We start from the raw sequence: 69,351 nt of genomic DNA on the forward strand, positions 1-69,351 counted from the left end.
TCCCTGGAGCCAACAGGCTCCATAATTCCCCTCCTGGGGGCTGCAATAAGCATGAGGCAGGCAGGAGCCTGCCACTACCTTCTCAGTGATGGAGAGATGTAAAACCTGCTCCATGAAACCATTCTTCCCTGGGAGATCAGTTCCTTTTTTATTATGTTTCATGCCCTGACTTCAGCTTTTACTAAAATTAATTACGGGATTAAAGGACTTGCCCGGGAGCCTTTGGCTGCAGCATCTCCTGAGCCTGTCTGGGATGCGGTACCTGGGGACTTGGGGTTGTCTCCACACGCTGCCACAAAACCCTGGCCAGGGGAAAAAAGTTTTCCTGCACATCATCCAGGAGCTGCCACTGGCCACACAAGCCATTGGAGTGCTTTTCAGGGTAATGCCTGGCCCAGCTGTGTGGGAAGGGTGGACGGTGGGGCAGCCCCTGATACGCCAGAATCTCAGCAGAGCATTCCCCTCCTACATCCAAGGAGAATTTGGGGTAGCCAAGAAGGATGCGGAGTCCCAAACCAGGAGAGAGCAGGGCAGCTGGGGACACAAGCCTGAATGAAGGCAGAGCCAGTGCCTCACCTTTCTGTCTGCTCTGAGCTCCACTCCAGCTGTGCCCCAGGACCCCCCCAAAAAACCCCAGGGACACACACACTGTCCTCCGGCACTGACCAAGGATCTCGTGCTGCAGTGGCCACAGCCATATCCTTGCACAGCCCAGCTGCTCACGAGCAGGGGGACATGTCCTGCTAACTGGTGGCACGAGGGACCCCAAAGCTCCGCACAGGCAGCTGTCGCTGCATAATAAAACGCTATCAAACTGCCTATTAAAATGCCATTCCCTGGAGATTTGTGGCTGGGTAAGCAGCTGGGTGAAGTGAGATGGGGCAATAACAGCCATTGAGGAGGCATCAGTCACATGCACCTCTGCAGCAGTGACAAGGGGCCCCACATGGCTGCCAGGGTGCTGTGCCCTGCCAGGACCATCAGCGATGGGAGAGGAAGAGGGAAGGAAACAGACGGATCTTGATGCCCTTGGCCATGCTGACATCCTCTGGAGAGAGGCTGTGAGCAGCCAGCAGGACCCTGAAGTGCAAAGTTACTGCATCCCCACAGCCAGCAGGACCCCACAAGGGTCAAGGAAGGGCTTTGACCACAGCAGACCCTGCTGTGGGGATGGGGAGTCAGGGAGGAACTGGCCACACTGCCCCCACGTCAGGGACCGGATCAATGAGGGCAGAAGGGAGTTTGCAAACCCCAAATCCTGCCCATTCTTGGTTGCTGGCCTGGCCGCAGCCCTGTGTGATGTGCTTAGGAGGGGCTGGAAGCAGAGCAGCAGCAGGCAGCAATGTCCCTGTCAGTGCTCTGCCTGGGGCTTGCTCCCCCAGTATTTCTGCTCAGGTCCCCGAGTAAGCCCCTCTGGCACATCCACACTGCCCAGAGGCACGGCTGAGCTGAGGGAGCCTCCCCGGCTGGCCAGGGGGGAACTGGGGCAGGGGAAGCTCTGTGAGGCAAGAGCTCAAGCTGCTCAGAGAGCCCCTCAGGTGGCATTTCAGAGCCTCGATATTTCATGCTGTGGAAGGACCTGGCGTATGCTGGGAAGTCAGTGGCATTGATCTCGGACAGTAAATCAATGGGTCCTTCCAGCCTGGGGGAGCATGACCTGCCAGCCCACGCTCCCTGGCATTTTCATGACATTTCCTGAGCCGTCTCTGGGGACAGCTTGATCATCACCGCTCTGGAGGCAGCTTCCGCTCCGCAATGGCTCCAGCCCCATCTCGGCCTGAGCATCCCAGAGACCAGGGAGGTACACACATCCTGCTCATGCCTTCCCTGCCAAGCTGTGCCCTGAGCCCACCAGGTCCTGCAGGCAGAGCTGGCGGGACACCCCGGTGCCCATCACCCTGGCAGATGGCCTGCCCATCACCACCCAGGAGGATGACCCAGGCTCAGTCCCATGCTGGGAGCAGAGCTGGGTCCTGGGGAACACAACAAGGGCACAAATCAGGCCAATGGCTCTCTTTAATTCTCAGTGAGGCTTGGCCCATGCAGGGCAGGGATGGAGGAGGGCTCCCTGTATTCCCCAGGGTACAGGGGGCTGCCGTGGGCTGAGGAGGAGGAGGGTAGCACCTGCCAGATACATGTTGGAGTGGGGAGAGCAGGGCATGTTTGTGGGGCAGGGGGAAGGCGCAGAGCTGCAGGCAACCTGGGGCTCCCACTGTCCTGTCCCTGCAGGCTCCAGCTCTAGAGTGAGCAGCAGTGCTCCTTCCCTTGCCCTCGGGGGGCTGGGGCAGGAGGAAGGCTGGGAGCAAGGAGCCAGACCTGGCCCCCTGCAGCTGGACACAGGCTGGCACCACAGAAGAGATGTGCAAGAAAATCAGGGGCATGTCAGTACCAGAGAACCCTGGGGAGGTCTTGAGGGAGAAGACACCCACAGACCTTTTTCTCCCCACTCCATCCCATGCAAACCCCTCCTCCCCTTTGAGTCTCAAGCTGGGTGCAAGCACCTCTTGGGGCACCCATCCCACATGGTGTCTCAAAAGAGCCCAGGGTGCCTGACATCCACGGGCTCACATAGCTGAGCCAGGAGGGATGGGATGTTTTTGGGGATTGCTGGCATATTGCTGACATAGAAGTCAGCCATCTCCACACCACAAGGGTTGCCCTGGCCTTGGCCAGCCGCGGTGCTGAGCACAGCAGGTGCAATGCATCCCCGGGGCACAGCGTGGCCACCACCTCCATGTTACCATAACAGCACTGCTGAGAAAACCAGCCTCTGCATCGCAGCGGGATGGCACAGAGAGGTGGGGACACCTCCATCGCTCCTGTCCTGCTCCCCACCACGGGATAGGTGCACTCGGATGCTGGTGGTGGGGAAAGCTGGTCCCATCCCACCGTGTCCTCCCACTCTTCAGCAGAGGGACATTGCAGGGGTGGTGGCCTGGCCTCCCTCCACCTCCTCCAGCTTATACTCCTTGGCATCGGAGAGGGGCAGCCCATTGGTGCTGGGCACGGGCTCACACTCAGTGCTGCGGGTGGTGGTGTGGGTGACGCTGGGCGAGTATTTCTGTGACTGCGGCAGGTGGTGGCCGGGGTGGCACATCACCTCCTTGAACATCTCCCGGAAGCGGGTGGACATCAGGTTGTAGAGGATGGGGTTAGCCGCCGAGCTCAGGTAGAAGAAGACACCCGAGATGATGTGGACGTACTGGAACATGTGGAGCATGTGGCTGGTCCAGGTGGAGACGAAGCTCCAAACAAGGCGGTCGGTGTGGAAGGGGGCCCAGCAGATCCCAAACACCACCACCAGCACAACTGTGGGAAGCCGAGGAGCAAGTGTTACTGGGGGGACAGCGCTCACCCACCCAGGGACCTCCAGTCCCTGACCAAGCACTGCCCTGTTTCAACTTCAGACATAGCAAAGAACACCCATAAAAGCACAGGAGAGAGGAAGGGGAAGAGGGGAAGGGCCCTCCCAGTGCCTTTTTGACTTGCCATGGCAGGGCATCCAGCCTCTGGGCACCTGGGCACCTCCACTGGCAAAATCCAAGGAGCAAGAGCTATTTGTGCCCTCTTCTTGTTTTGGGGTTTTTTATAACCCAGCTCTGGTGATGGAAAGGGGGTGATGTATAGGTGGTCCTGGAGTCCCCTGCCCTGCCATACCTGCACCACACTGCACCTGTGGCACATGGGGACAGGTCCCCCTTTGTCCTTCCCCCAGCCCTGGTTCTGAGGAAAGCGGAGTTTTCACTTGGCTGGGACATAGCAGAGAAGCAGTCCTGGCCCCACAGATGGACTGGGCTGGGCAACCCGCCATCGCTGTCACGGGGCTGGGAGCATGCGGAGGTCAGCGTGCCGGGGAGAGACAGCTACCCAAGGGCGGCCAGCTCACGCTGCTGGGAAGGGGGCCAGAGGCTGTGGGGCTGGGGAGGGCAACAAGGGTGCAGAGCAGTGGGACAGAGGAACCCTCCAGTCCAGCCTTGGGTCAGCACATCACTGCCCAGGACAGTCGCAGCAGCTGCAGGGCTGGGTAGGAACTGGTTCCTCTTTGGGAAATCCCACTGCCACCACCAGCATGTGAGGTCTGGGCTGGGGGACGGGGAGCAGGTTCCCCCATCCCCACCCACCCCCTTTCCCTTTCTCACCCAGCACTTTCCTGGAGGAGGAGAGGTCTTGTGACTGGGAGGGAGCTGGCACAAGCAATCCTCACCACTGGACCAGAGCCACTAGATCTGCCTTTGCCCTGACATGTGGTGATCCAGCCTCAGTGCACTGGACTGGCTGTGCCTCAGTTTCCCCCCATCACTCTCCCAACACAGCCTTGGGAGATACCCCTGGCTCTGCCCATCCCCAGCACTGGGCTCCCCAGTTTCAGACTCACACAGCATCTTTGTGACCTGCCTCCTCTTGACTTCCTTCTGTCTGCGGGTGTTGCAGCAGTCGTGGCCACTGCCGGACTTGGCTCCCAAGGCCTCCAACATCTTTTCTTTCTTGAGCTGCAGGCCAATGAGCAGGTAGAGGACACTGATGGTCCCCATGGGCAGGAAGAAGAAGATGATGGTGGTGATCTGGATGATGAGGTTGTAGGTCAAGCGTGGCTTCACCAGGGTGCAGATCTCCGAATCGGGGATCTGACCCCGGCCGGGCACGTAGAGAGGCTGCAGCCCATGGAGGCTGGTGTTGGGGATGGAGCAGATGACTGACAAGACCCAGATGGTGACAATGACCCTCTTGGCATGGTTCCTGGTCACCACATACTTGGCCTTGAGCGGGTGCACCACAGCAATGTAGCGCTCCACACTCAGGGCCGTGACATTGAGGATGGAGGCAAAGCAGACGGCCTCGAAGAGTAATGTCTTGAAATAGCAGCCGCTGGCACCCAGCAGGAAGGGGTAGTTGCTCCACATGTCGTACAGCTCCAGCGGCATCCCCAGCAGCAGCACCAGCAGGTCAGAGACAGCCAGGCTGAACAGGTAGTAGTTGGTGGGTGTCCTCATGAACCGGTGCCGGAGGATGACGATGCAGGTGAGCGTGTTGCCTACTGCTCCCACCACGAAGATCAGCAGGTAGATGACACAGATGGGGACAAAGAAGCTGGACCGTCGAGGTCCCAGGTACTTATTCCGCAGCTGCTCCTCTGTCAGGTTGGCGTCCTTGGGGTCAAACAACGTCTCTGAGTGAGTCCTGTTGCAGAAATCAGGGCTAATGGGCTCCACTGGAAAGTCTTGCTGGAGCAGGGGGAACCTGGAGCCAGAGCAGTTGATGTAGAAATTCATGGCTGCGGAGAAATGGGGAGGTTTGCAGGATGCTTTCCGAACCCCTCTGCTGCCGCTACTCCCTCTGCCCCTCTCCGCATTGTTGGTATCACAGTGCCAGGATACTGCTGATCAGCTGCGCACCCTGGCACCCATCCTGCCCCAGCCACAGCCTTTCCTTTGAGAAACCACCTCCCAAACTCCCTCCAGGGTTTCCAAGTGCTCCTCGCCCCATTTTCCATCCACAGACAACCCTGGCAGTAACCCATCCCACCTTGGCCCCTTTGCCCTGTCATCGGGGGGATGTCAGCAGGGCTGTTCCCTCTCCCTGCTCCTGAAGCAGAGCAGGATACAGCCCCAAAGCCAAGCCCCAAAATCGATCACAGCTCCAACTCTACCAGCTGTGCAGAGAGGCTGATGGGGCAACCATAAAACAGACAGAGGGAAAATTGATTTTCCAACCCAAGAAAGACTTACAGCTTGTTGGAAAGCTCCAGATGAAGGCTGAGGTAGGGCTGAGGAAGGAGTGTGGGAGGGGATGGAGACTTCACTGCCTTAAGAGGCAGGCTAATGAAATCCTGCCGCTGCTCTCCTCTTGGAGCTCGGAGAAGCTGCCTGCCCTTATCCACCTTCTCCCTCTTGTCCTCCGTCAGCAGAGACGCTGGTGGGCGAGCCGGGGGGGTGCTGGGGGGCTCCTCTCCCACCAGTGGGCAAGCAAAGCCGGGTGCTGAGACCCCACCTCTGCCGGGGGCTGGCTCCTTGCCTTCAAAGCAGCACTGCCGACAAGATGCTCTTTGGAAAGAGAGAGGAAATAACGTTAAAGTAATAAACTCCATTGACTCGAAGAGAGTCCCAGGGGAGGGCGGTGCGGCCGTCTCCATCCCCACCAGCAGCAGGGATTTTCCATTTGCGTGGCCTCCGTGGCCAGGCATCGGCCAGCCCCGCTGCTGTCCGGACCCTGCCCGGCGTGGGAGCCCGGGCACTGCCCGCTTGTCTGGGCTCATCCTGGGGAGATGCAGACGGACCCAGCGTCTTCCTGGGGTCTCTCCGCTTCCAGATGTGCAGCCCCTCGGTGACCCGAATCACTCCCCCATGGAGCAGGTGGCTCCAGCCGGCTCCCGTCAGGCTTTGATGGGAGGAAGTTGCTGTCGCAGCGTCACCCATCGCCCCGCGCCGGGGTCTGCTCCCTCCCTGCGCCCAGTGTCTGTCTGTCTGTCTGTGCCTGTCTGTCTGCATTCCTGCCTGCCCTCTGCGCTGGCACCCCGTCCTTCCGATAACCCCCCGCTCGCAGGGCAACACTCCTGCTCGGTAGCTGCGCGCAGACCCACGCACACCCGCGTGCACACAAATACATGCCTACACACACGTGCACATATATGCACGCACATACACCTGCGTGCACACACAGACGCTCCCACACTCACTCACGCATTCCTGCGCTCCACGGACCCGCGGCGGAGCTGCGTGTCCCCGCTCCACCCGCGGCTCCTCTCTCCTCCCACACGTGCTTTACCGGTCTGAGCCCAGTCCGGAGCCGGCGGAGCCCACGGGCGCCCACTCCCGCCGCCGAGCCCGCATCCCGAGTTGGGGGGGGCCTCCTCACCTCCTCGGCCTCCCCGGAGGTGGGGAGGAGGCGGCCGAGGGGGCGGTAAGGGGCGGGGGGTGACACCGGGCAGGGGGGGGGTCGGAGTAAGGAGGGAGGCGGCAGCACCATCGCTCCGCCGCGCCGTGCGACGGCAGAGGGCACTGCCAGCCCGCGGGACGGGCAGGCACCCGTGGGCACAGGTACACGCATCGCTCCCTTCATCCTCTCCGAGGGCGGCAGGGCCCAGGGGGACCCGGTGTGTCCCGTCCCGTCCCCCCCCCCGGAATGACACCTTGAAAGGCTGTGGCATCCTGGGGACCCTCCTCCGTTCAGCCAGTGCCAGCACCATCCTCATCCTGCACAGAGGGGTTTGGCCGGGATGGAGCTGGAAAAGATTCCAGCATGGCTGGATTTTCGAGCAGAAGGGACAGGGATCTTGAAGAAGGAGCCTGGAGAGACCTGCCGGGAGAGACCTGCCGGGAGAGACCTGCCTCCAGCCCTTCACCCCCGGCTCCCACCCGGGCTGAGCCCCAGCACAGCTCATGGTACTGCTGAGCCTGGCACCTGTGGCCAGGCTGCAAAGAGCTGCCTGGATCCAGTGGCCTCCAGCACCAGGACACTGCCCCTGGGATCCTGCACTCCCAAACCCCGCTCCTGATGCCAGAGCACAAAGCAGATGGGAGCAGCACCACTCACCCCTCTTCCCTTCACAGCCCAAGAGGGGAACTGAGGCACCAAGCTGCAGTGGTGCCCCCCTTCCAGGGAGACTCAGGGACCATGGGAGTGCTCTGCCTCACCGCTGCTGCGAAGGGAAGCAAACGGAGCCTGGATGCACCCAGAGATTGTTGGCAGCATGCAGGTGAGCAAAAATGTCCCCAAGGACACCAGTCACAGCCTGGCACTGGGGCAGAGCGCCCCATGAGGACTGCACACCCTGGCACACTGCTCCAGAGCACCCATGGGCTGTGGGGTGCTGGCTGCACGCTGGGGGAACATGACCCCCCCATTGCCCTGCCAGCTAGTGAAATAAATCCAAAGGAGAGCAGCAGGGGACAGTGCTCAGGGGGAGGCAGGCAGGGACACTGTGCTCAGACCAGCCCAAGGGATGCCCCAAAGCCCTAGAGACATTTTTCCTCCACAGTTTAATAAGATGCAAATACCCTAAAAACCTTGAGAGTGTCTGGCCTGGTCTCTGCACACCCTGCCCTTCCACATGGGCTGGCAGCAAAGGCAAAGCCAGCCCACAGCCTCCCTGGTCCATGGCCCACTGTGCTGGAGCAGCAGATCTGTGCTCAGCTCTGTCCCTGCTGGGTGACAGTGATGGGGGGAAGAAAGACCATGGGGATGCCAACAGAGCCATTGTTGTGGCACTGCACACCAGTGCCAGCCCCAAAGGGCCACTGTGAGTCTGTAGCAGAGCTCAACACTTTTGCTCAAAGAAATTTCAGAGCAGGCAAGGGATGATATGACAAGACCAGCAAAGCTCTGGACCAGTTTAGTAGCCCTAAGCTGGCCCTGCCTCTGCTCCCAGCAGCAAACAGGCTGCAAATAGAAAGTGGCAGAGCGAATGCACAGAGGGCAGGAAGGGTCCAGGGCTGCCCCGAGACATAACTTTCCTCTGGAAATCATGTCCTGAAGCAGGAGAGGAACTACTGAAGCCAAAGAGCTGGAGGGTAAATGGGCATAAATAAGACATTATACAAGGGGAAAAAACCCAACAAGTTGGAAATGTTTGAAACTGGGAGGGAGAAGAGGTGCTGCCCACTCCTATGGGAGTGATGAAGGCAAAGAAACTTCATCCCCTCTGGGGATGGAGACATGCTAAAAACCCAGGGGTTTATGTCACAGGGCTGGTGACAGCAGGGACAGCAGCTGTGTGATGCTGGCAGAGGCTCATCAGGGCTGGATCAGCAGATGCCAGGGTGGGTGAGAGTACCAGGGAGCTGGCATGTTGCAGGCCACAGCTCCTGGGTGGCAGAGCCAGAAATGGTAGCTGATGGGCAGAGATTTCTATCCCTGCCTCCAGATTGTGCACAGGCTGTGTTTTCCCCAGGGGATCCTTGAGGCAGGGAATAGATCCCTCCCAGTGCAGAGTCAGGTTGTGCTGTACCACTGAGGCACCAGGAGCCTGAGCAAAAGTCCACTTGAGGGATTGCATCAGGGGTGAAGCATTCCTGGAAGTAGCTCATTCTCCATCCTTTCTTTCCCTTCCATCCCTCATCAGCCTCCCCCATTTTCTGGCTGCACACACACAGAGCCAGCTCCCAGCACAGACCCTGTGCACTATGGCACAGCCATCTCCCCAGTGCTTGGGACAGAGGCTGTTCCCTGCATGCAGCCACAATACCTTCCATTCCCGTCCCATTCCTCGCCCCTGCCCGAGCTTTGCTGCAGGGCAGTCCCTGGGGAGCCCCTGGAGCTCTGCATCTGCATCCTTGTCCCATGGGGATGATGGGACGTCTGTGGGGACTGGGGCATTTGGAGGCTGCTTGGGTTGGAGCAGAACAATGGAGATGCTGCTGCGCTCTTATCAGACTTCAACATCTGTTTCCCTGCAGTCTCCTTCCCTAACTGAAGACGACAGGCATGTGGGTAAGGGTGGTCCATGAGGAGCAAGGACCAGGCAGAGCTGGGTTCACTCAGAGCTGAACCATGGGTCCATCCATCCCCCCCAGGTTGCCACATTCTGTTTTCCAGGTGGCAATAGATCCCTGTTGTGCTCACCTGCAGTCCAGTTCTCCCAGCCCTGGTTTTGCTGGGACACCAGAACCACTGGACCAAGGGTCCTTCTCTCTTTGCTTCCCCCTTTCCTCCACCATTCCCATTAGCCTGCTGGAGCATCTCTCATAACTGGTTCCTCAACATCTGCTCCCACCCCACCTGCTGTTTTATCTCTTTGGGAAGAGTTGCTGGCTCTCAAGGACACCACTTCTTTCCTTTGGCATCTCTTTTTCTTGCTACCCCACCACCCTCCCCACCCCGAGGCTCCACAGGCCTGACAGTGCTTCAGACTGATCCATTCCGGTTTCCAATTTTCTAATAAACGAAATAACCAGATGGTAGCAACTCCTTTCTACTACTGCTCCCCCATTGCTTAAAGAAGGCAAACTGCACAAACTGCACATGGGAGCAGGACCCTCCAGCCTATTCCCCTTATCAGGCACTTTATCATATTAAGCCTGCCTGGGGGGGGTGGCTGGCAGCACACCAAAACCTGCTCCTCACCACGAGTTTCCATGGCCAGAGCATCTCTGGGCTGGGCTGGAAATTTCAGCAGCAAGTTGGCAAGCCAGGGGCACCCATGAGGCTCTTTAGCTAACCCCAGCTCAAGGGATCTCCTCGATCTTCCTGCCCTCCAGTCTTCCTCCTGCTCCCTGCTGCACATCCATCCCTTCCCATGAGCCAGCCACTGCAGAATCTGTCCCTGCCCATGGCCAGGTCCTTCCACATGCAGATTAAGGCTGGCACACAGAGGTTGGGCAAGGCTGGCTCTGCAGCATCGCCAGGAAAATTAAGGGACCAAAAGAGAGGACAAACAGTGGCTTTGAAGCTTGAGAGCTGCAGCCCTAATAACCAACTGCATCCATGCCCGGCTCTTTCAAGGGCGCATCACTCACAATAATTGCAGGGCAGACCAGCACAGCCTTTTACAGAGCTGTCTGTGCTCCATCCCCCCACTTCTTCCCCTGCTTTGCAGTTTTAATTAACACCCTATGGTCCTGAGCACAAAAAACCCACCAAGCCACAGAGCAACACTGCATCTGAGAGGGAAACTGAGGCACAGACAGTCGCTTGTCCTCTTCATGCCATCCTAGAGCAGGTGAGAGCCCCCGGGGTGCATCCCTCGCTGCCACAGAAGCAAGAGGACAAGCAGCCCCTTCACAGGGTATCTGCAGCAAATCTGCCCAGGCAAGGATAGCTGGCACAGACAGAATGGGGTTATGAAGCTTTGGGACAGGAATAAACCCTCTCCCCTTGGAGAACAAACCAACCTGTCGGCTGCAGGGATGAAGAGGGGTTTCTCTCCCCAGTGGGAGCTGCCTACTCAAAGGTGACCCTCTTTGGTCACCTGGAGGTGATGTGTCCAGAGGGTGCATCTCACAGAGCAGGAGGATGCTCATTTTGGTCCCCAAGGCCAGGAATGGCCACTCGGACCTGCAGGACACTAAATAGAGACCTGGATATGGGCAATTTTTCAGTAAGACAGCTGGGGGTGAATGCAGGTCAGGGGGTGGCCTTCCCAAAGCAGAGCTGCTGTCCTTACCCAGCAGAGCCCATTCACACATCCTTGTCTGGTGTGGGACACCCTCCTCTAGTAATTCTAGCATCACCACTCCGCATTTCCAGCCACTAACTTTCTAGAGGCTTTCTACTGCTATACAAAAACTGTTCCTGATCCCAAAATCTCATGTCAGCATCACTACCTCCCTCTCCCCTCTTGTGCAGTTGAAACAGGCAACTTAACCTCTCCCAGTAGCAGCAGCTCTTTCTAGATTTCCAAGTCCCATTTTCTGAACCAGTCAGAACTTGACAGCACCCTTTCCAGGGTGCAGGCACTGGGCAAAGGAGCCAGCAAGGAGCTCTGGCTCCCCCAGGACAGCTAACCACATCCCCGTGGGATGCAGGGCTCGTACCCCAGGATATTCTGTCTCCAGGTGTGGGAACAGGGGCCGGGGTGCTGCTCACAGAAGTCACCCCACAAGCCCCCTCCCAGCCCAGGGTTTCTCCCTGCAGCAACCACTGCATCTAAAGCCCCACAGCTTTTCTCCACCACCCCAAACTGGGCTGAAAAGAAAAAAGAAGAAAAAAAAAAAAGACCATTTGAATGTTCACTGGGATAAAAGCAATCAGCTTTCTGAGGAGCAGCAAAATTGGCCTCTGCTCCACGGCATGTGTCCCCCACATCTACTGGGGGGGACCAGGAGGGCAGACACTCTCTGAGCAGGTATTTGGGTTCCATGGCAACCACAGTTTTGCTAATCAGGACCTGCACTGAGAAAAAGCACATTTTCACCTGGCAGGAAGATTGGACTTTTGCAGGTCCCCATCAGGCTGAGTTGCCCAGGGGTGCTGTCTCAGCTGTGCCTCCACAGCAATGGAACAGGATGAGGGCTGGCTGCAGCCAGGGCATCCCAACAAGAAGCCACACAGCCCCAGTGCTGTGTCCCCCATCTAGCATGAGGCTGGAGACTGTGTTTTTCTACCAAGGCCAGGATGAATCACCCAAGACCAAAAAAGCATCAGGTTATTTCTCCCCAAGCTGCACATGTGTCTGTTGGCCAGGGCTTTGCCAATAACACGCCATTTTCCTGCCTCCCCCTCACCAGCTCCTTCAGCTCCTGTATGACACTGCCCCATGTCTCCACATAGGGTCAGCAGAGGTGGCAGAGCAGACGCTAGTATCACAACCAGCAATGGAGATGGCATTTTGTATCTGAAAAGGAGGGATGCTGCTGCAAGAAGTGGGGCCTTGCAGCCCCAGGCCCACACTCAAGGCACAGCTACCACCATGTTTTCCTTAACCCGGAAAATCCCATCTTGTGGAGGATGAAAGGCAGCTCAATGCAGGTCCCAGGGCTGTGGCAGAGTGCTTTGCAGGCTCAGGGTGCAACAAACAAGCTGTGATGGAAACCCCTCATTCTGGCTGAAATCTGCTCTACAGCAGAAGGACTTGCTGCCTGGCCAAACCAGCTCTGCCTTCGCTCAGCAACACTGCAAGCCAGAGGACACCCAAAGGAGCATTTCACCAGCTGAAAATATGATATTCCAGGCAACCCACAATGAGCTTGGGATCCCCTCAGCTACAACAAGACCTTCTCCAAAGGCAAAGCACATTTAAATTGATCGTGGATCCAGAGCATCTTCCCAAGCAGCAAGAAGTCACTTTTTGGGATCTATTTATTAATTTCCAAACCTCCTCCTTTGTGAGTTGTCAGAAGTAGAGAATTACATGTCACTGTGCAAGGATGGCCTCTCTCCCCTACCCTTGGTTCAGAGCCACTTTGCATTCACAGGTTGATTTAAGGTGCCCCCTCAGTCTCCCAGGGTCGATTGTCAGACTTCTGTTACCTCTCCCACCCACCCCATGGTAGATGTTTGCTCCCTGCCTATGCATGGCTCTCAGCATCCAATTCATAAACCTTTAAAAGGGACTAGGAAGAGGCTGTCAGTTGGAAGGAGAAACAGCTGCTCAGTTTCTGCAAAACCTTGTTTGCAAAGAACACTGGGTGAGGAAATAATGTCTCTGCAACGGGATCCCATTTGCCAAGTAGTGACTTGCCCTCCAAGTCAAGATCAAACTCTCCAGCCATAAAAAAACCCAACCAGCTACAACATCCCAATGAAACTCAAATATGGCAGCAAATAGTGATGTAGGCTAGAAAGAGGGGAACTCATCCCAGGATCTGCAGGCCTTGCCCTGAAGTCATTTGCAAACAAACATCTGCCAGGTCCTGCACAGGACAGGGCGTTGGGGGATGCAGGGATGGGGTCTGCTGTGAGTGTCTTGTTCTTCATGATGTCACCCCCAGACACCAATTTAATCATCACATTAATGGCACCACAATTTTCTTTATTGCTTCATGCCTTTGCAGTATGACAGCTGGTGACTGGGGAGGGTTGGAGTATCTTACACTGGTTGCTGGCACCTTTACTGGTTCACTGGGATGAAAAAGACCTGGGGGTAAGAGGGTGGCTGTTTTGGGGAGAAGAGCAGGGAGCCCTCCCCACATCTGCAGCATTCTCTCCCCTGGCACAGGAAAAGTTGAATGGGGCAGGTAGAAGTGAGAAGGCTTTGGAGAGGGTCACACAGACCTGATGGCCACCCTGTCACCTGAAATGTCACAGAAGCCCCAGACACAGCATTTCAACCATGTATGGACCCTGGTGCTGATGGTAAGAGGGCAGCTCCCAGCAGAGGTGGGCATGTGGTACCTGGCTGGCAGCCAAGGGTGCTGCCAGTCCTCCATAAAGACCCACCCGTCCCACATGCCACATTGAAAGCCCTTTTCACATGGCCACACAGTCCAACTGCCAGGCATGAGACAGGATGCCTTCCCCACTTCTTCACTGTGCAAGTACCACCATACGCTGCTCCAGGTCCTGGGACAGGTTTTTACTCTAAGCCTCACTTTCCAGGCAGTGATATACTTCAGGGCTGGACTTTTCCAGGCTCATTCTGCATCCAAAATGAATTCAACTCAAAAAAGTGGGACACATGCACACACTTTCATTTTTTCCAGCAGCAAGTTTGTGCTTCGGCTAGAGAGAATCAGAACTCAAGGCACACCATGAGCTCTCAGGGATGCCAATGCGGCAACTTTAACATGAATGAAAGTGGTCTGAGCCCCAGGAGGCAAAAACCCACAAATGTGAGCAAACAGCGTGAAATACTCCTGCCCGCTGAGAAGAAGAAATCTAGCAAATTGAGGGAGCTGGCAGGGTTCATCTCTGAGAACAGGCAGCAAACGGCACCTCAATTTACAAGACAGCTGCCAGCGTGCCACCTGCTAGATGCTTGGGCTCCACTGAGGAGGATGAGGACAGCAGATCCAGCCCCTTCAGAAACTTGTAGTGTTTTTCTGCCAGCAGATTGGAGTTAGATACAAGGAGAGCTTCAGGGCAAGATCCCAGCTCTTTGTATAACCTGCCTGATGATTCCTCTTGGGGCATGATGTTTGGTTCAGGGATAAGGAACCATCAGGGAGGTCAGGGAGACTGAAGCATCCAGGATACCTGATTTCTGCTCCGGGATGGATCTGCTATATCATTACAGGATGGGCAAGACACACAAATAGGAGAAACACCACAGCCTGGGCCTTGAGAGGGGTCACCTGTGCTTCTCGGGGCTGTTGGCATCACCTCATCACCTCCAGCAGCAAGCAGAGATCACCAAAGAGGGCAGTTGCTTCTGTCAGTGGCCTCCAAAGGTGACAGATCACCGTGTCTCAGGCCAGCTAAGATGAAATTGCCTTTGGCCAGTGCTGCTTTCCAAGGCTTGCCCACCCCACCAAGCCCATTGGTGCTGCACCATACCTCCTTCAGCCCAGTGCCACAACCCCACCACCCACCCCCTCCTCTCTGCCTCTTCTACCCTCACCAGCCCCTCTTTGGCCACATTCATACAGGATGGGGCACAGGGAGAAGATCCAACCTCTGTCTACCATCAGCAACTGTACCTGGTGACGCAGGCAAACCCACCCACTCGGTGTGGCATAGGAGACACTAAACAAGAAACCATAGAGCAAAGTCACATCAGCTTAATTATGTTGTGACATGTATAGTGACAGAGAGAAGCTGGAGGTGGGGACATGGGCACTAGCAGGTTAAGTATACACTTGCAGGGTGGCAGGTCTGTTTGATACCCTGGGAGGCCACAGCAAGACACCAAAGTCACCCTGCCATTAACTGAGGCCTTTTGTACACCCAGGGGATGGAAGAAGATTAGAGATGATAATTCTCTTTAAGTGGATGAACAGAGATAAGAGACTCTCAACCTGATTTCCACACTCAGAAAGAAACAAGAATTAATAATTAGATATCCCACCTGCAAGCACTAACAATAACTCCAAATCCACATCTCACAAGCACAGCAGATCCAGCCCATCCAGTTCTCCTCTCCAGCAGGATGGCAGTCAGTCAGTGGGTGAAAGCTGTCAGGCTGGCACAGCCTCACCACAGGAAAACTCCCAGTGCTGTCCAGTACAACATGTTCCCAAACTAGGGAACAGGCTCTGAGGTGACTGCACACCCCCCACCTTCTGCCTGGACCTGCTGCTACCCCCATTCCAAGCCCAGGAGCAACAGCCCCTACTACCCTATTAGCCCTTTCTACAGCATCTCCCCAGCCCACCCTCAGCCCCTTTATAGCCCTCAGAAGCACCCACAGCTGGCCCAGGCTGGGCACCTGGGTGAAGGGATGGGCTGGGTTAACCCTCTACTCACCAACTCCCAGCTTTATACTGCTCTCGCCAGCAGCTCTAGAGGAGTGTTGGGGACAGTTGTGCGTCCCACCCCATCCCACCAGTCTACTCTTTTGTGTCTCAGTTTCCCTCTGCATCCCCACCTGCCACTGCAGTTATAAGGAAATTCTTGTTTTCTCCTCTTTTCCCTCCTTGAGGTGTTTTCCAGACAGGTGGGTATCTTTCCCCACCCCAGCTGGCCCACCACAAGACTTGGGGCATGCACACCCTGCTCCCAGCATCTCTGGAGCTGATGAGAAGGGTCTGGGGTACAAACTCAGCCTATAGAAGGGTTTCCTTCCTGCTGGCCCTGCAGCCTGGCCAGGCTTGGTGACCTCCCAGAAGTGTCTTGGCCTCTGGTTGCTTCCCATGCCTCAAAGTCCCCAAGAGCTGGACATTTCCATCTGCTCTACCAGGAAGACAGGATTAAATGCCAGAGCTGGCTGGGATTTCCTCTCCCCAGTCATGCCAGGCTGCTCTGGCAGAAGTACTGAGTGGAAGCCTGGTGCTGCCTGCCTGGATTTGGCCCAGATCCCATTTATCCCATCTTTTCCCTGGCCCACGTCCTCTCTCCTTTTTGCTGACACCATGGCAGCCCCCTGCTCTCAACCCCCGCCTCTGATGTGCCCAAAATCTCCCTCATGCAGGTGTGGGGCTGGGAGCCCCAGACCTCCTGGTCACTGCAGAAAGCAGCAGTTTTCAGTGGAAAGAAGGATTTTGGAGAGGACTTTGGTGGATTAGACACATGGCCAAAAGGTGGCACCTGATTGACTCAGGACTGGTGTGAATCCCATCCCACATGGCTGCTACACATCATGGTCTTTAAATAAATGAGTTTGCCGGGCAAATGGGAGAGATTTTCCTCTGGCACTGTGCAGCCTGTGATATTTCTTCTCCAATTCTCCCTTCACCCACCTCCCATCCCCATCTGGCAGGTTATTTCCATCCTGCTCCCTTTTGCCACCAATGCTGTGTCCAACGCTACGCAAACCTGGGGCGTGGTGAGGTGTGAACGGGAAAGAGCTTCTGGTGCGATGCCACGAGTTGCCATTCCAAGAGCACCAGGCGCATCATCTCAAACCCTCCCTTTCTGGTGCTTTACATCTGCATTCATTTAATGGACATTAATATAGTGGACTAACTACATCCACTATGAAGTAATCAGAGCAGAGTTTCTTCATCCCTTCTTTGGGTTTGGAGATGGTACTGGGTGATGATTTGAACTGGGGGAAACCCACTTGTCAGAGAGACGGTTTGGGGCCACCCCAAGGTGCAGGGAACACTTTCTTTGCTGCTGCAGTCACTACTTCCAGACACGACCGACCTCAAATTCTCTGCTCAGGCAGCTGGGCTGGAGGAGAGCACTGGCAGTGGGGTACGGCCCCCTGGGACAGGAGCTGCAAGCTCCTCCGGCCGGCCCATGGAGGGACAGACACGCGGGTTTTTCTCCCCGGGGTGTGTGACGGCTGGAAGGGGGTTTCCTAGCAGGTTGGCTTTGCAAGTCAGATGGAGAGGTAACAGTCCCCGTTTGGTCTCCCCGAGCTGCGGCGTGGCCCGGCGCCCCGACGCCGCGGTGATGGGCGGCCGTACCCGTGCCGTGACCACGATTCGTGGCATTTTGGCTCCCTCTGGTGGAAACACGTGGGCGCTCCGGCGTGTCCCACAGCCACGGGCCACCACTGGCCACCAGCTGGCCCCGCTGGTGCCAGGCTCCCGGGCAGGGCAGGCCTTTGCCGGCATCCCCGCCGGGGTGGGCTGGGGAGGGGGGGTCGCGCTGCGGCCGCCCACTGCAGCCCCCAGGGAGCGGGGCAGCAATGCCCGCAGGGCTGGGCACGGCGCAGCCGGTGGTGTGGGAACCCTGGGGACATGCTGGCAAATGGGGAAAGGGGGGGCTTGGTGCGGGTCTGGGCTTATCCATGGAGAGGTGTGTGGGGTTTGCTGGGAAATGGGGAAGAAAAAACATGAAATGAGGGGAGAAGGGGGTGTAAAATGGGGAGAGACAACTTGCATGTGGGGGGAGAGCCTCTCTCGGCGGTGGGGGGCGCAGAGCAGATTCACCCAGTCCCATCACATACTTCATGTCTGGCCACTTGTGGTAATTTATTGACCCCTTTCCCTTGCCCAGGGGACTGGGGGGGCAGGGGCTGGGGTGGGTGCGTGGGTGTCCTCAGCGGGAGCTTGACTCCTTAATGCAGTCACAGTTTCGGGGTGACCAAAACAGGTGGGGTACAGCAGTGGGGGTGATGGGGTGGGGAGAGAGGGAGCAGCACTGATGGCTGAGGGGGGAAGGCAGGCAGTGGGCAAGGTTTTGGAGGACATGGGGTGGTGGCAGGGGGACATAAACTGCCTTGGCGTTCAGGACAGCCTGGGAAAGCAGTGCTGCCAAGCCGGGTCCCTCCGGCCAGGGAGGGCTGTGGAGTGCAGGGACAGGGACCAGGGGTTTGTGGAAGTGTCGTGTGTCCACACGATGGCACCAGACCCGGAGCGGTGTCCCCAGACGGGTGGCATGGCATGACCCTGTCCCCGGGCCGCAGGGCTGTGTGACCTCACATCTGGGAGAGATGATGGCTTTTTTGGCAGTGCTCCACTCGTGGAGGGGGTTTAGGGTAACGGCTGTGCAACGGCTCCCTGCCAGCAGCTCCTCTCAGCACCCCTCCAGCTTTGGATGCTCCTGCTTTTGCTCCAGGTGTGAAACAAGAGGGAGGTGTCTAAAACAGGTCCTCGTTTCCCTGCTCCATCCCTTGGTCTCATCTTCTGTCACCTCTCTCTACAACAGGTGTGCCAGAGCCCCCCCCCCCCCCCCGACCCTCCAGCAGTGGCAGAGCCTCCCACTTCCCCACCCCACCAGATAAACCAGAGCCCCCTACCCTGGAAAGGAGGGAGGCAGAGGGTGGGGGAGACAGATGTAAGGGAGCAGGGACCAGAGGGACGTGCCCTGTGCTCCAGCAGCTGGCAGGGCACCAGGGGGCTGCTCAGTGGCCACCAGGATTCGTTGCTCTGGGTTTGGCAGATGATGACTTTGACCACCCTGCCCTGTCCCACAGTGGCCTGGCCAAGGCGAAGGAGCCAAGCTGGAAGCCAGTGCAGAGGGCCATGTTGACAGCATCCCTACAAATCACCTGGGCTAAACCACAGGCTCAGTGACAGCAGGATTAGACCTCAAACCTCTCAGCAGGCAGCCAGGCTCTTCTGCATCCCCAGCACAGCCCTGTGCCTGGGGCTGGTGGCTGTGGGCCAGGATTCTCCCGGCTCCTCCACCTGTTGAACTCTTCCCAAGGAATATGGGGGTCTTCCTCTCCCTGCACTGCAGCCACATTTTCCCCTGAGCCTCTCCCTGTAAGGCAGTGTGCATTAGTAGAGGATGAGGCCTCCAGAGAGGACTTTGGGGAGCCCAGAGCAGGCTTGGGGTTCCTTCAGTGGAGCTCCCCCTTTGCCCATGTGTTTCGGCAGGGTAGGTACTTTCTGCTGCTCACAGCTTTGCTTGCTACAGTTTGCTTAGACTTGGTAGGGAGTTTTCCTTGTTGGTCTCTGCAGCAGTCCAGGGCGTCCAACACAGCAGCAATGCACACAGCGCTCCCTGTGCCATCAGCAGGACAGGCATGTGTCCTGGATGGAGCTGTGAGCCCCCTCCACCCCCTGCTCCATCCCCCAGCCACAGCTCCAGCCAGACCCCTCATCTCTGCGATTTTAGCAGACAAGCCTTTCCCTGCTCTCTTCCCAGCTGCCCCCCACACTGGGGAGTCACCCAAGCTCCCCATCCCAGTCACTGTCCTCATCCCCGTTCCCATCCCCTTCCTCCCCCAGGAGTCCCGCAGCCCCAATAAGCTCAGCAGCTGTTTAACCAGCAGCGAGCCAAGAGCCCATCGAAGAAAACAGCCTCTCGGCCCATCCTCATGCTTCTCCGTCTGCCTGCCTCCATCTGCCAGCTCTTGTTCTACATCCCAACTGGCAGTGCCCTGCAAGCGGAGCCTGCCCTTTCCCCATGCCTCTGTCTTGCCTGCACTGGACCAAGATTTGGCTCAAAGGTCTCTATAAGACTTTGGAAATAACACGGAGGCTGGGGGCTCGCTGGAATGAAGGAAGACTGCAGGACACCCAGTTTGGCTGAACCCACGGTTTCACCCAGAGACCCCAGGCTACCCCTTTCCACTCAGCATCCTTAGGAGGGCTCAGGCCGCACATCCCGGCTTTCCCCATCTCCCTCCATACAAGCAAGCTGGTTCCTGCCCACCTTGCACGGCCCTCGCTAAGTAGCTTTGGCTAAATCCCCAGTCAGAGGAAGCCACTAATCCCCGTGGCTTCGTGGCCAGCGGGATGGCCAGCAGCGCCAGAGCGGTGGCTTCAGGGGTGGCACAGCGGAGGGGCAGGGCAGGGCCCCAGGGAAGAGGGGCAGCGAGTGGCCATGCCCGTGGGTCCACCGCTGCCAGCCTGGCAGAGCAGAGCCTGGCCCAGCCGGGGTCCCAGAGCCGGTGGCAGGAGGGGAGCAGGGATTTGTGCCTCTGAAGAAGCAGCTCCATCGCTATCCGCAAAGCAGATGTCTGGGTTTAGGAATAAATCGCCTCTGGCAGGAATGCAAGCTGGGGGAAATGTAAAACCCACGGCCTCCCAGCAGCCACAGGGACTGAGACTAGAGTGAAAACTGGGCGGCAGCTTTAGCATCAGTACATGGCCGATGCCACCCCAGCAGGCCCCATCGCCCCCAAAGTGGCCCAGCCCACCCACTGCCTGTTCCACAAGGAAGTACGTTTCCCGTGGAATGAGAAGACGTTCCCAACGCAGGCAGCTTTTCCACCAGGATTTCTAAAAATAGTAACTCAGGCCGAGAAAAAAACAAAACAAAATAAAACAAAAAAGCAGCTTTATTTTCCTTTTTTCACTGTTTTAATGCGAAACTTTTGCTGTCCCCCCGTTCCGTGCCGGGGGGGGCAGCGCTGGCTCCGGCCCCGGGGACCGCCCTCCCCGCAGACCGCCCCCCCCCGGCCCCACGGGAGGCCCCGCATCCCCCCCCCGCCTTTCCCGGCGCACCGGCCCGTCGCCATGGCTACAGTGACCTCACGCGGGGACGGGCGAGCGGCCCGGTCGCGTAGCAACCGTCCCGGTGACATCAGAAGCCCGGTCCGGTTCCCACGGCAACCCGCGGGGCAGGGAAGGAGGCGGGGGCCGTTCGCGGGGGGACCCCCGGGCCGGGGGAGGGGTCCGGGACAGCGGTGGGGTCCCCCCGCCCCGCAGCCGCCGCCTCCCCAGGAGCCCCCGAGTCCCGCGGGAAAAGGGTTAACGCGCATAAATCAGCATATTTTAGTGACGTCAGCCGCGGGGCCCCGCTACAGCCAACCGCAGAAGGGTGGGATAAGGAAATGAGCCCCGGCCGGCCCTCACGGGGCTTTGGGGCGGTAAAAAGGGGTAGTGCATCCCCCCAAAACTCCCAACATCGCTCAGCCACAGCCCGACCCTGCCCGGGCTGGGGGGCACTAACCCCAGCACCGCTCCCCCCGCCCTGCTGGGGAGGGGGACGGGGGCTGATGCACCGTGGGGGACACGGTGGCTCTTGAAAGAGAAGCATGAAAAGCTTCAGGCTGGGTGGTCCTCGGGGTGCAGCCGAGTGAGGGCGTGTCCTGATGAAGCGTCTGGTGTGAAGATGCTTCCCGGCCCCCTTCATCCCTTCATTCCCCGTAAAGTGCATCCCCCCGCCCTAATCTGGGCACCCCTCCTCCTGGCCAACACGCCCCCAGGCCCTGCACGCCCTCTCTCGTGGCTCCGAGCCCTGGATGTCCCCTCAGACTCAAGTGAGGCCAGGGAAATGAGCAGCTTTTTTGAACCCTGGGTAAACATCTCAACACCTTAAGCTACCAGTTCACAAACTGGGATGGTGAAGCCACGCTCATAGAGGTGACCCGGTGTCACTGGAGGCCTTTGCAGAAATTAATCCCCAGCATCACTGGTGTCCCCAGTGGGATTAGCCACTAGATAGCACTCTTGCTTTACACACGGGCGGGCGATGGAGCTGGCAGGTATTTGGCAGCAGCGAGAGGGGATGCTGAAGGCAGCCTGTTCACCCAAGCGCTACCCACCACGCAAAATGTAATCCCAAACCGGGTGCGCTGCAGTGGCTGGGAGAGAGCCAGCTCCTCCGGCCCCGCCGCCAGCCAAAAATAACCACGGCGGGGTGACTTTCAGCAGGAAAGCGATCTGCACGGCTGTAGGGGCAGGGTGCTGTGCGCTGAAACACAGCCACCTCTGGCGCGGTGACTGCTCATCCTTTGGGATGAAAGCGTCAAGGCTCAGGGGATACTTTTGGTGGAGAGAGGGCTAGATGTCCGTTTTATAGCTTGCCTGGACACAGTCCTGTCAGTGGAATAACCACCCCTTCCTGGGATAGCTGGCTCCACAGGACAGCACCGATCTTCCAGCTGCTCACCATCGCTGGGAGAGGCTGGATTCATCCCCATGACCCAACGCATGCTGCAAATTCTCCTCGTGCATTTATTTCCCTCTCGGTCGCTGTGACTCACACTCTCCGACTGCCTGTTTACAGGCTCTTTTCCCAAGGTCCCTGCGGAGGCAATGACCGGTTGGGAGGAACTGGGCTGCTGGCTCAAGTCCTCGAGGGAAAGCCCCTGGAGGTCTGGGAGCAGGAGGGAAGGGGCATGAGTTGGATGCCTGTATGCTGGGACCTCTCTGAAGGGACAGAGACCACTGCATACCCTACACACCAGCTACGCTCAGACTGGCTACACCCAGGAGCCCGGGGCGATGCCAGGGCCAGCACTGCCAGCCTGCCTGGCATTGCTCTGGTATTGCTCTGGCAGCCGGGTGCCTGCGGGGCAGAGGTGGGTACCACCCACACAGCTCCAACTCCCAAAGGTCAAGCGTCACCAGCCTGGAAATTGTGTCCACGCTGCCTCCCTTCATCTCCCACCAGTGGGTGTCTGGCGTGCCTTGGGCCAGGGATGGGGGAGAAGGACCTCAACAGGCTCGCAAAGGAATGGAGGGGGCTGATGGCTGAGGATGGAGGAAGCCCCAGTGGCTGGCAGGTTGCCCTTGAAATAGCCCCCAGAGGGAGGTTCCCAATTCATGCATCCCGGCTGTGCATCCTGGCCCTGCCTCCCTGGGGATGCTGAGGCACTGGGGAGGGGGAGCAGCAGTGGGGGGAGGCTGCGCTTTGTGGTTTCACGGTGCATCTGTGCCCTTTGAATCCCCATGTGAATGTGGAGGTGGTAAAATGTCACCAGCTGGGCTGCGGGGAAGGGGGCCGTGCGCGTAAAACCCCAACAAAGGGCGGCCATTGTCTGGGGAGAGGCGTCAGGGGGCCAGCGGGGGAGCCCTCTGCATGCCCCTCGGCCCCCCCAGCCCCTGCCACACCACGGCTCAGGTGCCTGATGAAAAGGCAGCTTTATCCCCTCCCTGAGCCCACTGTGGGAGAAGATGCAGATCCCTGGTGTCTTGGGGCATTGCCCAAACATGCCCCCCAGGGAAGCAGGGGGAGGCAGAGGGGAGCACTGTGTGCCCCAGCATTCTGACCCTGCTCCGGCCTGCCGGGGCTGCTCTCTCTCATCCAGCCCCCCATTCCCACATCGGGGCAAGACTGGCCCGCGTGGGCAGATGGGACAATCCTGCTTCGGCCTGAGGAGCAGCCCAGCCCCCCGCCCCGCTCCTCCATTTCAGGGCCTTTTATGGCCATTGGCTCTGGCAGGGCGGCAGCGCCGGGTGGTTTCCCAGCCCGCCGGGTCCCTGCCAGGCAGGGGGAAGGGACACTGGCGGGGTCACCCAGGGATGCCCTGAAGGCAGCTCACCCTCCACAATCCTGGGCATCGGGTCCTGTCGTGGAACAGCAGCATTTTGGGGGCACTGTGTCTGGTACACTGCCAAGTTTACTTTATGCCTCCTGCTGTGCACTGAGATGGACTGAGGGATACTCCCAAATATTCGGCAAGGGTGTTGTGAACTCCAGTGTCTCATCTGGAGGAATTGTGGCGCCAAAATCTCCCACCTGACACCATGAAGCCAGGCTGAACACCCCAGACTGGCTTTGGGGCAAGGTGCTGGGGTGCTGGTGGGTGGAGAAGGGTGAGAACCATCCCAAACCCTCACCTCCATCTCCAGGCTGAGGAGCTCCCGTGCTCCACCCTGGAGCCGGCTGCGGGCAGGCAGAGGCGAAACAGTCCCCCAGCCCTGGGATGAAAGGTGTGGCCACAAACACCACCCATCATTTCCTCCTCTGTGGCGGGAGCTATGGAACAGGTTCTTCAGCAACCCCCTGGCACAGTGACAGGACGGGGAGAGGCTGGGAAAGTTGCCAGCTGAGACTTGGCACTGCCACCCAGAGCCACCCCGCGTGCTGCCGGGAGGGGCATCCCAGACCCCGGCCGTGCCAGCGGGAAGCCAAGCTGGATGGGTGCTGGAGGGTGCTGTGTGGGCCACTAACCTCAGCCAAAAACCCCTGGGAGGCAGCTGTAGGGGAGAATGTGGATTTAGTGCATTGACAGGTTTGGCACCCAAATTTACCCACCGGCGCCAGCCAGGGTACAGCAAGGTGGCAAAGGCTGCATCCTGCCCTGCTGGGGTCCGCAGTGAGATCTCCCCTCCCAGCTGCAAACCAGGATCTCAACAGAGCAGGAGTTGCCAGGGGCGGGGGGCAGATGTGCCAGCAGCTCCACAGCACATGTATCCCAGTGTGAGCCCAAGTGTGGGAGTTTACGGGGCTTTGACGCAGGAGACGTGTGATGGGAGAATTGTTGCCAGGCTCGGGGAGGGATCCAATCGCACTGGGGTGCTCGGCAGATTAAGGATTGGAAAGCTCTGGTAATTACTTTGCAGTATAAAAATAGGCCCAGCTTTATCCCTCGCCCTGATCTCCTGCTCCTGCCTCACCCTGCCCCACTCCTCCCCCCACCCAAGGGTGAGCAGATGCCACCCACCAGGCAAGTGCGGCAGGAGGGTGGAAAACAGTTGCCGGCCTAGCGCCAGTGTTTCTAGGGTGGAGGGGGTGAAAAAAGAGGGAGAGGGGATCCAGGATGGGGTGGCGATGGCAGCACAGTGATGGCATCTGGCTGGAACGTGCAAACCGTGCAGATCAGAGGGCTGGGAGAGGAGCTGGGGCACGCACAGGGGCGACCCCGCATACTCCAGGGCATCGTGCCAGGGGAGGGAAGAGCTTGGAGACATCAGCGGAGCAGATGCCTGGTCAGGAGAGGACCACATCTGTAGGACCATCTGACACAAAGAGTAAGCATGGCTCTGGCTCTGGCTGTCCCCATGTGCTGGTGGCTCTGGGAGGACCCAAAAGAAGGCTGCTCCAGACACAAAACATGGAGCAGCATGGATCAACTCAGGGCAGTTCCCAAACCTCCCATTTCCCTTTGCTGAGGCCTGAGGACACGTGGTGGTGGGAGCCACAGGGACAAAGCATGTGGCAAACACTCCGGGACATGTAGTCCAGCCTGTCTTCTCACCTTCTCCCACAGGCTGCAACAGCTCTGGCCAATCTGTGTCTGAGCGCAAAGCCAAAACATGGCCTCTCCCCCTTGTCCCCATCCTTGCACAATCTTCCTTTGCCAGAGCCTGCCTGACCCAGGCCAAAGGAAAAAAACCTGCTCCCTGCACCCTCGCTGCGAGGCCTCTGCAGCACCCAGCACGCAGGCAGCGGAGCAGGCAGCAGAGCAGGCAGCGGAGCAGGCAGCGGAGCACGCCGGGACGTGTAGTCTGGCAGCGAGCCCCAGCCCGTTACACACTGCAGGCTCCCACGCAGCTCAGCCCCGCCGGGGAAACGGCTCAGCTGCATCCAGAGGCTTCTGGGTGCGGGGCGGGGGGCAGCTGCCAGCCCCATCCCAGGCCCTGCAAACCTCAGGCCAGCGGAGCAGCACTATAAATATCTCCTTTTGCGAGACTCGGTCACGCAGCCGAGATCACGTAAGGGGAAGCGCTGCCCTTGAGCAGGTCCTCTGCCGCCTCGGTGCCTGCGCAGCACAGCCTGCTCGCCCGGGGACCCCCATCTCCGGGTTCACGGCGAGGGCACTGGGGTGCAGAGCGGAGAGGTGGCCGGCAGAGCACTGGGCGGATCGTGCGGGCAAGCGCAGGCGGCATTTCTGCTGCCAGTACAGAGAGGGGCAATGCCGGCCCCACGAATCCCCCCTCTGCCCCCCAGCCACCCCTTTTCCCCATTGCCACCCCCACCTTCTTTTACAAGCACAACACCCCTAAACCCACCTCGTACAGAGCCACAAAGCCCCCGCATGGCCCCCCCATGCCAACACACATATTCACCCCTCCTGCCGCACTCGGGGCACTCGGCATCCCCCAAGCCTTCTGCAAATCCTGCAGCCCCTCTGTACCCCGACACCTGCAGCAGGATGGCCGGGAGGGGGGGCAGATTCCACTCACCTCCACCCACCGGGATGGCTGCAACCCCTGTGCTCTGCAGAGCACCCAGGTCCGAGCAGCCCCCCCCAGCCCTGGGGGATCCTGCGGGCAGGGATCCCTGTCCCGCCCCCCCTCAGCCCCCACACGACATACCGTCGCCCCCAGCCCGGTTTGCAGCCGAACAACCCACCCCTCCCGCCGGTATTTTTCCACACCACCCTCCCCCCCACCTCCTCCCCGGTCCTTTGTTCTTTGCGAATCCCGGATCCGGCCCCCTCCCGGCAAGGGGGCTACATGCACCCCCCTGGCCCCCCGGGGATTCACCCCTCCGGGGATTCACCCCCCCCCGGTGTGCCCCGTTGCCCTCGGCGAGGGCGCGAGTGGGGGGTGCCGGGGGGGCGCTGAGCCCCGGCCCGGCCGCCCCCTCCCGCTTGCCTGGCTGCGGCCGCTGCCTCCTTCGCCTCTGTCCTGCGCCGGGGCACCGGAGCCGCCCAGGGGCACCGGAGCCGCCCAGGGGTACCGGAGGTGCCGAGCTGCCCGGGTGCGGAGCCGCCAAAGAGGTACCGGTGCCGGAGCTGCCGGAGCCCACCGGGTACCGACCCACGGCGGTGCCAGTGCCGGGGCCGCCGGGGCCGGTCTCGGCGCCGCCGCTCTCCGCTCCTCCCCGCCCTGCGCCGCTGCCTCCCGCTCCCCGGGGCCGCCACCGCGGGGCCCGGCCCGGGGGGCTGCGTGCTCCCCGCCCCGCTGCCGGGAGGACGGGGACCGGGACTGCAGCTGGGGAAGTACCCCGATTCCGCCCCCCCCCGTCCCCCCGTCCCCAATCCCTGCTGCAGTGGGGGATGCGTTCTCATGCCCCCCCTCGCTGCAATCCTCCCCCACCCACTCCTGCAAGGTCTGCGCCCCCCAATCCCCCCCCCCCCCCCGCCGTTTTCTGCCCTGGGTGCCGCTGTCTTCTGTCTGCCCGGTCTCCGCTCCCCAGCACCCCCCTGCACCTACGTGCACAGCTCTGCTCTTACCAGACCCATTTCTTCCACCCGCCCTTCCATCTCTGCTTCCAGGGGTGCTGCTGGCAAGATGGCCCCCCCCAGCTCTCCCCTCGCCGGGGTGTAGATGACACCCCACACCACCTCCATAGATGCCCCATCAGCAGCATTCGGTCCCACTGCAGACACAACCCCATGTGTCCCCGTCCCCGTCCCCCCCCCCCCGGGGAAGGGGGACTCCCTGACCTTCCGAAGGAGGTTTCACCTCCCTTTCCCTTGCAATAGGGACCCCCCCGACCATCTGTGCTGTGGGGGGAGGTTGCTCTGCCCGGGGCTCTGCAGCTGGATTAAGCTGGACCCCAAGCTGAGCATGGGGCAGGATGCCAAGGGAGCACGGGAGAGGGGCACAGAGCTGCCCCCCACCCTGTGCAAACCAACAGGGTCTCCTGGTGTGCAGTGAGGGACACGCTGGGACTGTCCCAGGGACAGAGGGACACTTGAGGAGCAGAGGGAAGGGGTGACCAGTCCCTCCTGCTTGGCCTTGGGTGAGTTATTGATTGCCCTGTGCTGTCGTCAGAGCGGTCTCCTGGCCCCAAGCTTCCTCCACGGGCGCTGGGGGGGTGCAGCCGGCTGGCTGGGGAGGGATCACAGCGGGGCCGCAGCAGCCCCAGCTCAGGGCTGCGCTGTGAAACCCAAGGGCGACCAGACGGGCTCATTGCTTGCCTTGGCGGTGTCCTCTGCCCGGCAAAGCGCCTGCGGGCAGCCGTGCTGGCAGCTGCAGCCCACCCGCGGATCCAACCTGTCTCCGACCACCCACCTCCCGAGCCCAGCTCAGGGTCATCGCCGCCATCCCGTCCCTGCCTCAGAGCTGCTGAGGACGAGCCACTCCGATCTGCTCCCCATGGCGGAGAAGGACTCGCCGGAAGGACGGATCGCCGAGCTGCTCTGGCAGGGAAAAGGCAAGTTAAACCTCCCTCCCTGCCTGTTTTGATGGGGAAATCTGCACAAATCCGGTGTTATCCTGGTGCTTTGGGACTGGGGCTGTGCCCAGCTGCTGGCAGAGCCTGCACAGCCTGGCACAGCCCGTCCTGCTGCCTCCCTGGCTGCCTGGCCACTGCGCTGAGACTGCACCAACTCGTTTCACCCAGGACGAGCAATGACAGCTCCCTGCTGAGCAGGACTGGATGGGGCAGCTTCAGCTTCGCAGGCTCACTTGGCTTTGCCTGCGGGAATGAGCAGAGGAGGAGAAGGAGGAGGGCTGGTGCCCCAGCAGGGAGGAGGGATTGTCACCCTGATCTCCTGGTGACGCTTGGTCAACTCATTGCATCCGGTCTCTGCACACCCCTTCCAGCTGCCTGGGCTGGACTGGAGCTGCCCGGATGGAGACGGCTGTCCTGTGAGCCACACGTCCCCAGGCACTCATTAGGGGCAGGGCACACCATGGATGTGCAGGGGACAAGTGTGGCAGCTCAGGGCCATTTGTGGGGTGGAGGGAGTTGGATGACAGCGGTGGGATGGTGGATGGCACCGTAGCACAGTGCACAGGAGGGAAACTGAGGCACGGTGGCTGCAGGGGCTGCGCCAGGGGGTGGGTGGGAGGCTCTGCCCGGCTCTCCAGAGGGCAGTGCCCGGGTGGAGCGGGTACAGTGCTTCCCGGGAGGGCCGCAGAGCCGATGGCAGTGAAGATAATGCTAAAAATACACCAGCTGCTTTGTTGCTGGTGACAATAGCCTGCAGTATTTTTAGCTGTTGTGGCGTTAGCGGCAGAGCAGCTTCTCTGGTCCGCTGCTGCCCCATCCCACCCTCGGTGCCGCCGGGCTCCCGCGGTCCCCCGGGGCTGCTTCCCGGTGCTGTGGAAACTGTAACGTTAGAAACTAAACAAAAACACCTCACCCGCTGCCACCCCCGGCTGAGTCACGGCACTGCCTGCTCCCCTCGCCCCTGCCTCCCCCTCCCTCCCTTCCCACCTCCGTCCCCAAAAGCAGTAGCTGATGTCCCCTGAGCCAGTCCTGCTCCCACTTACAGGGGGATTGCCTCTTCCAGGGCCAGGCTCGGGGTTGGCTTCACTTTCCCCCATCCCGGGGCTCCAGTAGCTGGGGATTTATGGAGCAAACTCTGCAGGGTGGCATCACTGTCCCTAACCCCATGACACTGGGATGTCCTCTTGCTTCCCCACAGCATAAAGGTTGACTCCGAGCTGTGTCCAGCTTGTCAGCACGGCCCCAGCCCTCGCCCCCAGACCTGCCAGCGGCTGCAGCTCCGGCACAGCCCCTGCCCACTGCCAGGGATTAAAATAGCTGGGCAGGAGCAGGCAGAGGCAGAAATAGTCACTTTGCACCCCATGGCGAGGGCCAGGCTGGAGTGCTGTGCCCAGCCCCCTCATCCCATCGGAGGGGAATGGGGTGTATAAGCAGGGGAAAGGGGTTTTGGGGTAACAGCAGTGGTGGGGTATGGGAAAACAAGGCAGCTCTGCTCTGCCCTCGAGAGAAGTGTCAGCACCGAGCGCCTGCCAGAGCCAGCACATCACTGCCCTCATCCCACCTCGTGGGGGAACAAGGGATGAGTGAGACCCCATCCCACCTCCCAGGGGTGATGAGGTGTCCCACCACAGCACCACCGCTGTGCTGCCCCAGCCCCTACAGGGTTTTTGGGATGGATTTTGGGGAGCTGGCAGGCTACCATAGGGCAAGCAGGGGCTGTAGCCCCATAACCAGGGGACATGCACACCAGGATGGCTGCCCACCCTCCACCACCCACATCTTAAAGCCCCTGGCACCCACTGGAATCCTGCCCGGTGGGAAGCAGCAATTTGTGTTCAAGGGCCAGGAGAGTGGCTGCACTGTCTCCTCCTTAAAATAAGGCAGTGGCCAGCAGCCGGGCTGGGGCGGGCGGCCGCGGCCGTGACTATGTTAGGATGTTCTGGGGCTGAGGGTAGATCACGTCGCGGGTACGAATTAATTAACGCTAAGCAGTTTTGGATGGCATCCCAGGCTTTTTTTCTATTTTCATTTTAGCCAACTCCAAGTCCACTGGCGTCTGCCAGGTCCTGGGTCTGGCGGGGAGGGGGGGGCAGGAGGACCCACGTAGCTGCCCCAGTGCCTGTGGGTGCTGGGGTGTCATCGCGGGGACTCTGCTGGCTCAATGCCTCCCTGCTCCCCAAACGTGAGTGCTCCTGCTGACCCCAGGGTTCTCTGGCTTTGGGGGCCAGTGCAGATGAAGATAGCTTTGGGGGCTCAATGTAGCCCCAACTTTTCAGCTATGGGTTTTTTTTAACTCCCCACCCTGCCTGCAAGAGGCTCACACACATATTTCATGCCTGGCTTGCAGCCCTGAAAATTATCTTGGAAAGGAAATTTTAAATAAAAGTTGTAAGCACCCTCAAATGGTACTTTTGTTACCCCAAAACACTGTGGGGGATGAAGGACCAGGACTGGGGGGGGGGGGGGGAGTTGTGCACCCAGTGCCTGCAATGGGAGGGGGCTGGCCCCAGGTGAGGGGATCTGAGGGGTGTATGTGTCCAGCTGTGAGCATGTGCCCAGCTGTGAGCGTGCACATGTGTCTGGCTGTGTGTGAGCAGGGCTGGGTGTGCGCAGTAGGGCTGTGAGACAGTGAGGGTGTCTGTGGGTGATTGTTGTCCACAGGTTGGGGGGAAATGACATCCCCGCTGGGACCACTTGCTCCCCATGGCTTCCCTCCTCCCCATACTGCGATGCCCCATGCCTATGACCACCCCAGTCCCAGTACCTGTCCTGGGCAAGCAGGAAAGGATGGGAAGGGTTAAGCCCAAGGTCCCCCCAGGGAAGCTGTGGCAGAGCTGAAAATGACCCCGTACTCAAGGAAGAGAAATCTCTGACAAGTGCAAGAAATAAAAACTTGGTCCAGCTCTGTTCCCCCCCAAGGAGTGGGGAATTCAGCAGCATGCCACGCACGTGTGCTCACCCCATCGCCCTGCGTGTTTATGCGTGCTCACACACACGGCCCACGTGTGGGTCAAGGTGTCCCACCGAGCCTCGCGCTGCCCCTGTGCCTGTGTGTGCAACCGTGGGCCTGCCTGTGCGCCCACCTGCGTGTACCTGTAGCTGTGAGCACCCACGTATGGGCGAACACGCGTGCACCATGGATGTGTACAGCGGGAGGTGTGCGTTCACACATGGGGTCATGTGTGTGTGCGCTCAGTGCACGTGTGTGCACATGCAGACGGGTGTACGGGCAGTGGGGTGCGCACACGTATGCGTGGGGTTCTCCACTGTGAGTGGGCACGGGAGCGTGTGTGTGGGCAACATGTGTGTGGGCTGGCATGTGCTGTGCCCAGGCACCGGCAGAGGGTGCCCTGCCTCCATGTCACCTTTTGGGGACCCAAACCCGCACCCTGCAGGAGGACATGGGGGGTGCATGGGAAGGGGGAACATTCCCCTCTCTGGGGTGATGACATTGCCCGGTGCTGGCCCATGGGTGCTTGGCCTCTCCAGCCAGGCAGAGCCCCCCACCACAGCCAGGGGAGGGCGACGGCCGTGATGACACCTGCCAGCGCTGTCTATGGAGGTGATCAGGGTGGTGGAACAGCCCCTTGGTGGTCCTGGAGAAGGGGTCTTTGCTGCTGGGGGTGCCTCGTGGCAGGGAAGCAGAGCTTGGGGAAGCTGCAGGGTCTGTACGTGGTTTTGGGGGGTGGGCAGCTTCCCCCTCCCCTACTGTTTCCAGCCTTGCCGGTGGCTTAGCTACACGTGGCAGTTTTGGGTGTCAATGACCCCCAGGCTGCAGCGACTCCAAACCTCGAGTTGCTCAACTCACTCCTACATGCATGGGGTGGGGGCTGCAGCCTGGGCCCTGTCCTCATTTCCGTGTGGCTGAGACCTGAACAAACTCGTCACATGTGGACGCAGCAGAGATAAAGATGACTAAGCAGGAGTGGGAGGCCCAATTTCTCGTCCATCCCCCTCCCAGCTCTCTGGGTTTCAGTCCCCACATGCCCTGCCAGTCTGCCCCACACGTGTGGGTCACTCTCACCCACCCCACCAGGTCCCTGCTGTGGGTGCTGTGGGGCGCAGGGAGCTGCCATCAGGCCGGGTGTGAGGCTCAGGGCCACCCAGGAGCCACCCTGGCCCTGAAGCTCCTCTGAACTGGCACAACCTGCCCAGGGGGCCAGACCTGCTGGGAGACCCGGGCTTCCCTGCTCCACGGTCCCCTCCCTCCCCACCACCCACCTCTCCCCCAGGAAAGTCCCCATCCCGAAAAGCAGAGGGACCAGCCTCTGCAGCACCATGTGTCCTCCTTACCCAGGGCTGGGAGGGGGCACGCTGCCCGTGGGGTGCCAGCCGTGGGGTAATTTTTTGGCCACCCAGTTAAGAGCCATTGCACCCTTCAGACAAAGAGCCCGGCACAAAGCTGCTTTGTGCCCGGACTTGCTGAGTTATCCCGGCCTGCTGGAGCACGGCTTCGTCCGGGGAGAGGCTGGGGCATGTGCGGGCACGACCGTGTCCCTGTGCTCGCTGCCACCCGCTCAACGGCTGTGCCGCCGCGATGTGCCGGTGCTGGGCCCGCTGCCCTCCCCAGCGGGACGGGCCACGGGCACAGGGAGGCAGTGCTGGCCACGGGAATCACGGTGCCCTCCGGGACGGGGCGCGGGGCTGGCAGAGGCAGCCAAATCCTGCTCCCCGTGCCGCTCACCCAGCTGCCGCACCGGGCATGGGACGCCAGCCAGGTGGGCATCCCTCCCTCGCCCTTGGGGGGCTGAAGGTTGTGCCCAGCAAACGGGGCTGTGGGGGCACTTTGCCAGCAGTGGTTGGGGCAACGGAACAACCCACCCTCCCCATCCGTCCACCCACCCGTCCATCCGTCCGCCAGTCCGTCCGCTTCCAGCTCTCTCCCCCTTCGCGAACCACCTTCCCCCGCCCCGATTCACGCCCCCCCATCCCTCACTCGGGCTGTCGCGGGTGGGGGCTCACCCCCCACGGGTGTGCGTGCCGCGGGGGGGTCTCACACCTATACGGGAAGCGGCGGGCTGGAGGGGGGGGGGGGGAGGGGGGTACACAGCCCCGTACCGGGGGGCCGGGGGGGCCCGGGGAGGCCGCTCCGCACGGCGCCCCGCTGCCCTCCGTGTTTTCCCTGCAGCCTTTTGTGTGCGCGGCGGCGTGCGCGGGGAGGGCGCCCGGCCTTCCCCTCCTCCTCCTCCTCCTCCTCCTCCTCCTCCTCCTTCTCCTCCTCCCCCCGATCCCCGCCCCCCCGGCCGCCATTTCGCAGTGCCGGGCTCGCCCGCGCTCTCTCCACATCATGGAGGACCAACGGCGGGAGGAACAAAGGGCCCCCACCCGCCCCGTGCCCCGCGGCCGGGGACACGCGTGTCTCCCCGGCACCTCCCGCCCCACCGCCGCCCCTCGCCACAGCCGAGTTGTATCTGAGGAGGAGCGTTATTTCAAACTCGGCGCGTGGCCACGCGTGATGAGTTTGTTCCGGCCTCAGCCTAGTGGAAGCAGCACTGGGCTGTGCTGCCGGCCCTCCCCCCGCCTGCCCTCCTCACCCCCGCCCTCCCGGGTCCCCCGGGTCCCATCCTGCCCTGGCACCGCAGCCCGGTGCCCGACGGACACGGCACGTGTGCCAGGGAGGCGTGGAGAGATGCCGTGTGTGCACAGGTGACATGTGTGTGCGTGACCCTATGTGCACGTGACACGGACACTCGTGTGACAGGTTGTGCACATGTGATGGTGCACACGGGAGAGCGTGTGCACCCGTGAGTTGGGTGTACAGGTGCATGGTGACATGTGGCAGTTGTCACACACAGCCACGTGTTCATGTGTGGCAGTGCACATGCGTCTGCATACATGGAAGTCTGCACATGGGATACCGCACACGTGTGACACTGTGTACACCTCGTGCACATGGGACACTGTGCATGCGTGTGACAGCCTGCACATGTGCATGTGTGTCTCTGCACACATGACACATGTGTGCACAGGAGCATCAGGGGAGTGCAAATGGGAGTCTGGGTGGCTCAGGGGGTGTGTGCAGTGGGGTGTGTGTGTGCGAGTGTGCATGTGGGGGCACACAGGCTGTGTGTCCTGGCGGTGCCCCCTGTTTCCTCCCTTGTGTGTGAGCAAGGGCTCAGCGTGAGGGTGCGGAGGTGGGTGTGCATGGGGGAGTGAGTGTGTTTGCACCCCCAGGGGGAGGTGGCAGGAGGACACCCCAGGCACGATTTGGGGTGCTGCAATGGCTGCTCTGATCCTCCCACCTCCCCCCAGGCCTCCCTGGGCAGCAGCCCTGAGCCCCCAGCCCACCCCTCCCCGCAGCGCTGCCCTGTGCTGGGGGGGCAACCAGAGGGGGGCAGTGGTTTTTTGGGGAGCAACCAGAGGGGACCCCCCACCCAGAGGGGAAGGTGCACGGGGGGGAGCGCAGCCTTGGCCCCGTCCCCCCGTGGGGTCAGGCAGCAGGGTCCCCGGCAGAGCGAGGTGCTGAGGTCGCTGCCATCCCCTCCCGGGTGGCAGGAGGAACAGCCTGACCCCAGATGTGCCCCCTGTTGCTGATCCCACAGAGACCAGCATAAGGAACTGGGAGGGGTGTGGGGGGGTACCGAGAGAGGAGCCCGGGGTCTCCACTGCCCCGTTCTGCTCCCCAGGGCCAGTGGGTGGCGGGGCTGGGATGGAGGCGGTTCCGTGCCGGGAAGAGGAAGAGGAGGGAGCAGGCGGCGATGGAGGGGGAGCGAGGCCGGGGAAGGAGGGGACGCGGCCCCGTCCTCCCTGCCACGGCCTGGGGACCTGCCTAAAAGGGTCTCATCCTGCCCCCAAACCCTGCTGCGGGCGCCGTTCCCGGCTCCTTCACTCATCTTCCAGACGCTTTTGATTCTGTTCCCCCATTCAGGTTTATCTTGTCCCGGCAGCGACGGCCCCGTCTCTTCTTCCCACTGCACCTTCCCAGCCTTTCCCAGCTCTCCCTGGCTTTCGGCAGCACCCAACCTTGATGTTGGATGCGACCAAATCTTCTCCCCACACATAGGGCTTTTGTTGCCCCCCCCGCCCCCCATAGTCCTCCACGGAGAGATCAAGCCTAGCAGCAGTGCAGGGCACAGCTCACCTGCAAACGGGCTGGGGCTAGAGCCAAATGCCATCCTCATCCTCACAGGCCCTGCTTTTGCATGCATGAGCCCCCAGTCTCTGTTGTACCCCCTCACCTCTACCCCACGGTGCTCTTGCTGGGTGCCAAGCATAGCCGGCGACCCGTGTCTTCACCAGCAGAGGGGCCAAAAAGCCAGGGCAGAGGATATGGCGGGTGCACTGATGCCACCCTGCAGCAGGTGGCTGCCGACCGCCCCATGCGAGCTGCCCACGGTGAACAGTACTCTGATCACGGCTCCCATCCTCTCCCCGGTGCCTTCCAGCCATCAGTGTTAAGGCATTTTGCTGGCATTAAATATTCAGTTCCCTTCTCCACCCCCTCCCTGTGAAGGAGTTCAGCATCGCAATGAACCAGCTGGCCTGCCCGTGCCCTGTGCTGGCGGGGTGCGTCTGGGAGGATGCTGTGTGCCAGCCTCCTGCAGAAGAGGCTGAGAGCAGAGAAGGGGAGAGCTGCATCCTCCAGCACATGGCCAAGCAATGGCCCTGGGGACCAGGGTCACCTTCCCTCCCTGGCAGCTGGTCTCCGGTGCATCTGCCTGCTGCAACACAGCGTTCAGCTCTCCTTGCATCTCTCCCCTGGGTTTGGACCTGGCCAGAAGCTGCTCCCTCTTCCCAACCCTCATTCCCCTCCACCCCTCAAGTACCAGCTGGCCTGTTCACTGAGAGGAGTCACCTGTTGAGCTTGGGTTAATAACCATCCGGATCCAGGTGAAGTCACACAGGGGGTGGGGGCTCCCTGTGTGCTGCAGCAGGAGTGGGCTGGGTGGTGGGTGGCTGTCCCCCTGCTGAGACCCTGTGGGGTGGCCAGCAGGCACAGGAACAGAGTGAATGAGGGTCTGCAAGGAGACAAGTATTATTTGTGGGGTCAACCCTGAGTGCTAGACAAGTGGTCCCTTCTCTGGGGCAAAGCAGCAGCAAACCGTGACCCAGAGCCCAGGCTGGAGAGAGAAACGGGGAGTGGGGTGCCCCTGGGTGGAGGGAGATGGGGTGTGAGCACCCCTGGCCTTGGGAGCCTGAGCTCGCACCCTGGGCTGCAAGGGAGGGAAGCTGGCCAAGAGCCACAATCCCAGTATCCACCAGTGCAACCAGGAGCCCAGTGCATCAGTGCTGGGCAGGGACAGAGGGAGGGTGGTGGGAAAAAGCAGCTGTTGCAGCGGGGCAAGGGCCATGTCCTGCCTGGGTGCACAGCAGGGCCATGAGTGGCAAGGGCAGCAGGAGTGTTTTTCACAGACAAATAAATGTTACAGCTGGGGAAAGAAACGTGAATTATGGCTGAGGAAATGCTAGAAAACCTCACACCAGGTCCTACCACCATGGCTGTCTTCAAACCCCTGGGAGAAAGCACCAGCCCAAGGGGCTCCTTTTTGCCTTCAGGTCCATTTTCAAGCTTCCCTCTATGACTCTGAAGACCAGGAATCTGCTGTGCGTGGTCAAAATGAGAGTCTGAATCCTGCTCATGGACCCAAAGCATGCAGGGCACCAGGACCCAATCCCCATGGGGTGCACTCCACATACCCACTTACTGCAAGGCAGAAATTCCCCATTTGCAGCGGGAGGGGAAACATCCAGGACAGCACCAGGCTGGGGGGGAGGGGTGTCACAGCTGAGAAGATTCAGGAACCCCCACAAGAGCTGGGAGTACCAACATGGGGCATGGCTGCATGAGCCCCATCCTAGCCTGGCAGCTCCCACGAATCCCAGGAGCAGAGGCGAGCCACCCCTGCCATTCCTGCAGCGTGGCATCATCGCTGCGCACGATGCTGCTAGAGTAATTGCTGCTGGGCTGGGTGCCAGAGCAGCGCCTGCCTTCAGCCCCCCCCAGCAGAGGAGATAACTCATTCTGTCCCCTCCTGTCTCCACGCAACAGGGGGGCCACCAAGCTGCCCCTACTCAGCCTAGGGGACACCCCAGGCTGGGGTGAGCGGGAAGGGAGGGAATGGGGGTCACTGGGGCAACCTTGCACCTCCCTACCCTAATTTCAGGCAGCTGCTTGGCAAAGCCCGAGGGCTTCCCACTGCAAAGGCCACCAGAGCATTTTAAGAGCGTGCTTTTGCCCAGCTTCCTTCCTGGGAATAAACCACCTCCTGGTGATACTGAGTGCAAAAAAAAAGCAGCATTAACGGTCAGCGGCCAAAGCTGGGAGCCAGCAGAGCTGCAGCCTCCCCTCCCACCCCGGCTCAGCCTGTCCTGCCAGGGCCGGGGGGACACAACCTGCCTGAGCCCTGCGACAGGCCCATCCCCGCCGTCATTGCAAAACAGGATGCAATAAAACCCCATTTGGAGCCCGTGTGACGGCGGGGAAGGGCGGAGGGACGGTCAGCTTGTGCCAGGCGGCTGCTGCAGGACCGTGGGCGCCTGCGTGCCGAGCTGTGGGCAGCACGCGTGGCAGCTGCGCCGTGGAGAGGGGCGTGGGGCAACGCGGCAGCTGCCTGCAGTGTGGAGTGGTGGGTTTGGGGGGGCTGGGGCCCCATCTCCCCATGCCCAGTATGGAGGGCACAGCCCCAGAGGAGCCATGTCCTGGGAAGAGGAGCCTGGCCCCCACTGAGTGCCCCCCCCCCCCCCCCCCCCCGAGCGCTGGCCGCAGCCTGGGGACAGAAGGGGACACTTGCCCTGAGCCATGCCGAGGAGTCACACCCCCACCGGGCAGCGAGGGTGCTTTGATCCTCCAGACTCACCATTGCCATAGAGCCTCGGAGGGTTTTGTCCTTGCTTGCTCAACCTAAAGCTCTTCCCAGAATGTATTTTAATAATCAAACTACTTTTTAAACTGAATGGGGTGAAGGAAGCATGGTCCCTGGGGCAACACAAGTTACCCGAGCACTGCACCATCTCTGCTGGCACCCCGCTGCTGAGACAGCACGGAAACACTGTGGTAATACCAAGTCCAGAGGGGAAGTTTCTGGAAAACTACAGCAGATAAGTCACTGCAACCCCTGTGCTCTCAGCCCGAATACCAACGGCTAGATTTTGCAGTGGGTTTGGGGCAGTTGGGTCTTTTCCAGAGGGAAGATGAAGCAGGGAGCTGCGGGATGAGCATGTTTGGTGGCAGCTTGCTGTCTCTGGGTTGGTGGGAGCTTTCCCCAGCAGCATCTCTGGGGTGTGTGGAATGCAGGTTGGGGCTGCCAAGGAGTTCAGGAGTCAGGCTGTGGCATCAGCACCAGGCTCAGAGCCAGAGCCTGTGCCCCATTCCCAGCCAGAGTTTGATATGGGGATTTTCTGTATCAGGCTGGGCAGGGACATGGCCTGCAGTGCTCCTGCCCTGCCAGCGCTGAAAACAAACCCAAGGAGATGCGGGGAGTAGACAGGCTCTTGGTGCTGGCAGGGAGGGCTCAGGCAGTGGCTGTGAAGCAAGGAGGGACACATTCCCATTCTGCATGAAAGAAAACTGGCATTTTTAGATACCAGCAGATGCCCCTCAGGGAAAAAAGCATTTTTTTATACCTATATCCAGGACTTCAGTTCCTCCCCAGCTGTGGAATGAGCCTGTCAGGGCTCAGCCCAGGTGAGTGGGCTGGCAGTCATGCCATCGGTGCCCAGGGAGCTCCCACAGCAGCACGGCTCAGGTGCAAACCCAGATCAAAGCCCTTCCTGCAGGTGGAGTGTGCTGGGTGCCCCACACATAGCTTCTCCGCTGTCTAATAGGAGGTTGAGCTGCAGAGCAGCTTGCCTCTTGTGCTAAAGGAAAGGCTCTCTCTCCCTCCCCCAGTTGCTCATTTTTGACAGCCCTATTGACCTAAGCATGTTTGCAGATTGCCGCCCCTCTGTCCACCGGGATAGAAATGTGGTCAAAGTTTATTAGAAGGGCGCCAGCCACATGTACGTGTGTGTGTGTGTGTGTGTGTGTGTGTATATATAGGCAAAGCGTGACAGCACGACCTTTGTTTTCTTAGGAAGCCACGCTGAAAAGCAAGGCCAGGAGGGAAGAAGCCAACAGACAGGAAGGGGGGGGACCTGGTGAGCTGTGCTCTGACTCCCTGCACTGCGGGAAGGCAGCTGGGAAGGAGGACACAGGAGCAAATGGCTGCAGCAGAAGCCAGAGACCAGAGAGCAGCACAGGTGCTCATCCTGCACACCCCACCTCGGAGCAGCAAAACCAGTCACCATGTCCCACCAGAGCAACAGTGCCAGTCTGCAGGCAGTGTCATGGAGCCATACAGTGCCTGGCCCTGACACCCAGAGGTGCTTTCAGGATCATTACAGGGCATTTCTTCCACAGAGAACAGCCCGTGGGCTGTACATGATCCATCCTGCTGGAATGCCCATCTCCCCTGGCACAAGGATATCTACCCACTGGTGTTTTGCTTCTGCCAGAGGAAATCTGCCTGCTGGGGCACTTCCAGCAGGCACTGGGGCAGACTGTGTGGCAATGGGGACCTTCAGCTGCCACGAACTAATTTTCTTCCCTATGCCAGGACAGGCTCCAGGCGACCTTGTCCCCTTCTAACATACCAGGGGCTGCTCCAAGGTCTGGGCTGTGCTCCAGTGTGTTAGGCAGGTGACATCCCACGTGCTTACCTGTGGCTTGGTCTGCATGGAGAAGAGATGCTGCCAAGCTGGCCACACCAGGGTGGTGTGCTTGGTGTGGCCATCACTCAGAGCTGGGCCACCGTGTCCCTCCTGTGGGGCAAGGAAGTGGCAGAAGCCTGGGTGTGCTCTGCTGCGGGTGCTGGCCGCTCTTGTTCACATGCACAACACACACTCTTCCTCCTTTGTGGCAGGCAAAGAGACGCCTTTTGTATCTGACAGGAGGCAGCTGCCTCCAGCCGAGCCACCATGTGCCTGTGAAATCACAGGGTCCCCAGCATCTGATTCCCAGGGGACAGTCACTGCCTGTGCCCATCGCTCGGGCCACCAGGGTGCAAACAGCAGGGCAGAGTGTGGCAGTGCTGCTGCGATGGCACCTGGTGACGTGCAGGGCTCTGGGGTTTGTTTGGCAAGCCTGGGCAGGCAAGGACATCATTCCCTGCTGTTTCCAAGGGGGTTGTGACAAAGAACGCTGTGCAAGAGGACTGTCCTGGAACAGAGCAGAGGGAAACCAGCCCTGGCCCTCCCGGGGCACGGCAGCCTCCCCAAACTCACTGCTAACCTCCGGTACCCCCGGGGATGTACCGCAAGGAAGGAATCAGGATGACTTTCAGGAGACTGTACCAGGGCCAAACCCTTGGACATTTCATGCTTGCAGCCACCAGTACCCCTTTTCCAGCCTCTCTGTTTCCAAAGAGCTTATCTGCCCATCCACGTCCCATGGTCGAGCTGCCACAGGGAGGTTCCCTCCATGAGGGCCCTGCGGCCGTCCTGCTGTCCCCAGAGGCTGTTGTGGAGCCATGTGTGGAAGGATACCAGGAACAAAGACTGAGCTGAGAATAGCCAGAATTGGTCCTTTCACAGAATTGCCCCTGCTCTGTCCATCACCAGCCCCTCAGTCAGTCACCACCTCACATTGCTCCCAGCCCCTTTCCACAAGATCTGTAGGTTCTAGCTGTGGTTCCAGCAGCTTCAGAGCCACTGTGGACACTGTGGGGCTGTGCCGTACATGGGGACCCAGCCTGGGAGCAGGGGGACCCTCAGTGCCCAGCCCTGCCCAGCCACAGGGACAAGGATTAGCTGGTGCTCAGGTGCAAGAGCGATGCCATGCTGGAAGGAGCCCAGCCAAGGCTCTCAGCAGGCACCACCACAGCATCTCAGAGCCAGGGAAGTCAGCCCCGGTGACTCAGAAGCAGTAAGGGAAATTCAGACTCACTCCTCTGCTCTCTGCAGCCCTTTGACCGGTTTCCTGGCTCCTCTCGATTTGCGTAACAGCCCCCAAGCTGCTCCGTGGGGCCACCGTGCCCCCTGCAGCAACCGGGCTCCCTGTGGCCACCACTGTCAGCCCCAGCTCACTCATGTGAGCGGCTGCCTGTATATGGGGGCTTGCAAGTGCCTGCCTTTGGACCCCAGCCAGAGCTCATCCCCATCCCAAGTGCCGTGGGGTGCACTGTGCTGTGCGGGTGCTCAGCCATGCTCCAGCCAGCAATCAGGGCAGTCACATCCCTGTAACAACAGGGGTAAGGGATAAGGAGAGGTGGCTCCGTGGGGTGGCTGTGACTGAATCTTCTCCATCCTCTGCTCACACAAGGCCGGTGGCTTTGGCACAGAAGCACCGCTCTGGCATCCAAGTTCACCAGCAGTTCTCTGGGTGACTTCCCATGGAGCAAAGGTTGAGGGCTCTCGTGCTTCCCAGCCGAGCCTGCCACCTCCCCACCATGAACAAAAAGCAAACCCAGGTGGGATGGCTAACCACCACGTACCTGACCCCTCTCTTGCCTCCCAGCTCCAGCCTGGCACACCACTGTGTCCCCTCCCAGCCCAGCACAGGGGTCAGGGACACTGAGGAAAGAGTGACAGCCTAGAGCCAGTGCCCGCGGTGCCATTGTCCAGTTCCAACTGTTGCTGCTCAGCTCAGGAGGGAGCTTTTCTGCCTTCAAGGACGTGGCACAGCTCTGGGACTGCAGCAGGGCTTTGGCCAAAATACCTCTGCGTTTGGGGGCCAGAGCTGAGCTGGGGGCCAGGGGGGTGCAGGCAGGTCCCACAGCAGTGGGGCTGGCCTGGGGCCACCGCTTGTGGCACTACCTGGTGACAATGGACATCCCATGCCAGGTTAGAGTCCCCCACCCCAGCTGGTACCTGGGAAGAGTCACAGTTGGGCTGCAGGTCTGTTCAGGGCCAAATTTCAAAGGGTTCGGTGGGGTCTGCCCGTGGGCACTGGGAGGAGAGTCTGGAGGTGCACACAGAGCACCCAGCCTGGGCCAGCAGCGATGGGCAGTGCTGATCCCACCCCTACAATAGCAGACAGGCCCCAGGGCGCAGCTCCACACTCAGCCCATCCCCACAAGCAGCTGGTGATACCAAGCTGTCCCCAACGAGCCTCGACACCTCCACCAGCGGGCAGCACCCTCGGCTCCACCAACAGCCCCCATCACCCCAACCTGCTCTGCCCACCACGCCACCAGCACAACGCGCCCAGCCCCACCCTCACAAGCAAGCAGGTGCAAAAGAGGAAGGAAACAAGACAGTTAAATCAAACGAAAAAGGCAAAACCAAACAAAAAAAACCCCAACCACCCCGTACCCGGCAAAACGGCAAGCAGGGCAAACCGGGCTGCCACACGTTTATTTGGGTGCAGGAGAGGGGAATGAAATACCTGCCGAGGGGGGAAGCTGGGGTCCTGAGGCCGCCGGTGCAGCGTGGTCCAGGGCTCCTCCCGGCGGCGGCGGCCGCGGGCGGCCCCGCATCGCGGCCCCGCATCCCGGACCCACCGGCTGCCGGTGCGAGGGCCCCGCCGGGCTTCGGAGCACAAAGGGCTCCGCTTTTAAAGCCCACGGCCCGATTCCCCCAACCCCACAGGGCCCTGATTGGTCGGGCAGGGGCAGCGCTGCCGGCGGGGCCCCCCCACGCCGGGGGTGGGGGGGTGGGGGAAGAAGAAGAATGAAAAAAAAAATATTAAAAAGAAAAAAAAAAAAAAAAAGAAAAGCAAACACCGGAGGGGAACGTGCAAACCAACCCCAAGCACCGGAAAAACCAACCCCGGGGATGCCCCACGCACGGCACCGCCGGGCACCCCCCCTGCCTGCCGGGATGGGGCAGGGGGGGCTCGCAGTGGACCCCGTGTGCGGCGCGGAGGGGCCGGGCGGGAAAGGCTGGAAACCGCAAATCTGTTGAGGAGAAAAGTTGCTAATGCCGGGCCTGACGAAACGCGGGTGGGCGGGTGGTCACGCCTGTTGCCGGTGTCGCCCGGCTCCAGCCCCTTGCCCGCGCCCGGCCCCTCTCCAGCCGCTGGCCTGCGCCCCGGGGCCGCCCCGGCCGCCCCTGCCCCGCTTTTATCCCCCGTTTTTTGGGTTGGTTTTTTTTTTTTTTCGGTGGGGGTGTTCAGGAAGCTGTGTTTTTCCAGCTCGTCGGCAGGGGGTATGCTTGCACCGAATAATCCAGCCCTTTTTGTCCAGGATGCTGGCCCCCATCCCCATCCCCATCCTCATCCTCCTGCTGCGGAGCTGGCGGAGAACCTGCCTTTGCCGGCACCAGCACCGGCACGGCGGAGCTGAGCTGATGCTGGGTGCACCCACGGGGTGACGGGCGAGCAGAGCAACCTTCCACCCCATCCCACCCGTGGGAAGGTGCCTCTGACCCCGCCAGAGCTGCTACAAAGGGCGCTGGGCAGGAGGAGGATGTTTTGAGTCTTGTTGGCCCAGATACAGCATATTTAGTGTTTAGGGTGGCAGGACAGCCCTGCCTGCTGTGGAGCAGTACAGCTCAGTCCTGGGCTACACCAGGTACAGTCAGGGATGCTCGTGCTGGTGTGTCACACATTTTCAGCAGCCTCATGTTTGGCCAAGGGTTATTTTGGCTTCACAGGCTCTGGGCACATGATTGACCCAGCTACAGAGAAGGAAACTGAGGCACAGGGAATATTTTACACAGAGAGAGCTCAGGACATCCCCAGGCCCCTGTTGCTATCCCTGTCCTGGACCAGAGCGCCCTGGAGCAGAGTCACACTCCTCGCAGACCTCCCACGCTCTGTAACCAGGCTCTTAACTGCCGAGCCTCTGGGGCCACCACACAACCAGTCCTCAGCAGTGCTGGCCACCAGCCTTGGCTCTCCAGGGATGCACCAAAATGTTTTGGGGTGTTCATCCCAGCAGCAGGGTTGGGGCTGTTTTTACCCTTCCTGACCCCTGGGCCTCAAGCTGTGACCGTGCAGAGAGGAAGAGCTGGGATGTAAAAACAAGTGGGTCTTTTCCAGTGTCCAAAACCTTGCAAAATCCCACCCTGAAGGGAAAACTTTCCAGCCCCATTGTGCTTCAACTTGGGTGCTTTAAAGTGTCCCAGGTTTGAGTCTGAAGTGTTCATTTTCTTTTAATAATTTCTGGGGTTTGCATTTGAAGCATCACCCCTTGTTGCTGGGCACCTTCCAGAAGGAGCAAAGCTATGGGGAAGCACCAAGCAATGTCCACGTGTGGTCGGGGAGTGTGTATGTGTGTGTGTATGTGTGTGCGCACGTGCAGGTGCATGCAGGGCAGAGCAGCTCCAAGGCCCTGCTCAGGGAGGATGGATGGGGATGGCCATGAGAAGGGAAGGGCTTGTGGGGAAAGTGAGGGGTCCCAGTGGAGGCAGAAGGGCGGGCTCTGCCTAAAACGCCAATTCCAAGCCCCTCTTTTGCTTTGAATTTCTGCAACAGCAGCACTTGCACTGGGCATTGTTCATGGGGCAAATGCCTTGCTGGGGCTCCTGACCCATCCTCTTTGCTTGGCTGCTGGGCTGTGCTCACCTCCCTGGACCTGGACAGCAGCATGCTGGGATGAAGAGCCATGAGCTGTTCAGTAACACTCCCCTTGTTGTTAACTTGGCAGCAAAATTAATTCAGTGACTCCTCTCTTGATACTGTGCTGTGCGGCTATCGTCTTGTGTCCTCATGAAGAATTCCCCCTGCCAATGCTAACGGAGATGGAGTCAGATGCTGTGGGCTCTTCTCCTCTCTGTGCATCTTCTATTGGACTCATGGGTAGCTCTGCCTGAGCAGCTGGTATCCTCCGTGAGGGAAACTAAGGCACAGAAGCCAGGCTGGCAGCAGCCAACCCGTGTCAAGACTGCTCACCTACAAAAATACCAGACATTAATTCAAAACAATGACCCAGGAGCCCTCCTCACAGCTCTTCCCCTCCAGCCCCTGTACAGGTTCCCAAAGCAGGGTTCATCCCCACGCTGCGAGGGACCCGCACTAAGGGCAAGCCGGCTCCTGCGGCTGCTGACAGAGGAGCAGACCCAGCCATGGCAAGTCCACCTTGAAGATCAGCAGGTATACAGGAAAAAAAATAAAGCCACACCATACACAGGCTGTATCCAGGCTCTGTTTCTTTGATTTCTTTCTTTCTTTTCCTATAGGGAACCTGACCCGGCTCTGGATTTCTGCTGCTACTTTGCAGATAGGTAAAACCAGAGAGGGATTTTGATCGGGCTGGCTTCTCAGGGACGGGAATTAACCCTGGAGCTGAACTGTCTCGGTTAGCAGTGCTCGGGGCTCCCCAACAGACAGCACTAATGATGACACAGCATCGCCCTCAAGACTCATTAAACCCCACACTTTAATGAGATTGCTGTGTGTATAAAACCACGCAACCCTGTTGCACTGTCCATGTGTGAAATCAGACCTGCTCCAAAGCGCATCTGAAAACCTCCTTGGTGGCTATGGCAGGTCTTCAGGCTGCTGGCCCTGGCACAAGCTGGACACAGCAAGGTGGGTACCGGGGGATTGAAGGGTCATGGGCTCTGTTGGGTAGGAATACAGGCAGGGAAGGGCATCATGGTGCTTCAGGATGCCCCATCCATTCCTGGGACTCACCTCGCTGCTTAAACCCTCCCAAGGCTGATGGAAGTCACTGCCCAGCCCAGGCCATGCACGTTAACTTCACCCTCATCCATACATGGCCCAAAATGGGCTGGATCCTGAAGGAGATGGATGCCACTGAACCAGCTGCCTTTTCTCTCCTGAATAAATCTCCCACAATAGCCCAGGCAACGGGGAGAAAACAAACACAAATACTGAGCAGGGAAAGTTTGGCTGGAGCTGGCCAGAGCATCCTGGCAAAGGAAACGCTCCCGCTAGCGTTTGTTCCAGCTTTTGTGTGAAGCCCCTTTTTTACTAAATGGGGTCCTGGCTGCCCATTGGAGCAGCCCTGTGGGGCCAGGCTGGCTGCGGGACGGAGATGCAGAGCCAGAAAGGCCTGATCCCACCCAGGACCTCAGTGCTTCTTTCACCAAGAAGTGTAACAGCGTCACGACTGTTGGTGACATTGAGGGACTATTTGTCATCAGAAAAATGCATGTGATGTCACTGGCAGGAGGCAGGAGGAGAGTCAAAGGCTACAAAACCCATGAGGTGGCCAGTCCCGCACTTGCCAGCAAGCAGGCAGGCGTGAGCACAGGCAGGGCTCCAGCGTCCCAGCACCGCGTGCTGCCTGCGCTCGGGCTCCTGCCTTCGCTGCTCTTGTGTGGCTTGGGCATGCGTGGGGTGAGGCTCTGCCTGCACGCGGCAACATGCGCATACGTGCACCACCTCCATCGGGACACCGTGGGTGAATCTGGCAGCCTGGCTGCTTATCTTCATCCAGCTGACAGCGGGAACTAAACCAGAGCTGGTTTGGCTATGGGAACATGGTGACCCAGCGAGGAACTGGGGCTGGCATAGTGTTTGGGACAGACTCCTCTGTAATACCAGCTTGGTTCTTCCTCGCCTTCAGCGACGTCTTCCCAAGGACTGCGACTTCACAGTTATTGCACTGATGGAGAGGGATTCCTCCTCTTCAACACGATGCAGCTGGGCGGCTGGGCTGGGCAGCCATGGCTTGCAGCAGATTTGAGTCAAGCATTCAAAGCTGAAATTGGTCTTTTGAAATTCTCTCAAAGCAATGGGGGAAGGAGTCAGGTCTGATTAGGGCTTTTCAGCTGGACCCTGGGCCAGTGCCCAACTCCTCCCATGGTTCTGAGGGACTGCAAGGCTGATGCAGCCAGGAGTCCACTTCAGAGATGGTCTTTCAAGTCCCATGCAGTCTTGGGAGCGGGTTCAAGCCAGCCATGATGAAAATTCAATAGAAAAGGGTTGGCTTGAAGTCTGGGGTGGGAGACAAGCAAGGTGATGCTCTGGCTGGGAGCTGGCAGCCTGGGAGGGAGCCTGACCACCAGCCCTGGACATGCTCATCCCTACCATATCACCTCTGGGATGATCTCTCTTCTTTGCCCTTGTCAACCTAATAGCCATCTCACAGATCACTTAGGAGCAAGCGTGTGCGAAGCGTGCATCGCATCCTATGTGTGCATCCAGGTCTGGACTCTAGGTCTGGTCTCTGCTCCTGCTTTACCTGGCATCACTTTTTTTTGAAATAGCCTGTCTGGATGAGGCCCCTCACTAGCCTCTCCATAACATGCACACGTGTTCCTGTGCCTTCAGCAGCTTCTCCTGGGCTTTCCTCCTGCTCTATTTAATTAGGCTCTGAGGGAGAGGGACAATAACCAACAATTAGGTGAGCTGGAGAAGTGCCCTGGTTTTCTGGCCTTGCTGCTCTGAGTACCTTGGGAACCACTTTCCCTGGAGACAGGAGAAGGAGAGGGAGGGAGCCAAAGCTCTTGGAAAGATGGAGTGAAGCAGCATCAGCTGGGAAAAGCAGGTGGTGGGTTAAATTGTGCAGGCGCAGTGGGATGAGGCAGGTTTACTCCCTGGAAAGGGGTGAGCCCATGGGGTTTGCTCCTGGCTCTGAATTGGTGGGGTATGGGACTCATCAGACAGCATCATCTGGATGGAAGAATGTCCTCACACAACATCAATACTCTGGGAAGTGCTCAGGGGCAACAGGCCAGCACAGCTGCCCAAGCTTGGCTCTGCAGTCCCTGCCTGCTGGCATGGCTAGCTTACGTGGGTGTGATGTCCAGAGACCGCTGGGCTCTCGTCCTTGGAGGTTGTGAGGTTTGTCCATTCATGACTGTTTTGTGATCATCAGCAATCTCCTTCTCTGTGGCCGCAGGGTGAGTGGCATCCCTGGGGAGGGATTATCTTTACCGTTGACTGCATGCCTGGCCCAGTTGGAAACAGCCCCAAGCAGCCTCTGTCTCTCTGTTGCCAACTCAAGGCCTTGGAGCTAATCAGCATTGCAAAGAGATCAGGTCTTGGCCCTGCTGGTAATGGTGTGATCCCAAAATAGTTTGGGAATAAGGAACATGAGATGTTGAGCCAGATGCTGAGCTCCTGGAGAAGACAGGGACAAGGGTCTGACCATGACCAGGTGAGGCTGGAGGCTGCGATGCAACTGGTGAAGGTGTCACTGGGTGTGTGATAGACAGAGGTGACCCTGACCCAAACCAATGTGGAAACGCAATGGGGACCAACTGAATAACAGCAGTTCAAGCCTTGGGAGCATCCCTCTGCTCTCCTTGCTGGCTGGGAGCTACCTGAGAGGTGCTGCAGGAGCCCCACAGATGGGCTGCTGCAGAGGAGGATGCTTGAACAGTTAACAGGGATGACTGGAGCCCTGGTACCTGCATCCCACTGGAAGGCTAAGGCAGTCAGAGACTTTCTTGGTCCTGCCTCTCTGAAAGGTTCAGCGTTGGCTTTGCCAAGGCCAGAGCAGTCTCTGTGTCTGGCCAAGGAATTCCTGCCAAGACGTTATTTGGCCAAAGTCTTAGAGGCAGGATAAATCAGTCTGGATTTGCAAACCCCAGGCAAGTGGCTGTGCGTGTGCTCAGACACGCACCCCTAGGAGAGGCCATTCCTTATCCACACCCGCCTCTGCTGATCCCCCTTCGCTCAAGGTTGTTTCAGCCCTTGCTCCTGCTCCTGGATCAGCTCCCTTAGCTTCAAATCCCATTAGGCTTCAGTGGCGTCCTCTCAGAGGACTTTTCAGAAGGGTTGTGCCCCGTTCCCTCTCAGCTAGTGGACTTTACCTGGTGACACAGCATTCAAGGGGAATGTGCGATAAAAATCACCCATTTCTCCCCACAGCAAATGTCCTGGTGGTGGCAAGAGGCTGCTCTCCCATCCACAAAGTGCTTGCAGCTCCTCAGGGACTGATCCTGCCTTCTCTGTCTCCTGATGGAGCTGGTCCTGCATTCCCATGTCCATGTTCTCCCCTGGCTGAGACCACTGGATATGAATCTCCCATCCCTGCTGCTGTGGAGGGCAGTTACCTCTTGCTGCAGCTGAGCTCTGCCTCACAGGGAAACCCCTGTGTGGAAGATCCTGGATCTGCCAAATTTCCCACTGGAAACAGGATATGAAAAGATCCATGGTGCCGGTCTCCTGCTTGGCCATGGCCGGTGGTGCCTCTCACTCCACTCATCCAACCATCCTTGCATGATGCCACCAGCAAAGAGACAAGCAGCAGGTCCAGCTGTGCAGAATGAGAAAGGCACTGAGGGAAGGCTGGTGGAGAGGAGGCAGGTCCGTCTGGGTGAGGCACATCGATCGGAGGCATCTGATACATTATTCATGACCGAGCTGGGCTGCAGCTCAGGAGAAAGTGGTGAGCATGCACTTCTCCTTGGGAAATATGCCTGTGAGAGCTAAAGAGCCCCCGCCTGAGGCTGACTGCGTTTTGAGGGAGAAGCCAAGATGCTGAATGTCTCTCTCTTCTGCAACACCTCCTCAGACAGGCTGCCTGCAGCGAGCTGGGGATGGAGCGTGGTGGCCAGGTCTGTCCATGGCAAGGAAGGAGAGACCGCAGCCCGATGGGCTCCAGTTCATCAAACACCCTGACAGGCAGTCATGATGTACCAGCTTCCTTTTGGCTTTTCACGCCCAAATCCACTGATGCTTGTGGCACCTAAGATCAGCCAGTGAGTCCCAGCACCCAACGGTGCATGGCACTAGGGAGTGTTTCTATCCAACTTTGCTGTCTCTAAGGGCAGAGCAGCTGCTCCTTGCTGGGATATCCCAGTCCTTGTCACAAGCACATGTGGTTCATCTGAAAGTGATGCTCCACCTTGACCAGCAAGTTAAGGCTGCTTTTCTTTCCAGCCTGGACACGAGCACAGCGCTCAGCAGCAAGGGAGGTGGGCCACGTAGGACGTTCCTGAGAGAAGTGAAGGGTGACAGAGGGGAAGGCAGGGGCACACAGTGAGGACATCTGCATGTATTCACTTCAGGCATGATTCCATGTAGGAGTCACAGTCCTAGAGAGGTGCAGTCCCCAGGGCTGATTGCATCTGGAAGACTCTGGGGAGGACACTAAGAAAGGGACCATCCTCCCAAAATGTACAAGCAACAAAAGCACTTGGAAAGCTCATCCCTGGGCAGCCGGGGTTTCTCTGAAAGCCAGGTCCCCTCCCAGCGGGATGCAACACGCACACCGACTTCAGGCCAGCTGTCCAGGGGAGTCGCGATCAGGGCAGTGAGGGGCAGTGGTGTGACAGCAGCATCACCCGTGAGACCTGCTCCCCACTGCTGAAGGCATCCCTTGGGACAGGAGGCAGCTGGCTGACCCAAGGGATATCCACTAGCCATGGCACTTGACATGATGCCACCACGCTGCTGAAGGACCGGGGCTGGGAAGACATGCTGGGCTGGGCTGTGTCATGCTGGAAGTGCTCTGGCATTGGGGCTGAGGGGGCTCCTAATTGGGGCAAAACTGGGCTGAGAGAGGCATCAAGTATAGCCACACTCTATATTTCATGGGGGGCCCTTAGAGATGTCTGGCTCTGGGTTTTATACCCTTCTGCTCACAGCAGCAGCCCCACGGGTCTGGGGGGTGCTCACACCCACCCCTCCCACCCCATGAGCATCTTCCATGATGCTGCTTCTCTTCCTGAACCCATTTCCTCCCTTTCCCTGCACTCAGGGATGTGCTGGCTCTCTGGAGGCTGCAAATAAACCTGCCAGGCCTGGGACACCAGCTTCCTCCCTGGAAACGTCGCTGCTGTAATTCCCAGCCGAGCTGAGGTCGGCTCCATATGGCCATGGGCTCCCCTCTGCTCCGCTCGCAGCCTGCCCAGCCCGGCTGCCTCGCGGCTCCTCCCCGGTGCAATATGGTACCTCGCTGCCCAGCGCCAGCACTGGGGGATTAGCTCCTTTTTTGTTGTTGTTGTTGTTGTTGTTGCTTTATTAGCTAAACATAACGAGGCAGCATTTATGCTGGTCCTTGAGGGCAGGTGGCCAGGATTTACGACTGCAGCACTGCCGGGTGACCTGGAGTAGAGATGGGCATTTAGTGCAGGGGAAGAGAGACCAGCACCTGCATCCCTGGGGATGCCGGGAGGACCAGGCGGCTGTGATGCCCAGCGACCTTTGCCGATGCCATGTTTGCATTGAGCAAGAGCCTGCTGCCACGGTCTGGGGGTATTCATTGGCATCGCTCACACCGGAGCTGGCAAGGATGCTGTGCCATGCTGAGAGAGCACCCGCATTGCGAGAGTCACAGCTGGCACGGGCACGGCGCTGCTCTGAAGGGGCATTTCACTGCTCCGACGGCTGCTGCGCATGAAAAGGGCATTGTAGGGGAACGTGTGTGGCTGGGGAGCAGCTGGCGTTGGCAAAGCATAGCCGCGTCTTAAAGGCACACAAAGACCACCGCCTCCTTCCCCACAGGGCAGTTTTGGAGCTGGGGTTGGGTGGGGAGAGGGCCGGACATTGCTGGGTGGGGGAGCACACATCACTTTCAGGATGTGAGTGTGATGGGGACAGTCACACAGGTCCCAGCTGTGATTTGGGGCCAGCCAGGTCCCTGCCCCATGCACCCAGTGCGTGGTGACAGTGGGGTAGGTGCTGCCCTGTGCCCCACGCCACTTCCGATGGGGTGCTGCAGGATGCTGCGCCCCCAGAGCGGTGACGTCCACACCTGCCTAGATGGAGGGGACTTCGCGACTTAGTAAAAGCCCTTTTGCTCCCGTTCTTCTGAGTCAGCCATGGGGAGCCCTGCTCGTGGTCCCTTGCAGAATCAGGGCATCTGTCTCCGCAGCTGCCTGCATCCCTGCTGTGAACACCCCTCCCATGCCCTGCCCGGGGGTGCAGCATGTCCCCGTATCTGCCTGCGTAGGCCTGGTTCACATCAAGGGATCACAGGAGTTTCTTCCTGAAACTGGTTTTTGAACGGGCTTGGCTCATCCAGCGTGAAGAGCAGGACGGGCAACGCTTTATTTCAGGCGGCAGCATAAATCAGCCTGTGGCTGGTGTCGGGCTCTGCCAGACGTTCCCCTGGGGGAAGCGGAGGCAGCCGCAGGGGATGTTTCTCTGAGCCTGAGTTTGCAGCTCGGGGCCTGAGTACAAATCCACGGCCATGTTCAGGTTCATAAAGGGACTGGGGACACGCAAGGGACATGCAGAGCCCTCCGGCAGCGGAGGAAAGGAGCCAGCTGGACGCTGTGATGTCTCAGCGCAATGCTGCCAGCTTTGCTGCAGCCAGTTTGCCAAAGCAGGGTCCATAAAGTGGCTTGGGGATGCTCGGACGGATGCACGGCTCCCTCTAAGGAGGGCCCCGAGTGAGATGGGGTGTGCGGGGGGGGTCAGAACATTCGGAAAGAGCCACACGAGACAGAAAGCACTCAGAAAAGTCCTCAACAGCCAAACTCACTAGCCCAGACACGCCGCGAAGCACCTCTCGCTGGGAGCCGCGGCTTGAAAAGAGCCTTTGAGGAAAAGCTGGGGAGCACAAACGCATTTCTCCTCCTTCCCCTGGGGGGAAAACTCCCGCTCCACGGCAGGGTGCTGTACCCCACGTGGAGAATAACACTCGGGGGGGGCTTGTCACAGCATCCTTGGCTGGGAATGGGCGACCGAGTGGGAGCATGAGGAGGGGGCTAAGTGGGATCCAGCCTCTTCAAGGGGTGGAGGGAGGGGGGACTCTGCCCCCCTGTCCACCCTTTCGTCTTAACGGGGCTGCCGGGAGCGGGGCGGGCGGTTTTGGGGGCGGCGGGGGGGGGAACCCCGCTCCCGGCAGCGCCGCTCTCCCGCGGCAGAGGGCGCCCCGCTCCACGCTTGGAGCCGCGGCGTGGCGGGGCGGGGGGGGGGCTGGGGGGAGAGGTGGGGGCGGCTGGCCGGGTCCCAAAGCCCCGAGCAAACCCCACTGCCTCCCGAAACAGGGACCGCGGCCGGGCCTCAGCCCCTACCCCGTGCAGGGCGAGGTGGTTTGCAGCCTGCATCGCTGCATCCCTGCACCCCTGCGTCCCTCCATCCTTCCATCCCTGCATCCCTGCACCCCTGCAACCCTGCATCCTTGCAACCCCCCATTCCTGCATCCCTGCAACCCTGCATCCCTCCATTCCTGCATCCCTCCATTCCTGCATCCCTGCAAACCCCCATTCCTGCATCCTTCCATCCCTGCATCCCTGCAACCCTGCATCCCTGCAACCCCCCATTCCTGCATCCCTGCACCCCTGCATCCCTGAAACCCTCCATTCCTGCATCCTTCCATCCCTGCATGCCTGCAAACCCCCATTCCTGCATCCTTCCATCCCTGCATCCCTGCAACTCTGCATTCCTGCAACCCTCCATTCCTGCATCCCTGCAACCCTCCATCCCTCCATTTCTGCATCCCTGCACCTCTGCATCCCTGCCCCATGAAGGGTGAGGTGGTTTGCAGCCTGCATTTCTGCATCCCTGCATGCTGTATCTCTTCATCTCTGCATGCCTGCCCTGTAAAGGGTGAGGTGGTTTGCTGCCTGCATCTCTGCATCTCTGCATTCCTGCATCCTTGCCTTGTGGAGGGAGAGGTGGTTTGAAGCCTGCATCCCTGCACCCTTGTATCCCTGTATCCCTGCCCCACAGAGGGTGAGGTTGTTTGCAGCCTGCATGTCTGCTCATGGCAGGTCCTGCCCCATCTGCTCCAGTCCTCCCATTTCCTAAGGATTCCCTAGAGCTGGATGAGGCTCAAAGTGGTACTTCAAGGAAGTTCTGTGCTGGGAAGGGCTGTGACACTCACATGGATGAAGAGCCACCAAGGGCAGATGATAGAAGGTTAAAATATCCCAAGTGGCAAGGAAAAGGTGAGGAGGGGTGACCATTCTTGTCACCTCCAACAGAGAAGCAATCGGGACAGCAAATGGAGACCAAAGGTGGAGATGCAAAATGGGTGGTGTAGGTCACTCAAGGACTCCCCGCAGGACTTCTCACTGCAGGAGGCCCTGGGTGCTTGGAGGTTTGCACATGGCCGATAAACAAGCAGACACAGTCATGGAAGAAAAATCAGTGGAAAACTGTTAGGTACAGAAGCTCCATCATCCTGCTCCTTCCAGTGGCCAGAGGCTAGAGGACCACCTCTAGTCAATCCCATCCCATGGTTCCTGATCCTGCACTTCTCCCTGCACATCTGGGAGACATACAGGCCGGCTACCATGGGGCAGTGGTGGAGATGGACCTCTGGGCTGCCCTGCTCTACCTCTCTTCCCTTCTTATGCAGTCTGGGTTCATGCTGCAGTACGTCCTGCCAAGCCTCCCTCTACATTAAAAGCTAATATGATTTCCTGGGCATTTTTTTTTTGCTCCTAAAAGAGGCCAGTTGCTCCTACCCAGGAATACCTGTCCCATCTGGCTTCTGGGTCGCTCATTTTCATTGCATGAGCAAAAGACCAAGAAATAGACCATAAAAATAACTGCCTGCAGCTGAACCTCTCTGGGAAGCTGGGATGCGCAAAGGAGGTGGCTTTAGGGGAAGCCGGTGTCATAGGATCTAGTCTATAAACCACCTCCTTCTGCTGCAGGGACAGAGGCCCGCGTTTGTGCAGAAGGAGGATCGGTGCTGTAATTCAGATGCTCTTGCAATTGCAGAGTGTGTCAGCGCTGGGAAATCCCCGAAGCTCATCGCCAGATTAAGAATTAGCTCCAGATTGTAGCGAGATGGATCGGCATCCTGGCATGGTACCCTCCGGCAGCTTGTCGTAGCTGCTGCTGGTGCTGTGTGATGCGATCGGTCCCCACTGCCTAAGGGAAGGAAAACTGGGGAAGAAACCAAAACAAGTGGACGAGAAACCAGCACTGCACGCTCGGAGTCTGGCCTGATCCTGACGGACCCAGCCCTGAGCTGATTACCAGCAGCTTGATCTTTCCTCTAATGCTGCAGCCTGGTGCCTGCACAGGGCTGTCTGGGGGGAGCTGGTGCACCCAGCTGCCTGCTTTTATGGATGCAGTTGTTTCCAGCTTGGCTTTGTTGGCCCTGCGTTGTGTTTCTCACCTTCCTCGGCAATGAAGTGCACAGGGCGGGGAGAGAGAAAGTTTCATCCTAAGCCATCCTCCCTTGCCAGCCCATGCTGCCAGGCGCCCCAGCAAGTCTTTTGCGGGCAGCCTGAAGGCCAGGAGTTACCAGCATTGCTCAAGAGTGAGAAAGGTCCCCTGAGGACAGGACTGGGGTGACAGAGGTCACCACAGGAAAAGCCACTTTGCAGAAGGCAGCATTTGGGAGGACACCGGCTGGCTCAGGGTGAGGGAGCAGCAGACTGGAACATGGGCTGAGTGTCCCCTCCGAGAAAGAGCCCTCTCTGCTCTGAGATCCTCTTTGTCCTCCTGTCCCCCTCCCGGGTCTGGGACACAGAAAAGATTAGTTGCAGTCTTCCTTGTAGGACTGTTGGCAGAAAACTTTGCAAAAGCCCTTGGGGACACACTGGAGCAGGCAGGGAGGGGTGAGGGATGTCCCTCCCGGGGGCTGTTTGGTTCTGAAGAGGAAGGATCCCACAGAAGACCAAGAGGACAGCCTGCATGCGGGATCTGGTGCCCCAGGCTGGGGTCTCCATTTGCAGAAGACAACCTGCAGCCCCAGGGCTGCCAGCTTCTCCTGGCAAGCCAAGGCACACAAAGCCCAGCCGGGCTGGGTTTTGAATCACAACAGCCTCCTGGCTGCCTGCACGCACAGGGAGAGCAAAGAACACTGCTCTGCTCTCCTCTGTGCTCCTCTCTGAGCTGCCAGGAGATGGTCTGGGCTTTCCCTCTCCCTTGCCTCTTCCACACTGGCTGACTGCTTGCAGCTCCATGTGAGAGCCCATCACCTTGGCCTCTTGGCTCCATGACTGGGAGGTTCCCACACACCCTTTGCCAGGCTGGGGCTGAAGGATTTTTTCTGGAAATTAAATTACTCCCCTGCCCTTTTTCTTACCCCAATTCTTGCCCCGCTGTCCGGCCAGGTGGCTGTTAAATACCGCACACACCTCATGTCCACTATGCCACAAGGTGCCCATGGTGTCTGGTCCAGTGCTGAGACACCCCAGGGAGCTTGTAAATGTGAAGATCCCTTAAAGAGCCCAGAGAAAGGGGAAGAAGCTCCAGACCAGGAGGTACCTGTGCCCAAATGCTGCCCCAGCCCAGCAGATACAGCTCTGGGGGGAGGCTGGAGCTGCCACAGAGGCCCTCTGGGCACCCAGACAAGTGGTGCCACAGGCATTTGGAGAAGGAGGATTATACACTGGAGAAGGAGAATTAAAGTCTAGGACTGAGAGATGAAAAGTAAACGGAGATGTTTGAATAGCCCAGGAGCTATAGGACATGCTGTGCTTTATGCTGGAAGAAATGATAGGAGATGTAGCAGTGAGGCTGGGTGGGATTTTGAAGTCATCTGACAAGTCTTTGCTGGTGTTAACATGCACCAGTATGATGAACATCTATGGAAGAAAGTCCAAGGGGGATTTGTAGAGACTCTTCCAGCCCCAAAGGAAAAGGAAGAAGGTGCCAGACTTGACTGGCTGTGTAGGTTTTGTCAGATGAAGTCCTGGGTTGCTCAGGAGGCAGAGCTACACATAGACTGGGGCTCTGCTGGCAGCTGCCATGACTTTGAGACGAGCTGGTGACAGTCTGGGGAAGGATGGGACTGACAGTGCAAGGCAAAGACGCTGAGGAGATAAAAGCAGTTGAAATACAATGTGTTATCAACAGAATAAACCCATGTGGCAGAGGACATGGCTGGAAGAGATCTTGGTCACATATATGCTGGGGTTAGATGTGTGCTTATCAAGCCAAAAGAATGGGAAGCCCTCCCTGATGAGGAAAAACTTGATGCCATTGGTAGGAATAAAAGCCACTGGTATGGTTCATGTGAGGGGAAGTGTTTAAGAAGGACAGTCTGCGTGAGAGTTGCGTGGGAGGAAGAGCTTTATGAACGGGCTGTTTCCTCGGTTTAGAATTATTGATAACTGCGAAGTGCGAGATCTGGACGGCACATGGAGCGACGTGCTAATGCTGCCACCCGAGAGCAGGCCTCCCTGCCGGGATCTGCACCAGGCAGCTGAACTAGAGAACAGGAGCAGTTCACTACTCCTTGGCCTGCCATTGGGGGAACCAGGATAAAACACTGGGCTGTTCAGAGAAATTACACCTGGGTGAAGACCATCCACTAGTTAAAAAAAAAAGAATGAAGGTTGCCAAAACTGTAGGTAATAGTCTGACATGAAAAGAACCACACAGGATACAAAATAACATGACTCCAGACCTTGTTATGACAGATGCAGATGAATTAATCGCTGGGCTGGAAGGCAGTGGTTGCCTGTGGACTACTCAGCATGACGTGATCCCACTTGTTCTGGGCAAAAAAGGACAGTTCTGGCTCATTTATGTATGATGCTCCATAAGGTTGATTTTTCCAAAGCTGAGAAAAAGTAGGAGAGAAACTGGTTGGGAGGAATAATTTACAAAAAATGTGAGAAAATATTGTGAGCTCTTCAGAAAGAATTTTTGATAGCTGGCAGGTCATGGTGCAAACAGAGAGGAAACAGGCTTGGCTACAAGCCCATTCTGATTCAGTGGTGAATTGGAAACCAAAGAGCTACACATCACAACTGGAGGGGAGGGAGGACACTAAAAATTAGTCAGTAAAATGGAAAATTAAGATACTGATCAGGAAAGCTAAAAAAGAAAAAGAGAAAAGTTCATGTTGGGCAGGAGTGAAGCTGACAGGAGAGACTTGCAGGTAGATGGAGAACAAAAGAAGTGGCAGCATTGATACAGTCTCCACCTAACACCATTGAGATGGTAAAACTAACAGTGATACGTAAAAGTCGTTGTGCTTGGTAAGTAATTCCATTTGGAGAAGGTGGGGGGGGGGGGGGGATATGCTCATATCAGATGAGATATCATACAGACCACTGGAATCTTGGAAAGATATTAGAGCACATACAAGAGTAAACTCACAAGCCCAGAAGAGTCCTTAGAGAGCTGGCAGAGGTGTCCTGCCTTACTAATCTTTATTTGCAAGAAGATCAGAGAAATGCTAATGTTTTGCCAGAATTTCTAAAAAAGGTAAATAAGATCACTGGATAAATCACACTTGCTAACCCGGCATCATGCAGAAGAGTGGAAGAGAATCTGAGCTTTAACCAACACCGAACTAACAGGGAAGAATATAAATCATGAATTGTCCTGGTTTTGTGGCAATAAGGTTTGGTAGACAAAACCAATCCTGGGTTTAGTAAGTGAAGGTCACTGCCTGACCACAACATTGTTCTTGTGAATGTTTTGACTGAGAACTCTGCGATACAACATGATAAAGTATTTCCTACAGCAGCCAGCTAGAGGTGGGCCTTCAGAAATAGTTGACCTCTGTTGATACACACAGAGTCTTCCCCACGGGCTTCCCCCGGAAGATGGATCCTCCTGAATCCTCCTCACTGCTGATAACGCTGGCACATGGCAGAAGGATAGGCAATGAGATAAAGGCGTCACAGTCCTGCTCAGTGGTTTGCTCCTTTGGTGAACTCAACTCATTCAAACAAGCCATTTTAGCAAATCAAATGCAAGGAGCAAGAAGCAGATTGTAGACTCCACGTACCAAGTGGGAGGATGGAAAGATTCAGAGAAACCAACTCAACCAGAGCTCCTACTGTGATAAGGGACTAGAAGAAGTAGCACAATTTCTGGATGTTTAAATAGAAAGCAATGACGTGGCTGACGCAGAAGTCCTGAGTATGCTTTTCAGTTTTGTTTTGTTTTGTCTTGTTTTGGTTTTAATGGGGATGAAACATGGGAGAAGATGTAGAAAAGAATCACTGCAAGGAAGCCCCAACATGGGAGAGAACGAGAGCACACATGCCTAGTCTGGTTATCTAAATGAAATAGAGGTTAAGAGGTGTATGAGTGTTTTCCCAAGGCCACAGGAAAGCTAATTTCAGTTGTTGTAAGTAACACCGAACATCTACAGAGGAGAAACCAACCAGACACAAACTCTACAGCCTGTTGCTGACATGAAGGACGCGTTCTAACAAAATAAAACCTCCAGCCGTTTCTCATCCTGTTCCCAATCTCTCTGGCTTGGCAGAAGAAAGATGCACCACAGGTGTCGGAGACCTCACCCTGGGAAACAAAAGCCTCAGACACGCCCTTCAATCCCCTGCAGCAATCCAAACGAACATATTCATCTCAACATACCCCAAGCAAGTATCCCACAGCACATACCTGGGATACCTACCTCTGCTGGCTAACCTCACATTCCTATCAGTTCCGCATTAGTTGAAGCATTAGGGCCACTTAATGTATCATTATCGGTCCTTGAACTCACAAGTGTCTTAAAGAAGGTGGTGTTCATACAGCCTGACTGTGTTAATGTCTTATGAGGATAGCCAACGCTAAAATGTCCTTATTGCTCCATCTACACCCATTTTAATCTAGGACCTTTACACATCAAGAGATTTATTGTTTTATTGCTCCATTAACAAAATTATCTGCTTTAGTCTTCATCCAAGGCCCTATGACTTTTTTCTTTATATTAACTGACAAAAACCTTAACTAGGAATTAAATTTTTTTAAGTTAAAATGCTCTCAGGAGCCTAATTGCCTCCATTTCAATGCTAAATGCCTTAATATAGGCAACAAACCAATGGCTAAATTCCAAAGCCAGGATAAACCCACATTAGAAATGATCAGGCTTCCTCAACACAAGAAGCATGATTAATCATCAGAACTAACCAGCTAATGAGAGACTGAGACTCCATGGGTTTATCTCCAGATCAAGACTTGGTTCCCTTCTGGAAGAGGTGTTTGATTTGGCACCCACTGTAGGAGTAAGTGGGCAAAATACAATGGCCTGTGGTGTCAAAGAAGCCACACAGGAGGGGTGGCCATTCTTTCTGGTCTGATCCTCCCAAATGTACTTCACCTCCACCTGCTTCACCAAGACCTGGAGGTGAGCAAATAGGCTCCCTGAAATCAAGGATGGGGAGAGAGCTCATCCAGCCTGCCCTCCTCTCTACCTGCAAGGGTCCCTTAATATGCAGTGTAAAACAGTCAAGGGCGGAGACCCAAAGCGTGGCTAACTCCAGCCCAGAGTCAGCAAAGGCCTGGGAGCCTCTCCGATACATAAATCTTTAGCACATGTCTGGAACTGTCACCAACCCAAAAGACTGAACAGGGCCTTCCTTGGAAGTGTCAACTTGGGGAACTTGTTCCTTCTCAAAATCCTAGCCCCGAGCCCAAGGCTCAGCCCACAGACCATAGTGATTGAGGCAAGTCCCGTTAGATCCAAGATGCTCACGTGCCTTACAGCAGCTATGCCAGGATTGTCTTCTCACAAGCAGCCCAACATATAGTCTTGTGATGGCTTATTAACTGAGAGGTACCTCTGGACACAGAGCACTTCCTTTTCCTTGCTACTTGGTGGAAGGCCACTAACACAATGGGATGGGTGAAAGATGGGAGGATGAACTGTGCACTGAAGGTTGTTTTCCATCTTGCTTGATGATAGCGGGCATCCCAGTATCAGATGGTTATATCAGAAGTGGTAAAATCTCACCTTCTGCTATCACCTTGAAACATCCCTCAGTAAAGCTTTGCTCCATCTGGCAGACTTCATCTGGTCCCTCTGGATGTGGCCACATCTCTGTCACCTCCTCCCTTTCTCACCACCATCTCTAGCTGCCCCACAGCAGCACAGTACCCTGGACATGAGGACTATTGCCCCGAGGAGACAGCAGTGAGAACACAGTGTTTCCACATTTATCTCCAGTGACTCACGCAAAGTACATCAAACCTGTCCTATGCTTTCCATGCCAGCATCTCAGGGTTGGAGGCCACAGGGGCTGATGAGGGTGAATGCTTTGTGCTTGAGACTGTTATGGAAATGATCATTGCATCTTTGAAATGGAAGTAAGCCCTCGGTTTCCAAAAGGATGGACTTCCCACATCTTTACTGGGGCAAGTTCAAGCTCTCCTTGTCTTTGGGTGCTCCATGGTGTGAGGCTGTGGTAAAGCCTTGAAAGCCAGGGCTAGGGCCATTACCTGTTCCTTTGACACAAAATATTCGAGGGCAATCATAATGCTCCTAGAACCTCCTCAGGAGACAGCCCAAAACAGTGAAACCCACTTCTCTGAGAGGGACAGGCTGCTCCCAATCTCTCTGCAACCTGCTCTGTTTCCTGGGCCATTCATTTCTTGCCACACGAGCACGGAGCAAGAGGCACTGCTGTGAAACACATGCATGCATTGACTATCAGAACACAACTCTCTTCCGTGGACTTGCCACTCCTGGGGAGCACGTGGGAGAGCAACCAAAGCTGTAGCACTTTGGGGACAGTATCCCAGACCCTATTTGGCTGCTGGGAAGGGGAACCTGAATGGAAGTGGGTGTGCAGGGTGCGTGTGGGTGTATCTACCGGCAGAGCTGCCCCACGCACTTGGAGCTGCAGTCCCACACACTTAATCAGCACCAAATGTGCATGTGTGTAAAGTGAACAGAGGGAAAGTCTTTGTCAGGCAATGGTGACTGCCGCTGCGGAAACAGAAAACCCTTTTCCCCTTAAAGTTTACTACTTTTACTACTAGCCTGGCCTGGAAGCCTTTATTGCTCCTGACAAAGCCAGGACTTTGCTCTAAAGCCAACCAACGAGAAGCGTCAGAAAACCTAGACGTATATATATAAGCGTGAGTGCACCTTTGTGTATGCATTCCTCCGTGTGTGGGTGCCCGTGTGTGTGAGCATGCCAAGGGGTGTGAGCGTGGGTTTGGGTGGAGCAGGAGCGCACCTCGCCCTCCCCGGGTGCCGGCGTGGGGAGCCAGGCGGGGGGCTGCTGACGGTGGCTGCAGGCTCCCTCCCGCTGCTGGGAGGCTCACGGGGGGAAGTTCAGCACTTCTGCAAACAGAGGCCTCTCTCAGAAATGCCGGCAGCCACTTCAGGGACAGGTTTGCGAAGGAGCTCGGTGCCTCGTTGCAGAGCTGGAAGGAAGCAGGTGGCTTCTGCAGGGAGCCTGTTGTCTCGAGCCCCCCTCTGAGCTCTCTGGAGGGTCTGCCCTCCCAGTGTCCCCTTGCTGTGTCACACACCCGTGCAACTCAGAAACACGGCTGGGGGCTCTTTGGAGAGCCTGGGTGAAACTGCTTGGTGCTGACATCCACATATAGATGCGGATCTGGTGGGTGCAGAGTGGCTCAGTGTGGCAGGATCAGTGCTTGAGCTGCCCTAGCAACCCCCTGTCAGAAACCCCGCTTTTGGTCTTCTGTGAGCCCCAGCTGGGATCGGGGTGTCCCAACAACGGGGAGGCGTGAAAGGTGATGAAGCCAGTCTGGAAGGGACATACTCTTCGCTGATGCAGGTGGCAAAGCTCCCTCAGAGGAGCTGTCAGCAGCCCTGTGGCAGCCAGAGCATCATGACCGTTCTCCTCCCCACTCTGGCTGTCAGACCTCCGCCAGCAGCAGGGCAGGGGCCTGGCAGTTTTTGGCCAAAGGGTCACTCTTGCAGCTTGAGACCTCAGCCCTGCCATGCATCCTGTGTGCTCAGTGGGAGACTGAAAGCTGGAGCATCCTGTGGGGCTGCGCTGCCTGCAGCGCAGACATTTCTGCACCACCTGACTTCTGTCCTCAGGGTGCTTTTCCCAGGACTAACACCAATCTGCTCATGCCTGCGGCAGGCAGAGACACTCACCCACATTTCATCTGCTGGTCCAGGCTGGCAAGTGAAGGCTGAAACCTGGCTTCCTCTGTTGCTTGTGGCCCTCCCATGGCCTGCAGCGTCTGGGAGCTGTGGCAGGCATGCCTGCTGCACCACGCAGTGTTTCTGCAGGCGAGGAGGCCTTTGAGAGGCTGGGATAATGGCTAATAGTGCTGTTTTCCTCTGCTCTGCTTTCCTTCAAGTGAATTACCAGGGTCTTGCTGGGAATTATACTGCCATTACCCAGCGCTCTGGGGAGCTGCCAGTGATTTACTTAACAGCAAACAACACAAAGAGCCGGACACGGCGGGAGCTACGCAACCGAACAAGCTGGGGAACGTGCAAGTGGAAGAAAAATGCTGTAACAGCAGCCGGGGTGCAGGGATCCAGCCGGGGCTGCCGGCCAGAGATGGGCAAGAGGATGTCCCAAGGAGACATTTGCATGTGGAGTAACGGAGCTGTTCTCCCCCTGAGGGCAGATTTTGTCCATGGCATTGTAGCTGAGTGCAATGGAAATGTCAAAGGGTGGTGGCTCGGCAGTGCTGTGCCCAGCTGGCCAGGGGTGAGCCCAGGGCAGCGGCACGAGAGGAAAACCGAGTTGTCCCTGCTCCTCGAGAGCTGTGGCACTTGGGCATGGTCAGGAGCTGTGTAGCAGGCCGGCAGCAGAGCCGGGGCTCACCCCCTGCTCTCACACCGAGACCCACCCAGTGCCTGCATAGGGGTTCCAGCAGGGACAAAGAGTCCTGACCCCCCTCATTGCCTCTGCACCTTCCAGACTTTGTCCTTGTCACCCTTTATTGTCCCATGGGTGAGCACAGCCCTTGGACACCCATGGCCTGTGACAGCCTTTGCTCCAGGGGAACACCACGATGCGAGTCTGACCAGGGCTGCTTCCTCTTCGCTTTAGGAACTGCCCTCTGCATGCAATAAGGCATCCCCAGAACCCCCAGCACCCACAAGGACCCTCAGGTCCTCCCGCCCCATGCCCACTCCCACACAGCTCTGCACACACACACACTCTCCTCTTGACACTTCACAGGCGCCGGGCGAAGGAGGGTCTCCGTCGAGTGCTAGAAAGTTGTTGCTACTCTGTGCTGGGAGCAACCACATTACTAACCAGTCCCTTTTTAGTGCGGGTATGTGTTTCCCCCCTTCCATCTCCAGTCCATTAGCTACTATGGAAACAACATGTCATTGCCTGGAGGTGGAGTTCAGCCACAGCCAAAACAGCCGCGTCGGATAAATTCCAGCACCCAAATTCACATCCCGGGGCAAAGCCCGTGCAGCTCAGCTGGGGAACAAGAGTGGAGTCCCGGCCGGGCTAAAGGAGCAGATCTTAGCCTGGGCTTGCCAGCTGCGGGATGCGTGGGTTGTGGGAAGCACTGGCGGGGACCCCGTTGCTCCAGCTGGGGTGGAAACGGCATGGCGGGGGAAGGCCAGGGTGATTTACTCTTCCGGAGCCCGACCGAGGGCGTGCGAGTGGCGTGGAGATAAACAGCAGATCTGCAGGGCCTCGGCGGCCTCATTTCCGCTCCGTCCTGCGGCGCCCACTGCCCAGCCTGGGACGGATCTGCCGGGGCGGCCGCGGAGGGGAGGAGGCAGCTCAGCCAGAGGGGCCACACGGGGACTCCGCTGCCCCCAGCATGGGCAGAGGCTGTTCGATCCAGTGGCATCTGGCACAAGGATGCAGTGGAAGGACTCAGCACCCCTTGAATTCATCTGTACGGGCTGATCTCCAAGCGCTCAGCACCATCCTGCTCCCCTGCCTCCCCTTCCATCCTCTCCTCCTGATGGGGTTTCGGAGCATCGTGTGCGCTGAAGCTTCCCCGGCTTGTGTGTCCCTGCTGCTGTGGCCTTGGGAAAGTTTGTTCCCTGGGGGGATGGTACATGTCAGAGGTGAGAGGCAGCAGGGTGAAGGCTGAAACGTGCTCAGCATGTGCAGAGAGGTCTCATCCCCCAGCAGCGCCCTTTGGTCCTGCTTGCTCCTGGTTCCCACCGTGTCCTTTTGAAGCTGACACCCATCGCAGCTCTCAGCTGCAGATTTTGGCTGTTGCAGGGTGTCCAGCTGGAGAGATCTGTGCATCTCATCCAGGCCCCCCTGCAGGGAGGACGTGAAGGGTCTGGTCCCTGTTGCACCAGGGCAGCCGAGGTGCCTGCCTGAGCTAAGCTGCTGGGTCCCGCTGTGGGCAAGCAGTGGAGAGAGGAGCACTGCGGGGTGCCCCCCTCAAACTGTGTCCCCATACCCAGAGCCACCCCAACCTGGGGAGGGCCAGTGTCAGCAAGGAGCCAGGCAGGCGTGGGGACCCATCCCCATGGTGGGGCAGGAGCTGTAGGAACCCAAGGGAGTCACGGTTTGAGCATGGCTGCTCCTTGCCATATCTCCTAGGGACCCCGGGGAGGACAGGCATGGTGGCATGTCCTGTCTAGAGGCTTTCACAGCAGGGGTGAGTCCTGGCCCCGGTCTCCTCTGGCAGATGGAAAATGCTGGAGATAGGAAGCAAAGCCCTTGGAAGGAAGAACTTTCCTTGGTGGCAGCCAACAGTCTGTGACGGGGCTGTCCCACCCGGCACTGGGGCTGCCCAGCTGCCTGCCGCTGCCCGCAGGCACCCTTCCAGCCCAGACTGCCCAGGAGGTGCCATCTCCCACCCTGGTGGCTTTGCCACCCTGCAGTGCCAGCACCTGGGGACAGCAGTGTCACATCGGGTAGGGAGGAACTGCCCCCGCGCCTCTGACAGCTCACCCAGAGAGGGGGGACCAGAGCCAGCTCTGGCCCTAGTTCGGACCTCCCTCCCTTCCTCAGCTTCTCCAGGAGATGGAGCAGGAAAACCTGTTAGTCCGCGGGGCAGCCTGGGAGCCATCCACCCGCTTTCGAATTGGAGAAGTGACCTGCGTAAGTGCCTGCCTGGATCGGGGCCAGCAGGAGCAAACTCTGGCTATCAGACTCCCTTGGAGGAGGGAGGGGAAGACCGGAGGTGAGTGGGGATGCCTTTCCAAAGCAGGCAGAGAAATCACCCGTCAGCAAGGCTTCTCCACAAAGAGGCAAGCACTGTCTCTGAAAAATAACGGAACAAACGTTGGGAGGAGGAAAAAAAAAATGCAGGTTTCTAGAGCAGGGATTTTCAACCTGTTCTGCTTTGCTGATCTCCAAAAATATCTCACCAGAGATGTGAGTTCCTTTGTAGCAAACCTGCACCACCTGGCAAGACGCTTGCTGGCCTCAGTTACCCTTACGTAAAGCAGTCCATGGAGCCACGGGGATCCCCCAGCCATGAAAGCTGAAGCTCTCGAGAGCTCTGGAAATACTTAACAAACCAAGCTGGTTTATCCACGTGGGAGTTCTGTGGAGCGAGCGGATTGCAGCCCCAAAACCCCAGGCCTGTCAGGGCACGGCCTTTGCAAGAGCGATGCTTGCTCTGTACCCACTAAAGAAGGGGCAAGAGGGCATCTGTTGCTGCTGGGAGAAGCTGAGGTGCCCCCTCAAGGATGAGCAGTGCTGGGGAAATTGCAGCTTCAAAACCATGATTCAGCTGTGGATTCTCTGGTGACTAATAGAAGGCCCGAGTTTGCTGCAGCCAGACTTTTGGTGGGGTGATAGTGAGCGTCTCCCCTCTGCTTAGCCACTTGTTTCCAGGACACTTGAAAGAAGATCTAGGATCTCCCTCTCACCTCCCCATCAAATTTGTTTAAAAATGGTCCTACAGGTTTGCAACAATTAGAAGGGAACAGGAAGCAAAAATGGGAGGAAGGCTCCCTTTCTTCGGAAATCGATGTGGAAAGTAGCTAGAGAAAATGCTGGGGGACGTGAGAGGGTGAAAAGGAGAGAAGAAGTAGGAAGAGAGCAGTCCTGCTCCTAAAAGAGGATGTTGAAATATCCCTCCTCTCCAAAACTCTGCATACCACAGGTATCCCCACTGAGGTGCCCCCCTCAGGCACAGTCCTGAGATACAGATTGGTCCCAGTGTCCTCAATCACATCCTTGTCCTGGATCTGAGAAATGGCACCCAAGAAAATCCTGTCCAGGCAGGGATCTTCCCTGTGTTCCCATCCTGGGGTTAGGGATGTGAACACAGCCCCATCAGCTCTGCAGCTGAGCTGTGTGACGCAGGGGGCACACACTCACCTGTGACCCCACAGGCACAGCATTTTCCCCCATAACCCCTTGGCCTTTGCCTTTAGTCGCTGATGTAAGGAGCATCCTTGTAACACAGCTCTCAGGTCAGAAAGACTCCTTTCAAGTCCGCATAGCCTTGAGACGAGTGGGCCAAATGATCTGGTGAAAAATCAACCTCCCTCATAAAAAAAAACCCAAACAAACAACTGGCAGGATTTGTTTTTAGCCGGATCCATTCCCTAATCCGACTCTCGTTGCACAAGGAGGGAGTAAGGGCACTCACCAGGCAGGGCTGGACGGCTCCTTCTGCCAGCGCCACAGATTTCGATCAGCTTGAAGCAATCGTGAAACTGCAGCCTGAACTTCCAGTGACTCACACAGAGAAGGGAAACTTCCTGGCTTGTGTGTTTGAGCATTTCTGGAAAAACTGCTATATTTGGCATGGAAAATAGGAAGGATTCCTCCGGCCGCTTGAAATGGGAGCAGCAGAAATGACTCAATGGGCAGTTTAAGAGAGATGAACAAGGATGCTCTCTAAATTATGCATTGTGATTCTCCACGTTGTGTGTTTTGCCCACAACAGGCTCAACAGTGCCTGCACACAGGATGGTCCAGACTCCGCCAGGAAGATGCGTGATTTATTGCTCCAACAGCAACCCCGCCAATGCACATTGGCTGTATATTATGGACCACGGACTTTATAGGCTGTTTCCCATCTGTTTACCTACAAATACTGCTCCTAAAGGTATGGCATTGTGCTTATCGCTACACGTTGACCCAGCGTGAATAATCTGCCAATTTATATTTTCATGACATCAGTAGCTAGAAATGCATTTCTTGCCAGCTTCAAACACTTTCAACTGTTTCATCTAGTATGCTGGGGAAAAAAAATGAAGAAACTGCTCTTCTGCAAATTACTGAAGTTTGTGGAGGGGGGCCACTTCTGAGGATTTGAAATGGATTATTTTTCTCCTTTTTTTTTTTTAAAAAAAAATACTTGTCCAAATGGCTATTCAAATAGCTGTTCATTAAAATCCTGAGCTGGTAAATGAAAATCATCATTTTCAGATCCTAACAGCAGCACCTAAAAGCAAAAAAAAATATGTGAATAAATGCCAAAAAAAGAAAATCAACAACTTTTCATGAACAATCAGTTAAAAAGAGAGAGAGGGCTGCAAACATTTTCCATCGGGTAAAATGCCAACCGACTCCTGGTTAGTGTATATTAAATTAAATATTCAATTTGGTCATGCACTGCTTTTATTGGTGGGTTAAATATCGACAAATATGTCTAGTGCAGGGAGATGCTTCACACTGGAGCCTGACAAATCCCATGGCAGCTCTGCATCTGCACTTCGGGTGGGAAAGTCTCTTCTTCTGCTGGGGCCCCATGAGGCTGATGCCTGGCATCCACATGGCCACAGCCATCGCTACCCCTCTTGCCTGGGGATCCGCTGATGCCCGGTGTGGCTGTGCCAGCAGTAAGTGACCGGCCCCTCTGTCCTGATGCTCAGGACAGGGACCAGAGGTGGGGCCGTGGGGCATTGACCCTCTCCCAGGCACCGAGGTTTTGGATCTGAGGGATATCTAGAGCAGAGAGCGGGACCATTGGATTTAGTTCCTTCTGATTTCTATGCTGAATTTACCCAGTTGCTTTCTCCCGTAAATTTTAAAGCCGTTCTCCATGCTCCCAGAGCAAGGAGTCCACAGCTTGGCTATGGTGGAAGAGCTTTCTCTTTCACTGGTGTGGACCTTGCTGCTTTCTGGTGGCCCCATGCTCTTTTACAGGGAAGAGCTGGACACCCGCTTGATTTTGCAGGCTTTTTGTCTCCTCCCCATTCAGCCCACTCTTTCTGAGGGTGCTGCTCAATGGGAACCATCCCATGCAGGAGGATTTCAGTCTGGAAGCGGCAGCCTCCTTCCCCGCGGCTCCTCCCTGCCTGGCTGGAAGGCAGCCAGTCCCTCCAGCTCTCCGGCAGCGCGGGGGGCGAGCTGGGAGGCGAGGTGAGCGGAGGAGTGCTCCCATCCCTGGTACCCCACGTCTTCAGCCCACCAGAAGCCCCAGGAAGGAGTGAGACACTGGCATCGTACCAGTCAGAAGGGGCTTGTCAGGGGCTCTGCTTTGCCTCTCAAATGCTGCCCCTGGAGATTCGGTAGCTGCCCAAGACTTCTGGCCCATCAATTATTTAATTCCCTCCAGCCATGTGATCTTCAGCCCCAAGGGCTCATCTCCTCCAAATGCACAAGCCTGTCCGTGGGGGGAGCGGGGTTAGGCAGGGGATGTGGAGCTGGGGCTGGGCAGGGGACCGCCACTGGGAATCAAAGCAGAGGCACAGGGGACAGGTCGCACGAGCCCAAGTGTTGAGCCAAGCGCTTTGGCTGGCATCTTCTCACCCAGACACACATCAGCTGGAGGGGTGGGTTCTTTTTCTGATCTACTGGGATGACCCTGGCAAATCACTTCCCTGCTCCGTGCCTCGTTTTCCTCACCTGCAAAATGGGTCCAAAGATTTCACAGCCAGTGTTAGCATCAGTGGCACCCACTGCCCACCGTAGTAGCACACAAATGTGTGTTCAGGATGGTGTTTTGCAATAAAACAAGAGTGTGGCTCTCACCACTGCCCGCAGGGGCTACACCAACATGGATGTGTCTTTAGTGGATCGCTT

General features: G+C 57.9%; 2 protein-coding genes across 3 annotated transcripts; both read right to left on the reverse strand.

The window, feature by feature from the left end:
* Window positions 1-2,041: 2,041 nt before the first annotated feature.
* NMUR1 (neuromedin U receptor 1) lies at window positions 2,042-6,880 on the reverse strand. 2 transcript variants are annotated; one of them, XM_074912260.1, is made up of 4 exons: window positions 6,763-6,880; window positions 5,727-6,041; window positions 4,376-5,272; window positions 2,042-3,309 (listed from the first exon to the last, which is right to left on the reverse strand). In XM_074912260.1, exons 3-4 carry the CDS (start codon window positions 5,268-5,270, stop codon window positions 2,906-2,908), a joined length of 1,299 nt encoding a protein of 432 aa, XP_074768361.1. In that variant the 5' UTR covers window positions 5,271-5,272; window positions 5,727-6,041; window positions 6,763-6,880; the 3' UTR covers window positions 2,042-2,905. The 2 variants fall into 2 exon arrangements, with proteins under 2 accessions (XP_074768361.1, XP_074768362.1); XM_074912261.1 differs by lacking the exon at window positions 6,763-6,880 and adding an exon at window positions 6,674-6,740.
* A 13,643-nt stretch (window positions 6,881-20,523) lies between these two features.
* On the reverse strand, window positions 20,524-27,983 carry LOC141963297 (uncharacterized). The gene is made up of 5 exons (XM_074912490.1): window positions 27,920-27,983; window positions 26,586-27,142; window positions 23,883-24,242; window positions 23,585-23,750; window positions 20,524-22,344 (listed from the first exon to the last, which is right to left on the reverse strand). The coding sequence occupies exons 1-5, from the start codon at window positions 27,981-27,983 to the stop codon at window positions 22,073-22,075; spliced, it is 1,419 nt and encodes a 472-aa protein (XP_074768591.1). The 3' UTR covers window positions 20,524-22,072.
* Between the last annotated feature and the right edge of the window lie 41,368 nt (window positions 27,984-69,351).

The sequence above is a fragment of the Athene noctua genome, chromosome 8 (genome assembly GCF_965140245.1).
Source record: "Athene noctua chromosome 8, bAthNoc1.hap1.1, whole genome shotgun sequence".
In the NCBI taxonomy this organism is placed as follows: Eukaryota; Metazoa; Chordata; class Aves; order Strigiformes; family Strigidae; genus Athene; species Athene noctua.

Coding starts and splice junctions, on each gene's coding strand:
- NMUR1 (XM_074912260.1), bottom strand. CDS start 5,270: ATGAATTTCTACATCAACTGCTCTGGCTCCAGGTTCCCCCTGCTCCAG. Junction 3,310..4,375: donor GCAGGTCACAAAGATGCTGT/GTGAGTCTGAAA, acceptor GGCTTCCCACAG/TTGTGCTGGTGGTGGTGTTT.
- LOC141963297 (XM_074912490.1), bottom strand. CDS start 27,983: ATGGCGGCGATGACCCTGAGCTGGGCTCGGGAGGTGGGTGGTCGGAGA. Junction 24,243..26,585: donor GAGGCAGCGGCCGCAGCCAG/GCAAGCGGGAGG, acceptor TCTCCCCTACAG/CTGCCTCCCAGGGGTTTTTG. Junction 23,751..23,882: donor TCCTCAGCCTGGAGATGGAG/GTGAGGGTTTGG, acceptor CAATTCCTCCAG/ATGAGACACTGGAGTTCACA.